The following is a 72,089-nucleotide window of genomic DNA, read 5'->3' as shown; positions in this document are numbered from 1 at the left end:
CACCCTTCTCCACCGATGATATTCGAACCGTCCCTTTCAACAGCGGAAGAATACATTTCCCGACAATAACTACAATAATCTAAAATAGTTTCAGAAGATGTGTTTTTCGGACTTTCCCCACTGTCTTCCTCAGGAATTGTGGTCTCTGGTGGCGGACCCAGAAAATCCATTTAGTGGAGGCGGAATGCCAATGGAATTTTGGAGGGGATTGTTAAAAATGAAAATTAATATATAATAAAATTATAACTCTAGCAAATTTAGGGGGCCCCCCTAGATCCGCCTCTGGTCTTATTCTGCGCTTCTTCCATGGAAAATTGTTTTGCAAAACAGTACAATATTCATAAACTACGTCTTATAGAAAGATTTGACGCTTCGAACTATGTTCCCTTTCTAAATTGCACTTGATTTTTTCCCTTGTTTTTACAAATTGTTTTATTGCACTGGAAACGAAAAGTACGATAATTATGAGTTTTTCTCTTAAAGGGACATTCCTGAGTTTGCTGCAATTTTTAAGACGTTATCGACTAACAGAGACTTTTTAACGATTGGAATTACATATCAAATATATATGTCTGCATAAAATATTAGTGGCTGTATATTATACGTGTTTCTGATCGTTGTAATATTTGTACTAGGTTAAATTTCATTTTATTTCCTAAAATATACTTTTTTCGTACGTACGAAATTATTTGAAGACAAAATCCAGTTTGGGCTTCTTACAAATATTAAAACGACCAGAAACACACTGAATATACAGACATTGATATTCTAAGCAAGAAAATATATATAAATACACAAGTTTAATCGTAGAAATAGTTTTTAGTCTGAAACATCTTACAATGCAGAAAACTCGGGAATGTCCCTTTAATACTTAGCAGTTTAGAAGTTTCATTCTTGCCATTAGGACAGTTTACTTTTGATGGTAATAGTTTTTATTTCTGACAAAATTCGATAGTCTGTAATTCTGGTTGGATTCTTAAAGAAAGTGTATAAAAGTTTTAAAACAAATCAACAGATTCCTTCCTCTGCAGTTATTTCACTAGGTCCGGCAGTTGGTTCGATCTCCGTTTGACTTTCACTTTCAGCGTTTTAGGTGTCTTTTCGGAACACAGTTTTCATGTTGTAAAGGTTTATGTCCACCTGCTGAAGTCAATGTGTTCGATCCTCGCTGATACCAAGGTTAAGTAAATGTTATAATAATTGATATTTATGTATGTGATGAATGTAATGGATGTCATATATGTGATAAGATGTTGAAATCGTAGGTATGACACAACTTGAATGTAGGAAGTGCATATGTAGAATAGTCTTCTCTTTTTTTTAAATATATATTTTTTAAATTTAATTTTTTTTTAAATAATTTCTTTCTTTATATAACCAAAAAAAGAAACCATGCCCCTATTTTTTTTATAAGCCCCATCAACAAATCCCACTTTAGATCGATGAGGGGGGGGGGGGGGTGTGACCGGGCGGATATTTTTCCCAACATTGTTTCCCTTTTCTGTGGAATGATCCTTTAAAAAAATATCACACTATTCCCACGAGCCTGCTTAGTTCTGATCCTTGAAATAAATTAAAGAAAAAATAGAGATTCGAATGGGTATTTGGCAAAATAGTGGTTGATTCCATGAATCTTTTATCTAGTGTTTCGTCTATATGAGTACAGCCACTCACGAGGAGATGATTTACTGGATATTCCATCAATTTTGCACCGCCACAAAGAGGACTGCCACTGCTAACTAGCATATTAAATCAAAACTAGCACCGGACAGAGATCATTAGAATAATTACAGCTGTGATGAAATGCACTCATGAATCCCTGACAGGTGTTGGCGAAAGCTGAGTATATCCTGCCTCACTGGTGGCACCTATCATGAGTACGGCCACCACCGCTCTCTCGCTCTCTCTCTCTCTCTCTCTGCATTCGGTATTTCGACCCATTGCACCCTAGAACTATCACTTACAACCATTACTGAAAACACACCCATTAATAAGAAACAAAGACAATAGCAATGGAAAAGTAGTTTAACTCAAATAACACTCTTGGTATTTACTTATATTTGAGTTACACAAACGGATACTAAGATGTCTTCCAGTTGTTTACAAAACTGTAAACTAGTATACAATCGTTGTTATATAGACCAATTATTTCCACTTTTCGTAAGAGAATAATATTTATTTTGCATCACAATAAGAATCGAAACATATGCTGTCGATTTACTTTTACTAATTTGTCAGGGCTGTACCTAGCTGGAAGCAAGAGGGAAGGTAATAGCACCCCCTGAAAATACTAAAAAGTGTATTTTTTAATTTAAAAGTATTTTTTTTTATAACTGCACAATATCCAATATCACTGTGCCCCGTTCTTATTTACTGTCCCCACCATTGGTTATATGTGCCCTCCCCTACATTATAGTTTTTGGTCCCCTCTTCCACACACTTCGTATATCGTTCCTTCCGGCCTGTTTCTAAAAGATATAATAAAGGTAACTCTAAACTATGTAGACACATGTATATAACCTAAGGAACGACCAAACGTTTTGTTATCTGTTCAGATGTGCAGCTCTCGAACTATTGAGTAAACTTCGCCATGCGAAGTACAGAATATGTCGCCAATAATATTGGGATTTCAGGTTTTAAGTATGTCTTGGGACCGGAAGTTTCCATAATTCGGAGGTAAGTCTCGGAGTAAACTATTATGTTTTATATCTGTTAGAGGAGCGGTAGTACACCAAAATGTTCATTGTACTAGTCTTGTATTTAATATCACAAATGATAGTAAACATTCATTGCACTAGTCCTGCATTTAAAGGGACATTCCAGACTTTGCTGCAGTTTTTAAGATGTTATCGACTAACAGAGACTTTTTAAGGATTGTAATTAAATATCAAATATATTTTTCTGCATAAAATATTAGTGGCTGTATATTAAACATGTTTCTGGTCGTTCTAATATTTGTACTGGGTTAAATTTCATTTTATTTCCTAAAATATATTTTTTCGTACGTACGAAATTATTTGAACATGAAATCCAATTTGGGCTTCTTACAAATATTAAGACGACCAGAAACACATTGAATATACAGACACTGATATTCTAAACAAGAAAATATATTTAATATGTAAGTTTAATCGTACAAATATTTTATTAGTCAGAAACATCTTACAATGCAACAAACTCAGGAATGTCCCTTTAATATCACAAAGGATAGTAAATATTCATTACACTCCTGTATTTAATATCACAAAGGATAGTAAATATTCATTGTACTAGTCTTGTATTTAATGTCACAAAGGATAGTAAATGTTCATTACACTCCTGTATTTAATATCACAAAGGATAGTAAATGTTCATTGCACAATAGTCTTGTATTTAATACCATAAAGGATAGTAAATGTCCATTGCACAATAGTCTTGTATTTAATATCACAAAGATTAGTAAATGTTCATTTCACTAGTCTTGTATTTAATATCACAAAGGATAGTAAATGTTCACTGTAGTAGCCTTATATCTAATATCAGATAGGATAGTAAATGTTCATTGCACAATAGTCTTGTATTTAATATCACAAATGATAGTAAATGTTCATTGCACTAGTCTTGTATTTATCCTGTAACCTCACCGTGAGAATGGCTAATACAGTTCAACTCCCCTTTTGGGGCACCTTGTTTGCCTTGAGGTGCAACCCGTGTAAATGGATGATGGGATCTTGGTGATTGAGTTGGGGCATACCTGCGGGTATGACTTCTGTCATTACATCACTTTGGCCTGAAGTTCAAATAGGAGTCCCGACCTAATCAATCGGCTGGTCACGCCAAGCTCAAGAGCAAACAATTTTTCTTTTGTTATATTTGCCAAGAACAAACATTGTTTCGAATGACCATGTGTACTTGTTGCTCTTGGGGCGGTGGCTAGGGTCAGTCAGGTGATTCATTTATTTTTATTTTATTGTCCAAGTATATCAACCATGTATCCCTGGTATGAGTGTCTGCAGGTTATCCGCAGCATCATATCCCTTTGTTGGACTCCGTGGTGGGTGGACAATGCTTACATGATACTGACTTTAGAGTCTGATATTTGTATTTTTTGCACAGTTCTTTACACTGTGTTTTTATTTGACTCTTGACTTTTTATATTGATGTTGATCATCACCTTATTTGTTTGCATTACCATAGTTTGACACCTAATAGCCGATGTATTTTTCGTGCTGGGGTGTCGTTAAACATTCATTCATTCATTCATTCACTTACTGTTTGCATTTACCATAATTTTACACCTAATAGCCGATGTAATTATCGTGCTGGGGTGTCGTTAAACATTCATTCATTCCGTGGAGGGTGGGGACATGGTTGATGAATCATATAAATTTAAATTATGGATTTACTAAAAACTAACAACATTGATGGGGGACCCCTCAAAGGGTCCATACCGAGGTTTCGGACTCGTCGACGTCCACGACTTTCATCAATAAAAAGAAATCTAAAACGATTTCTTCGCAAACGTGGCCAAGGTTTCTCGTTGTCGGGTCATCCGATGATGGGGCCTTGCGCAAGCTGTCTCCGTTTGCAATTCAGAAAGGGCTTGAAGGCTTGGCCGGAGAGCCAAAGAGTGTCAAGAAAATGCGCAATGGATCTCTGTTGATATGATGTGCCACCGCGAGCTATTCCAGAAACCTCCTTCGATCTAAACTTCTTTACACTGCCATTAATGTCACACCACATTCCTCCCTTAAAGGGACATTCCTGAGTTTGCTGCAATTTTTAAAGGGATATTCTTGAGTTTGCTGCAATGTTTAAGATGTTATCCACTAACAGAGACTTTTTAACGATTGTAATTAAATATTAAATATATTTTTCTGCATAAAATATTTATGGCTGTGTATTAAACATGTTTCTGATCGTTCTAATATCTGTACTGGGTTAAATTTCGTTGATTTCCGAAAATATATTTTTTTCGTACGTACGAAATTATTTGAAGACGAAATCCAGTTTGGGCTTCTTACAAATATTAAGACGACCAGAAACACATTAAATATACAGACACTGATATTCTAAACAAGAAAATATATTTAATATGTAAGTTTAATCTTAGAAATATTTATTAGTCGGAAACATCTTACAATGCAGCAAACTCGGGAATGTCCCTTTAAGATGTTATCGACTAACAGAGACTGTAATTATATATCAAATATATTTTTCTGTATAAACTATTAGTGATTATATATAAAACATGTTTCTGATCGTTCTAATATTTGTACTTGGTTACATTTCATTTTATTTCCTAAAAACTATTTTTTCGTACGTACGAAATTATTTGAAGACAAAATCCAGTTTGGGCTTCTTACTAATATTAAGACGATCAGAAACACATTGAATATACAGCCACTGATATTCAAAACAAGAAAATATATTTAATATGCAAGTTTAATCGTAGAAATATTTTATTTGTCGGAAACATCTTACAATGCAGCAAACTCAGGAATGTCCCTTTAAAGTATTCAACCGATCAGTCGGAGCTAACGTTAGCAATGTTTTCTTACCTCAGTAATGATTTTATCTTTCTTTGTTGAATCACATTTATTTAAAAAAAAAATTGTAATAGTCAAAAACATCCTACAATGCATCTTCATAAATCAAGGCTAATATTCGTTCCTCGTATTCAGCCTTGATACATGTCGTCAAGAAATTGTGCCACAAAATGCTTAAATTTCATTGGATGCGATGAGATCTGATTGCAACGAATCGCAACGCTCCTTATAGATTCCCTTGTTGTTGTAAACAAAGATGGCAGCGTCCGTGGAAACGTGTCGTGTTTGTCACGATATGTTAAAAAAAAGGTTTCGGCGGTTGATTTTTGATATTGCTTTCAAGATTGTCACATGTTACCGATGCTGTAATTGGTTAGCTATGTCATCGTGTAAGGGACATAATCGGTGTTACACATTTTCTTCCAATAGAGGGCGCTAGTAGTGGATATCAGTAATCTTGACTACATGTATCAAGGCTGAAAACGAGGAACGAATATTAGCCTTGATTTACGAAGATGCCTACAATGCAGCAAACTCAGGATAGTCGTTTTAGATACAATTTCTTGTTTAGAATATCAGTGATTGTTTACTAAATGTGTTGCTGGCCTGGAAATTTGTCTGCGCAAGTAGTCTGCTGTTTGACTGTGATTATTTCATGGCAGACAGCTATGAAGTGGCAACTATTTAACTGAAGTTAACAGGGGAGGGCATATAGTCTGTAAACATGTGTAACTTGTTGACATTGAAGACTTCTTTCTGGTAATTCCGGCCCATGCAAAAATAATGCTTTTTGTGTAAAATGGGTGTTCTCCGGCCAGGTTTAGAGGGCGTGTTTGTTTAAACCAATATCCTGGGAGAAAGAGGTTGTCCTTTTCAGGGTATGTGTCCCCCAGGCAGGCAAAGGTACATACAAAAATCCATGGGCCTGCTGATAATAAAGAAAGAAAGAAATGTTTTATTTAACGACGCACTCAACACATTTTATTTACGGTTATATAGCGTCAGACATATGGTTAAGGACCACACAGATTTTGAGAGGAAACCCGCTGTCGCCACTACATGGGCTACTCTTCCGATTAGCAGCAAGGGATCTTTTATTTGCGCTTCCCACAGGCAGGATAGCACAAGCCATGGCCTTTGTTGAACCAGTTATGGATCACTGGTCGGTGCAAGTGGTTTACACCTACCCATTGAGCCTTGCGGAGCACTCACTCAGGGTTTGGAGTCGGTATCTGGATTAAAAATCCGATGCCTCGACTGGGATCCGAACCCAGTACCTACCAGCCTGTTGACCGATGGCCTAACCACGACGCCACCGAGGCCGGTTGCTGATAATAATAAAAATGTTATAGCCACTACGGCTATACAAAAACATACAGCGTAAATTAATTGTGGTATGTGGCCGTCTAGTGCTTCTACGTCTGAACGAAAAAGCCTCAGTCCATTATCAAAATCGTATATCTCCTGGTCGTTTTTAACTTTTGTAATTAGTCATGCCACGTTTTGATGGTTGGGTTGTTTGCGGAATTTCGTTTTTTTTCTCTATCATGATATTTTCATTTCTACCAGACTCACTTGGCTTCTTTTGATTCTCCTGTCGTCTGCGTGGATGATATGGAACATCCAGGGCCGTGTCATCTACTTCCTGTCTCGACCTTCCGCCATTACAACCGATATGAAGTTCAAGGACGAACTGATTTTTCCGAAAGTCACGATATGTAATCAGAACACGTTTAGGTAAAGTGTCTGTTTTTTCCCCACTAGTCAGATAAACAGACATGTTAAGCTTATTTGTTATTTAACGTGTGTATGTGTGTGTGTGTGTGTGTGTGTGTGTGTGTGTGTGGAGAGACAGAAAGGAGTGGGGTTTTTTTAAAATATAGAAACTATCAACCGAGTTTACGTTAATCAGTATTTGACCCATTGACAGCAAACTGTATTACCCAGAGACCTTGAAAATTTCCATACTATCATTAACAGGGTTACTACACTAAATTATATGTCACATGGGTTTATGTCATGGATATAATTTTTAAGTTATATATATATGTGTGTATGTGTGTGTGTGTGTGTGTGTGTGTGTGTGTGTGTGTGTGTTATAGTTACATCATCCTTTTCCCGAGAGATTTGTCTAGTTGGACCACGGTGTTTTGCGGCCGTTGAGTGACGGGTGTAATGATCGAGGGCGTAGCAATAACCGTGGTCTAACTAGACAAATCTCTCGGGGGGAAAACGATGATGTAACTAGCTTGTACCATGCCCCCATTACAGATTTATATTATAGCTTTATTAGTAATGTTAGTGAAAGTGTTACTTTTTAAAACAATGTTCTAATTTACTTCCTGCTGAACTATATGTGACCTGTAGGCGTAACTGTCTTCAGCCATTCAGCAATCGCTACAATTTAGGTCAGACACGCCCGTGGTCTAACTATGGAATACACCACGGGTAAAATTAAAGCGTGGTACAAATATATATATATATATATAGATCTAGCAAACTGTTTGGTGAGACCAATGCACCACGGACATCTGCTAGTCTGTACGAAGCGGTAGACCGGTATCAGCAGGTGCTAGGAGACGACACCGGGAACCACTCTACCAGACGAGAAGTCATCGAGAAGTATGGAGAACTTCTTTCAGGCGGAAACATCAAGGAGTTCTACAGAAGAATGTCCCATCAGAAAACAACACTTATTAACAGGTGTGTGTGTGTGTGTGTGTGTGTGTGTGTGTGTGTGTTTGTATGTGTGTGTTGTGTTTGTGTGTTGTGTTTGTGCTTGTTTGTGTATGTGTAACTAAACAATGAGTTCTAGAGAAGTGTGATGTGGGTTGTGCTTGTCTGTCTGCTTGTATTATATGTGTGTATGCATCTTTCTTTCTGTCAGTTTTTGTCAAATATTTTGTTTAGATGCATCTGGAAGGGCCAGCACTGCGGTCCAGAAAACTTTACCGAGGTCTTCACAAACATGGGAGTTTGCTACCAATTTAACCCGAACCCAGACGATGTGGCTGTAGACAAAGCAAGTAAGATTAATTTTCAATACTCAGTGAAAATTAGACTAAAACACCATAGATACGTCTTGGTCAGACTAGTATTAATAGTCTGTCTCTCTGTCTCTCTCTCTCTCTCTCTCTCTCTCTCTCTCTCTGTGTCTCTCTGTGTCTCTCTCTGTGTGTGTCTCTCTCTCTCTCTCTCTCTCTCTCTCTCTCTCTGTCTCTCTCTATCTCTCTCTCTCTCTCTCTCTCTCTCTCTCTCTCTCTCTCTCTCTCTCTCTCTCTCTCTCTCTCTCTCTCTCTCTCTCTCTCTCTCTCTCTCTGTTTTCATATATCTCTGTTTCCTTTCCTTTTTCTGTTGTCACATCCTCGAATAGAAATAACGAAGCTGGGCTCAACAACTCAAAATATTCTTTCTTTTGTTTCCACTTTGTTGCAGACAAAGATGGCGGCCTGGACCTGATGCTGTTTGTCGAGCAGTATGACTATATGCGGGGTCCACAGACCTCAGTCGGGGTACTGGTCGTTATCACTGACCACAACGAAACCCAGGCTATCGCAAAGGAACAGGGCATTGGACTGACCGTTGGCCAGTCTGTCTCTGTTGGACTTCAGAAGAGTGATGTAAGTAAATGATAACTTGTCTTCTCCACGGAAGTCTGGTGAGGGTCAGGGGGTAGAACGCTCACCCTGGGGTGTGATGGGCCTCCATTGACTCGAGTGGCTTCTCGCCACAATCTGTGGTCCGTCGACTGGCATACCAAAATATCCCTTGTGGCGGTAGCCATTCCCTTCCTCTAGCTGTGTGCAGGAGCAACTTAGCTTCCGGGCTACTTTTTGTTTCCTGTTGACAGATACATTGTTGACCACTTTTCTAAAATGCATTAATTGTGTTAATAGTGTGCTTTTATTTTTGTAGACAGTCAAAATTTGTAACTAAATTTTATTTAAACACCTAACTCGTGTACTTAATTTTATCACAAGACTAAACGTTTCTGCCAATCGAGATTTCCTTTCTCCAATTTCTGACTTTAATCAGAGGTTGTGCCTACAGTAAGCGTGTTTCATATAAGAACTTTAATACCTTCTGGGAGATTTGGCATCGACGCCCCCACACACACACCCAATCCTCTCTCCTATAAAATGTCCTTTTTAATGTATTTTTCCGGGAAATAATCACCCGACCGCCATATAAACTTCGTTCGCCATATTCTAGACCGCTCGATGCGTAAATTTCTGCACACGCGCCTGAAAATAGACCGACAGACATATATACATTCAGGTTATATTCACCGGTTTTACAGATTGATTATTGTCTTGGGTTGTCAAATGCCATCGGAATTGCTGCAGTAGGTTCTAATCCCGCCAGATGACACTACGTTTGTTTTTATTACTGTTGCTATATTTGCTGTCAAAGAGCAAGACGTAGCCCAGTGGTAAAGTTCTGGCTTGATGCGCGGTCGGTATGGGATCAATTCCCGTCGGTGGGCCCATTGGGCTGTTTCTCGTTCTAGCCAGTGCACCACGACTGGTATATCAAAGTCCGTGGTATGTGATATCATGTCTGTGGGATGGTGCATATAAAAGATCTCTTGCTACTAATGGAAAAATGTACAGGGTTTCCTTTCAAAGACATGTCAAAATTACCAAATGTGCTCTAGTGCTATGGTTAAACAATTTATTTTTTTTTTTTTTTTGACATGGCTTGTCAATGCCATCGAAATTGCTTTAGTAGGTTCGAATCCCGTTAGTTAACACTATGTGTGTTTTTATTACTGTTGCTATGTGTATACTTTGTTGTCAATTTGTATGTGTGTGTTTTAGGTTATTGACCTCCCTCCCCCGCATGGTGAATGTGGAACAGCTACGCTGGATAATTACCCGCCAGATGTCACTTACACCTATCAGAGGTGTCACCTGAACTGTCTGACGTCATTTATCAAGAGAAAATGTGGCTGCGTCACCATCTATATGCCTGGTAATATGTTTGTGTTTGAATTTCACTACCCGTACTGCGAACAGTAAACTTGTAAAGTTTGTTTTGTTTAACGACACAATTGATTAATTAATCGTCGGCTATTGGGTGTCAAACATTTGGTACTTCTAACACGTAGTCATCAGAGGAAACCCGCTACATTTTTACTAATACAGCAAGGGGTCTGTTATATGCACTTTCCCCACAGACAGAAAAGCACATAACACGGCCTTTGTCCCGTTTTGGTGCACTGATTGGAACGAGACTAACCCAATCAGTTGAATGGATCCACCGAGGTGGTTCGATCCTCCGACACAAGCACCTCAGGCGAGCACTCAATCGATCGACCTAAATCCCATCCTCTCCCGCGAACAGATTAAGCTGGTTCTTAAAATATATATATATATATATATATAGAGAGAGAGAGAGAGAGAGAGAGAGAGAGAGAGAGAGAGAGAGAGAGAGAGAGGGGAGAGAGAGAGAGAGAGAGAGGGAGAGGGAGGAGGGGGACGGACGGGACGGCACGGCACAGGCACCGGCACACACACACACACACACACACACACATACATATGGATGTCAGGATAGCTCTGAACGCATCTTGGTTTGTCTGCGATTTGCGGGTGATTCGGTGTCACAGGTTCGGGTCCCAGGAACGGCATGGAACAATTTGTGAGGCCAGAAAGTATTTAATTATGTATGTCGAGGATGACTGTTACATACATAGATATTGGCGCAAGGGATAATTAAATACAACATGTATATGTATGTGTATATATATATATATATATATATATATATATATATATATATATATATATATATATATTCTCCTATCATATAATACCTTGCGTTTTCAGTGCATTCAAAGTATGTGATATTTTGCAGATCACATACTTTGAAACTTTGTAAATTAGATGTACATTAATCGAGGTCACGGCACTAGGTTTATCGACATTTAAACAAACGTACTAGGGTGACACTCCATAATTGACGTATGCGTTCACAGTCATCAAATAAAATTCAATAGCAATTGTACACTGAAAGGTGTCCAGCGTTCAGAAAAGAAAAAAAAAAAACGTTATGCACTAGTTTATTTTGATGTAAGGACATCCAAAATGACGTCATTCGTTTTTGACGTCATTTCCATTTTAAAAAAACCCACCGCACAACATATTCTTACGTCATTTGAATATCTAGTAATGGCGGACTGGAATTAAAGTTGTGTGTAGAGTTAACAAAAACACTTTGCATTAAGCTTGAGATTATAATTATGATAAACGAGATTATTACCATCGTATGTTTCGGTATAGTCAGTATTATATATTAGGAATAAAAATAATGTATTATGCTCGCCAGAGGCTCGCATAATACAATTTTTATTCCTAATATAAATACCGAAAAATGTATATGTATATGTATATGTATGTATCTATGTATGTATCTATGTATGTATATATATATATATATATATATATATATATATATATATATATATATATATATATATATATATATATATATATATATATATAATATGTCAGCTGCTGTGTCTTTTATAAGTACAGCCTCCAGGCTTCCGAAAACAAAGTAATATCATAATGCATACATATAATAATGTTTGAAGTAAGCATATATATGGATCCAGCATTTGGTGTATTTTTCGTGTGTAAAACTGCAGCGATTGGCAGACGGGATGCTATCAATGTAGTATTAAGCTAAATAACTTCCAGCTGGGTCAAAGTTCATATATATATATATATATATATATATACACACACACACACACACACCAGGTCAGGTCAGGTCAGGTCAGGTCAGGTCATAGGTAAACATCGAGAACAAGCTGTTGTAGAAAACGTCTGTCATGGCTACTTCGTCCAGGGCCCATTCCACGAAGCGATCTTGGCTCTAAGATTACTTTAGGCGCATAACTACCCTATGCACTTAAGTTGATCTTAGGAATAAGATCGCTTCGTGGAACGGGGCCCTGGACAGGAAAAGGTTTGGAATGGGAAAAGGAGTCGCCCGCGCTGTCATGTGCAAGGGATCACAAGCAGACCGACCAGGGTCGGTAACGGGCGAGGGTTGGTTGTGGTGCTATTGAATTTACAAATGTCTGGTATGATTAAAGCCAGTAGAAAATGTTGCGTAATGTCTTGAAGGTAATGTTAACACATAATTTTTAATGCGTCATAAAAATCGAAATGGAGCTAATGGGTTGGTTTGACGTAGTTTTTGGACCCTTTTGGGTTTGGGTAGAATGAGCCGGTATTCTTTTATTCGACTCCCTCTGGGTGTGAGTGCAAGTGTATATTAGCTAGACAGTTTTCTTTTGCCTGGCTCCCCATGGAACGACACCCAAGGACAAAAAGTTTTATTTTGTCTGGCTCCCCATGGAACGACACGCAAGGACAAATGTATGTATATATATATAGTGAGTGTCAAACAAAGGGGATGTTGATTAAAATGAGAATAATCTTGGGAAATAGTCGCATAACGACCATTGGGTATCAGCAATACATCATCAAATACATCATTAAATAGAAATGAAAAAAGTCATATTTAGCACGCAGTTTCAAATGCGGATTTGTAATATGTTATACTATATAGTTCGTCCCATCCTCCTGCAAAACTGGGAGTTCTTTCTAAATAATTAGTTTTGTTTTACGTAAGAAGAAAGTAAAAGTGTTTTGGAAATAACAAGGAAACTACAATTTGTGTGTCCAATTTAGAAAACAATCTGCTGAGAAATAAATAACGTAGTAAATTCCATAGTATGAAAAAAGGCGTTCCCTATGGAACGGACATAAATGAATGCAAAAGACAAACATACATATACGAATGCATATATAAATACATATATGAAATACATATATGAAAAATACTTATATAAATACATATATAAAAAATACTTATGTAAATGAATGCAAAAGACAAAAATTTATTTTTGTTCTAATTTATTTAGGATTTACGTAATTTTTGGGGTTAAATTGACTGGATTGGTATCAGGACACCGCCACACCAATTCCGATATAGGTTCATGTTGACCTTCTATGGCAAAAGGACTCAAGGTTCTCCTGATATTGTTGGTGTTTCTCCTGTTGCGTTTGCTGCTGTTGGCGTAGTTGCAGTGGTTGTTGGAGTGGTTGTTGTCGGAGTGGCTGTTGTCGATGGTGGAATGGTTGTTGGTGTAGTTGTTGTGGTCGTTGCCGCTATTGGCGGTGGTGGAGTGGCTGTTGTCGATGGTGGAATGGTTGTTGGTGTAGTTGTTGTGGTCGTTGCCGCTACTGGCGTAGTTGGAGTGGCTGTTGCCGATGGTGGAATGGTTGTTGGTGTAGTTGTTGTGGTCGTTGTCGCTATTGGTGGTGGTGGAGTGGCTGTTGTCGGTGGTGGAATGGTTGTTGGTGTAGTTGTTGTGGTCGTTGCCGCTACTGGCGTAGTTGGAGTGGCTGTTGTCGATGGTGGAATGGTTGTTGGTGTAGTTGTTGTGGTCGTTGCCGCTACTGGCGTAGTTGGAGTGGCTGTTGTCGATGGTGGAATGGTTGTTGGTGTAGTTGTTGTGGCCGTTGTCACTATTGGTGGTGGTGGAGTGGCTGTTGTCGATGGTGGAATGGCTGTTGTCTCCGTTGTAGTGTTTGTTGCTGCTGAAAGAGACACATATTCTAAGAACGTGTATTTATTATTAATCTTAAATATAAACTGTCGGGGCGGGACGTAGTCCAGTGATAACGCTTTCGCTTGATGCGCGGTTGGTTTGGGATCGATCACCGCTGGTGGGCCCAAAGGTACATTGATTTATTAGTCATCGGCTATTGGATGTCAAACATTTGGTAATTTTGGCACATAGTCTTAGAGAGGAAACCCGCTACAATATTCCATTAGTAGTAAGGGATCTTTTAAATGTACCATCCCACGACCGTGGATATACCAGTCGTAGTGAACTGGCTGGAACGAGAAATGGTAAAATGCACCCCCCCCCCCCCCCCCCCCCCCCCCCCATGGGGGTCGATCCGAGACCGACAGTGTATCAAGAGAGCGCTTTACCACAGGGTTACGTCGCGCCCTCTGAATCTACTGACAAGGTGAAAAAGAAAGGAAAAAAATGTTTTATTTAATGACGCAGTCACAACATTTTCTCTACGGCTATATGGTGCCGGACATATGGTTAAGGACCACATAGATATTGAGGGAGGAAACCCGCTATCGCCACTTCGTGGGCTACTCTTTTCGATTAGCAGCAAGGGATCTTTTACATGCACCATCCCATACATAGGATATCACATACCACGGTCTTTGGTGTACCTTTCGTGGTGCACTTGTTGGAGCGAGAAATGACAAGGTGACAAGACAGGTTTGTATTTATTAAGAGCTGAATGAGGGGCATCGCATGTGAAGTCATATCTAAGCAGAAATATATCTAAAGGTTATCTGAGAGGTGTTTTAAACAACTGCTTATAGTAGCGTATAAATTGTTTAACATTTTTACCCCTTATTAAATTTACAAGAAACAAACGTGAAGGTAAAGAAATATACAACAGTTTCATAATTTATGAAGCCCCCACACCCACCCACCAAAGAAGAATTCATTATTATTAGTTTATGAAAACTACTTCCAGATCATTGATAAACTTCCACATGAATTATGCCAATCATCAACTATTTCCCGATAAATATCTCAAAATACATGCATAATTATGACACACTCCGTCTTGGTATCATATTTCTTTGTAAACATGTGTCACCAAGTCTGTATATTATTATTAGATGCCAGATCTGATAACATTGTCAAAATACATATATATATATATATATATATATATAAATATTTATGTATTTCATTAAAAAAAATTCCATATATGATAACATTATGAAAATATATGTATGTATATATATATATGTATATGTATATATATGTGTATGTATATATATATGTATATATATATATATATATGTATATGTATATGTATATATATATATATATATATATATATATATATATATATATGTATACATGTACATATACATATATATATATATATATATATATATATATATATATATATATAATTATTTTATGTATTTCATTAAAAAAAATCAGTGAAATATGGACGTAAAAGTTATAATAAACTTGTAGGCCTACCCCCTCAACGTGTTTTTTGTCCAAAATTAATCCTGGCGAATTCCTCGAAATAATTCAATATGAGGTTTGTTTAGTTTCTGTGTGTTTGTGTATTTGGTTATTTTTTAAAATTATTTTGTTTGTTTGTTTACTTGCATATTTGATTTTGTTTGCTTATTTATTTGTTTGGTTATGTATTTTTTTTTTTTTTTTTAAATTCATTTCAAGTTATTTTCGTGCTTATATCCAATTAAGGTTCAAGCAGGCCTCTCTGGACACACACCTAAGCTATGTGGGCTGTCTGTCCAGGACAGTGGGTTAGTTGTTAATTATTGGTAGTTAGTGAGAGTGGTAGTTAGTGAGAGAAGTGACCTGTCACGGGGATCCTAAAATACCCGTAACTGAATGAAACACGATTATCCAAATATCTCTCCTAACTGTATATCTATTAGATCTCTCTGTAACGGGCAGTTATAACCGCGTGGCTCGTCTAGGTATGATCAGAGATAAGATCTTATATAGAGTATATATTATTATAGCATGTTTAGTTCACTAGAAAACACAACAAAAACACAATACACTTTGGAATCTGTATTAACCTACGCTGACAAATGTACTGCCGCAGTAGTTAATTAACAACAACAATAATAACAACCCGAACTGATCACTTAATTAGTTAATCTCTAGGTGTCTAGTTTACACAATATGCTAATCACTACACCGTGACACAACACCCACACGTGTGATAATTGAGAAACGCTTCCAGGGGAACTTAATTAATAAAGGAATTACAGCTCTATTCCTAACTGGTTAATTTTTAATTAACCCTAACTACTCATTCAGTAACCTTGTAACACAGAATTAATACTGGTACCTATCACAATAAAGACAATAACCTACAGTTTACCTAGGTACTCTAGGATGACTGGTTAAGCTTTTTATAATTATTTAGGACAGTGAGCCTACAGATTACTGCGTCAGATGACCGGCAGCACCGTCTAAATAATATTAGTATAAAACAGTATTAAAATATTTAAAGTCACATCAATCACATCAAGGTTATACACAGAGCAGAAATATATATTTACCAAAGTCCCATCTGAACTAATATAGATCGTTTAATGGAGACGACCGTTCCCCTTGATACTTCAAAATGTTTCTCCTCGATATATCTAAAATCCTAGCTATTTATTCAAAACTCTCAGAGACAGCGAATATTGCCTGGGGGTACAAGGCGGTACCTCACGTATCATGTGGATTTTCCACAGCCACCATGCCGGCATATTTTTCTCTGATCGTCAGACTCAATGACGCCAAGTCGCCAAATCACGGTTGTAAAAACCGCACTCGCGGAGGTATTACGTAACTACTGGCCACATGGCTCCGCACCTGGGCTGGGTGTGTATTAGAAGTACAGCTCGATGACCGTCGCGCAAAGGTATCACGGAACAAGTTGCCCATCTGGGCTTAAGTGCAATTTGGAACTGCACACGGCCCTCTAAAACAATTAATATCGTCACAGGCGAAAACCAATTAAGAGCATGTACCGTCACATGACCATACCAGTGTTTTGCCAAAAAGAAATTTTTACGTATGGCCATATGGAATTGAATGCAAGCACACAGACAGAAAATGGGTTAAGTTTAGGTTGAAGTTTGAGAAAATCATACAGTAATGATAAAAGTAATTAATTTTGTCAAAAGGTTAACTTTTAAAAACAAAAAATCTGCAAACAGTTTGGGTATGGCGTCATACCCGTTTTACCCCTTGGTCAGAAACCCTGCTTACACCTACCCATTGAGTCATTAAAACTCAATCTATGTGGGAGCCGGTACCAGGCTGCGACCCCAGTACTTACCAGCCGATGGCTTAACCACGATACCATCCGAGGCCGGTATTTATTTATTAAAGTAAATCACATTAAATCGTGGTCAAGGGGCGGGATTTAGCTCAGTCGGCATGAGTGCTCGCTTGAGGTGTTTGCGTCGCAGGATCGAACCACCTCGGTGGATCCATTCAGCTGTTTGGGATTTGTATCGTTCCAACCAGTGCACCACAAGTTCACAACTGGTTAAAGGCCGTGGTATGTGTTTTCCTGTCTGTGGTAAAGTGCATATAAAAGATCCCGTGCTGCATTAGGGAAAATGTAGCGGCTTTCCTCTGATAACTATGAGACAGAATTACCAAATGTCTGACATCCAATAGCTGATGATTAATTAACCAGTGTGCTCTAGTGGTGTCGTTGAATAAACCACATTAAATCGTGGTCAAAGTACCTGCGAATGTTGGTTCTGTGATATCGACATCGACTCGGAAGAGGTACTTTCCTGGAATTCCAATATTCGACAAGAGCGTGACGTTGATTAACTCATTGGACCATGACCCGTCCAGGAGATGGAGCTCGTTGTTTACTCCGCTAATAAACCCAGCCTACAACAAATCAATTAATCAATCAGTTATTTCCATATATGAATAATACAGACATGCATTATGATGTACTAAGAAATCACCATATTTGTAAATTTATTTTAAAATCATTTATTGCAAACATTTGATAGATGTTATGAGATCAAAAACAATTTATGTATTATTCAATGTATGTATTTATCTTTATATTGTACAAAAAAAAAGAAATACTTAAATATTGAAATATATATAGTATACTGTGCAAATGTACACTACGCATATGTGCAAAGATGTATAACTGTTTCTAACTGTATAATGGGCCTATGGCCTTTATACTCAATACACCGGCCTCGGTGGCGTCGCGGTTAGGCCATCGGTCTACAGTTTGGTAGGTACTGGGTTCGGATCCCAGTCGGGGCATGGGATTTTGAATCCAGATACCGACTCCAAACCCTGAGTGAGTGTTCTGCAAGGCTTAATGGGTAGGTGTAAACCACTTGCACCGACCAGTGATCCATAACTGGTTCAACAAAGGCCATGGTTTGTGCTATCCTGCCTGTCGTAAAAGAGTAGCCTATGTGGCGACAGCGGGTTTCCTCTAAAAAAAACAGTGTCAGAATGACCATATGTTTGACGTCCAATAGCCGATGATAAGATAAAAAAAAATCAATGTGCTCTAGTGGCGTCGTTAAATAAAACAAACTTTACAGTTATACTGAATACATTGTCTTGTCTGTCTGTCTGTCTGTCTGTTATACAGACATGAACAATAATATCAACAGCAAGAAAAGAAAAACAAGACATGTTACAACGGTTACAATATCCTAGCACAATTATTATCAATAGTATTTTAGATACTAGTAACAATATTTAACAGGTGACAATGTCATTAGGTAGGAAGTCTAGCAAATGAAAGTAGAAGACGTTTTTGGTCAAACATTCCATAGCAATACTGCCCTATGATTGGGGCAATATGTGCTTGGCAGAGAAGTAGAAAGAATGTTTTTTTCAGTGCCTGTTAATTGAGTAAATGTTGGATTTAGTTGGTGTAGTTTTTGATATAGTATATTTCTGCGTTTTGTAAGGCCTTGATATTTTATTAAAAAGTGTAATTCATCTTCAAGACCAGAGTTGCAGATTTTGCCTATCCTTACAATAGACAATAACAACACTGATACGAAAACATCACTTGTCGCCAACATACAAGTTTGAAAGTAATCTTGAGAGTCAAAAATCAACAAAATAAAGATAAAAAATAAATTTAGTTTTGTTTAGCCGTTTATTATCAGTGAAATCATTATATTACTTATATTTTATTTTTTAGATTATTCATTTGCGTATATCCGAAGTGTTTCTGGTGATCCTGCTGTTGCTAACACCACAAAATAAAAATTTTTATAATATTTTTGAAAACGCACGTGCGTCTGAGAAGTAATGGTTATGGAATATGGAGTCTTATTTTTAAGGATGTTTCCATGTTTGAACGTCACAAACTCTTGTTTCACTCTGTTGTAACTTTATCCAAACGCGTTACAGGTTTGTAGATTAACTAAACTTAGTGTCCATTTTTATGGGTTGAAACTAGGATCTGCGCCTTTAACGGTAGAAAAGTCATACAGATTTAGCCGTCCCACCAAGAAAAAAATGTCAAAGGAGAGGAAGGAAAGGGGGCTGTGGGATACAAAAAAAACAACAACAAAACAAAACAAAACAATACTATTAAAGGGACATTCCTGAGTTTTCTGCATTGTAATATTTTAGGAAATAAAATTAAATTTAACCTAGTACAAATATTAGAACGATCAGGAACGCGTTTAATATACAGCCACTAATATTTTATGCAACGCGTTTAATATATCAGCCACTAATATTTTATGCACATACATATATTTTATATTTATTTACAATCGTTAAACAGGATCTGTTAGTCGATAACATCTTAAAAATTGCAGCAAACTCGGGAACGTCCCTTTAATAATAACGATTGATATTCTCACCAACGGCGTGTATGAAATCTTCAATAGATATGAATGAGTAAGAAACATACCTGAGTTCTTATTTGCGGTAAGGTAGCTGGGTCTGCCTCGGGGAATTGTGTTGCGTAGTCTATGGTGTCCCTGACCCACGTCATTTTGTCGTACAACAGCAACACCATCGACGACGTCTCGTTGTCAGTGGCTAGCACAGCCTGGAATGTGTTCCGCTGGTAACGAGAGAGAAAGAGAAAAAAAAATACCTGAGGTTTCCATTGTCATATAATCCAGGCGAATTCCTCGAAATAATTCAATATGAGGTTTGTTTCTTTGTTGGATGGTTTGTTTTTAATTAGGTTTTGTTTTTTTTTGTTAGTTTTTTTCTCAATTTGTTTTAGTACTCAAGCTTGACTGCGTATTGTTTTAACGACACCACATTCATTAATTAATCATCGGCTATTGGATGTCAAATATTTGGTATTTTTGACTCAGTCATCAGATGAAACCCGCTATATTTTTCCATTAGCAGAAAGGGACTCTTTTATGTGCACTTTCCCACAGACAGGAAAGTACATACCACAGCCTTTGATCAGTTGTTGTGCACTGGTTGGAACACGAAAAAAAAACAATTAGTTCAATGGATCCACCGAGGTGTTTCGATCCTGCGACGCAAGCACCTCAGGCGTGCACTCAGCCGATGAGTTAAATCTCGCCCTCCAGCAGAGGTAATCTAGACTTGCGTCTAGCTAAAGTTTGTTTTATTGTAGAGCAGACTGATTAAATAGCCATCGGTTATGAGGTGTCAGTATTTGATTATACTTACACATAAACTACAGGCAAAACTCGTTTAATATTTCCCATGACCAGCATGTGATATTTTTTTTATCATGCAACCATGCCAAGAAACATCTGTGACCTGATGACCCTTACACGATAATTCGAAGTGTTATTATGTGACTGTCTGACAACACCTCCGTTTGCTAGCATGATAACCATGTCACTAAGAAATGAGTTGTGCGCACGACGGATGTTTACTCCAATTTCAGGTAGGTCGTTTTCTCAGTTTATAAACATCCATTTACAGCAATAATTAATAAACTGCATAAATAAATGTAGTATTTACACATCCAGTAACATTGAATTGAAAATTTTTAAACAAAAAAGCAAGTAGTATCCTGCAAATAATGTCACGTGGGCACACACTTTGCTCTACGATACCGCAAGAATGTACAGCGCAGGTTCGTTTCGCATAGAGGCGTCTGGTTTCTTCGTGTAGTGTTGTTACTGGTTCAGTTTAATTCCACGACTGGACTCGAGAATAACCAAACTAAATAATGTGTCTTTTAGACACAGTAGCTGGCAACCAATTGGTCGTCGACGATTTCCGAAGTATTACAGCTCTAGCCCCCCCCCCCCCCCCCCCCCCCCCCCCCCCCATCAATAAGGGGAAGGCTAGAGGTCACTCGAGCTACTTGTTACCTTGTCTGGAGTCGCAAAGTAATCTGCGACGTCTTCCCACGTTACCACTAGAGCAGAAACCGGACTGTATCCTGGATCGAACATCCCGAACTGTTGCGCCGTCTCTGCTAGCTCGGCCATGAAGGCCGCATCGGTCGTCTGCCTGTACCAGACCGTGCCGCCGTTGTTGATGGAGATGTCGGCGCAGAAGGCACAAACGGCCGTCGTCGTGCCCGGGGCATACATCGTCGTGTCACTGAATTGTGCCGGTCCTTTGAAAGTTATCGACCCGTCATTGTTAACCTAAAGATAAAATAAAAAAATACATAAATAAATAAAACAGAGGAAGAAAGTTAAAGTGTGTTTTGCTTACGGACACCACTAGAGCATATTGATTTATTAACCATCTGCTATTGGATGTCAAACATTTGGTAATTTTGACATACAGTCTTAGAGAGGAAAACCGCTAAATTATTTCATTAGTAGCAACGGATTTTTTATATGCACCATCCCACAGACAAGATGATACATACCACGGCCTTTGATATACCAGTCGTGGTGCACTGGCTGGAACGAGAAATAGCCCAATGTGCCCACCGACGGGGATCGATCCCAGACCGACTGCGCATCAAGCGAGCGCATTACCACGTCCCGCTCTATCAATAAATAAATAAATAAATAAATAAAATATATAAAATAATTTAATAAATAAATAAATATTGTAAATCAAGAACATTTTGCGAACAACAAAGTATTGCGAAATTTGCGAATGAACGATGTTCACAATACTTTATTCACGCAATAATATGATGACATTGTTACAAGTAAAATAACATGTTATGCAGTAAACGGATACGAAGCAAAAATTAGAGTTCATCGTATGTTATCGCCTTGTGATAACTGGTCAACTATATGTTTGTTGGTAGGGATGGGACGGTTTGGGGTGTTCGGTTTTCGGTTTTCGGTTTTTGGTCCGCGGTTCGATTTATTCACGATACGTTTTACAAGTAGCACAAGTACGCCAATTATCATACATACATTTTTATAAATTATTTTAAGAGCAAGACATTTTATTTTTAATGGTCATTTATAAAATAATTCTAAATAATAAATTATATCTTGACTAGAAAACAAACAATTGCATTTTTACCATACCATGTTAGCGTGTTGGGTCTGGGATACTTGGGCAATGTGTCCCCCAGGATTAGAGTTGGCAAAATAATTTGGGGCGATACATGTTTTGTTTTGTTGGGGTTTTTTGGGGGTTTTTTAAATTATTTTATTGTGGGGTTTTTTGTTTGGTTTTTTGTTGGTTTTTTGTTGTTAAATCATGGATTACTCGATATAAGCACAAATACATAATATATAGCCCTAATGTTGATTATTTAACTCAACTCAAGTTACACTGATTAAAAATAATAATAATAACCAAGTACATGCACATAATATATAATCGTGAATTATTTAACTATGTTTTTTTTTTGTTTTTTTTTTTTTTTTTTTTTGGGGGGGGGGGGGGGGGTGGTTGTGTTTTTTGTGGGTGTTTTTGCTTGTACTGAAAGGAAAAAAGTGCAAGTAGTTTGCGTACATTTTAGTTGACGAACTGCGGACGATTTCGTCCCGATAAAAACTTACGGAAATTAGCGATGTTGAATCGTTTTAAATTAATATGACGGAAATTGGGCGCCATTTAATAATGCTTGAAGTTAACACGTGTTTATTTTTATTTTTTATTTTTTTTTTTTTTTTTCAATTTTGACAACTGGGACGAAACATACTTAAAATGTTTATTCTCACGGCGGATTAATCAGTGAGGTCAGACCCTATTTTGGGATGTTACAGTTTTTACGGTCCCGGCAAGAAATTCGCGGGTTCTGTGCAGGATCCGAACGGCACCTATCGCCCATGCAAACAAACATGTCCGGTTTAAGGGAATCGAATGCTGTGATTGGCCGGAATACTTTACGGGTCATCGGGATTTTCCAGCATTGTGCGGAAACGTTTATACATGTACCATTCGCAAAAAAAAAAAAACCGAAATGAACCGCGATTCGCAAATTGGGAACCGTAACATCGAATAATCGTCCCATCCCTAGTTGTTGGGTGTTAGGCTCAAATTCAGATGAGAGAAGGTAAAACCCACAAAAGCCAGCCTGGTCCATCCCAAAACCGCACTAAATATTGTTAGGGTCAAACTAAGTGGATTAGTGGTCATATAGGTATACTAATCAAAATATGATTTGGATAGATCTGAAATTCGACTTCAAATTCAGGATTGTCGCTACAATAAAAACAGCCGTTAACCTAGATATATTTGACTTGTATTTGCATTACAATGTAAACTTAGTGTTTAGTCATAGGTGGGTTTTTTGGTGTGTTTTTTGTGTGTTTTTTTTGTGTTTTTTTTTGGGGGGGGCGGTCAAGGTAGTCATTTATTAACATATTAATCTTATTAAAATATACTATATATTTTCATGCATACAATTTTTTGCTACATAATGGAATATATGGTGTAGTCAGTGTTATGAAATACTAATGCGAAAAAGGGCAAACCCCAATTGTCGGCAACTTTGATTAGAGTTTTTGTTCAGATAGTTTGGTAATCTGACAGTCGAATGTTGGATGAGCTGTGAAAGAAGGAAGGAAATGTTTAATTTAACGACGCACTCAACACATTTTATTTACGGTTATATGGCGTCAGACATATGGTTATAGATCAAACAGATATTGAGAGAGGAAACCCGCTGTCGCCACTTCATGGGCTACTCTTTTTGATTAGCAGCAAGGATCTTTGATATGCAGTATCCCACAGACAGGATAGTACATACCACGGTCTTTGTTACACCAGTTGTGGAGCACTGGCTGGAACGAGAAATAGCCCAGTGGGGTTTCATTTTGGCTTTTTGTTTTCCAATTTATTTTAGTAGGAACGTTTGACTGCGTGTTGTTGTTGTTGTTTGGGGGTTTTTTTTTTAACGACACCACTTGAGCACATTGACTAATTAATTGGATGTCAAACGTTTGATAATTTTGACACGTAGTCATCAGAGGAAACCTGCTACATGTTTCCTAATGCAGAAAGGGATCTATTGCATGCACTTTCTGGACAAACATGAAAGAATATACCACGACCTTCGTCCAGTTGTGGGGACGGGACGTAGCACAGTGGTAAAGCGATAGCTTGATGCGCGGTCGGTTTGGGATCGATCCCGTCGGTGGGCCCATTAGGCTATTTCTCGTTCCAGCCAGTGCACCACGACTGGTATATCAAAGGCCGTGGGGTGTGCTATCCTGTATGTGGGATTGTGCGTATAAAAGATCCCTTGCTACTAATGGAAACATTGTAGCGGGTTTCCTCTCTATGACGGTGTCATAATGACCATATGTTAGACATCCAATAGCTGATGATTAATAGATCAATGTGCTCTAGTGGTGTCGTTAAACAAAAACAAACAAACTTTAACTTTTTCCAGTTGTGGTGCACTGGTTTGAACGAGAGCGTATTTTAGTTAGTCAAAACTCAAGATTTTACTTACGTAGAAAGTATTGTAAACAGTCCCGTAGTATTTGAATCCAGTTATCGCCGTCAAAGCGGGACTGGATCCATCGTCAGTTTTGGGCGTCATGCTGTCCTGGACGGATGATCCATAGGGGTACAACTCGACAGCGCCGTTAATCTGTGTTTGCCGCTACAACAACCACAGCGGCACACACCCCACATCCTATACTTTTTCTATTGGTTGAGAGAGAGAGAGAGAGAGAGAGAGAGAGAGAGAGAGAGAGAGAGAGAGAGAGAGAGAGAGAGAGAGAGAGAGAGAGAGAGAGCGAGCGAGAGAGAGTATTTTTAACATGTCCATATACCACTAAAGTTCCAGGCATGTCCGTCGCGGGCCAAGTCTCTGAATAGCTAGCGGACAGACTATTGGTTGAAAAAGGGTTTATGTGACACCATATCTTTTTCTATTGGTTGAAATTCGACCCAAACATTTATGGTGAGGTGTCCCAATGGGAGACTCGGGCCTGTCATTCAAAAGCCGGGTGTTGTTTTTGTTAGTTTTGTTATTTTAAAAGGTTTTTTAATGTGTTTCTTTCTTGTATATTTATTGTCACAGTATTATAGCAGGTCGATAATCAGATAGAAAATGGCCCAAACTTGCTGTCTCAAAAACATGTTGAGAACTGTCATCAGATATGGCATCTAATAATAGTATACAGACTTGGTAAAACATGTTCACAAAGAAACAGGATACCTAGACTGATTGTGTTAAACTTATGCATGCATTTTGGAACTATTATCGGGAAATAGTTGATGATTGACATAATTTATGTGTACGTTTATCAATGATCTAGTAGTTGTTTCATAAATTAAAATAATGAATTTTTTTTTGTAGTGTGGGTTTGGGTTTTTTCTTCTGGTTTAGTTTTTTTCTTCTTTTTTTTCTTTTTTTCTTTGTGTGTTTGTGTTTGTTTGTTTGTTTGTTTGGGTTGTTGGGTTTTGTTACAAACGGTATTGTCTTGTAGCACGTTGAGAATATACGCTACTACAACAATTAAAGCACCCCTAAGATCTTCTTCAGATAAATTTCTGTTTCTATAAGACTTCTAATGTGATGCCCCTCATTCAGCTTCTAATGAATACAATCCTGTTTTACCTCCTTGACAGCAGACTCGGATAGTTCTAACAATATGGAAAGTAAAAATGTTTCTCCACAAATTGCTTCATAAAAACAACTAGGAACATGCATCTAATACACTTGATAATGTAGTAAACAATCAAGCATTAAAATCAACACCCTGTAGGAATAGCCACGTCAATGCACGCATCACTGAAATATGGATCTCTTCCATACGGTCCACTTGAAACGTACGGGAATTGCAGAAGGATTCCTTGAAACATTTTACCACTTCCTATTATGGTGTTTTGGTTTTAACTGCCAATATATTCAAATATTCAAAAGCTCTGACTCCCTGCTGTTTATTAGTAATTCTTGAATGAAACATTCCAATGGCTCTCTGAGTGGTGATACACATGTATTAAAATATCAAATGGATCAGGTCATCTAAATACCCATCAATTGATTGTGTCTGTGCTAGTGAATGAGGGAGGTACATAAATAATTATTTGGCTGCACTCAATAACATATATGCACAAAAGCAACGAGTTACAAGAATATTGAATCTGGTGTAAAGCGAACGCAGAAAGATGCGAATCACGAAGAATATCATTTCTGAGACTCAACAACCATCTTTAACTACTTCAGAAAAATAAACAAATACAGTGATCGCGTTAAAATATAACAAACCACATTTAACAAATGGACAGAAAAGAAAAAACAAGACAAAGGGATAATTGTTTGCTACAATTCTTACTGATTTTGATGAGAATGCAACACACTGGACGTGCACTATATAATATGGAATGGCTGATCAGAAGCAAACGACAGGCTGTTTGTTACGAGCGAGGTCTCAAGTGGACACCGCCAAAGTTCTTGTAAAGAAACAATATCCATCTTCTCTCCCTGCGACCACCAACATCGGTTCCATCCAGTATTCTAGATGCTATGCGAGTAGTATGCATAATTCTTATCCATTATCTTGCCCTTCCCACTTTCAAATCCTGGGCAGACAGGATCGTGGACTACCTTAATTTACTGTCAGGTACTAGTCCTCTTGATTGCGTTTAATGGATATATTGTTCAGACAGGATCGTGGACTACCTTAATTCACTGTCAGGTACTAGTTCTCTTGATCGCGTTTAATGGATATATTGTTCAGACAGGATCGTGGACTACCTTAATTCACTGTCAGGTACTAGTTCTCTTGATCGCGTTTAATGGATATATTGTTCAGACAGGATCGTGGACTACCTTAATTCACTGTCAGGTACTAGTTCTCTTGATCGCGTTTAATGGATATATTGTTCAGACAGGATCGTGGACTACCTTAATTCACTGTCAGGTACTAGTTCTCTTGATCGCGTTTAATGGATATATTGTTCAGACGGGAGACGGACATACTTGTCCAAGGAATGATAAAGGTAGGGACCAGAGAGGCTCTGATCTCGGACAAATCTTACTAAATCGGTGAAAATAGAATAACTTCCTTACAAATGATGCCAACTACTTGTCTGGTCTTTTACATATCGATAGGGTATCTATATATCACAAAGGATACCCAGTATGTTTTGATAGTTGTCGTTTAGAAAGGAGACTCAACAACCATCTGTAACTACTTCAGAAACAAACAAAAACAGTGAAGTTTCTAAATGTTAGATACATAGATAGATATATATAGGTAGCATTATGACAGTTCGGTTGTACCGGCCTCGGTTATGTCGTGGTTAAACCATCGGATATAAGGCTGGTAGGTACTGGATGCGCACCCCGGTACTGGCTCCCACCGAGAGCGAGTTTTAACGAATCGTTGGGTAGGTGTAAGACCACTACACCCTCTCCCCTCTCACTAACCCCTAACAACTAACCCACTGTCCTTGAGAGACGGCCTAGATAGCTGAGGTGTGTGTCCAGGACAGCGTGCGTGAACCTTAATTGGATAAAAGACCGAAACTAAATTCAAATGAAATGAAAGTTCGGTGGTGTGACTCGGGTAAAGCGATCGCCTGATGCGTGGTCGGTCCAGGATCGAGCCCTGTCGGTGGGTCTATTGGGCTATTTATTGTTCCAGCCACTGCACCACGATGACTATATGGAAGGCCGTGGTATGTGCTATCCTGTCTGTGATGGTGCATATAAAAGATCCATTGCTACTAATGGAAAACCATGTACCGGGTTTTCTCTCTAAGATGTTGAGTGTGTCGTTAAATAAAACATTTCCTTCCTTCTCTCTAAGAATATGACAAAATCGCCACATGTTTGACACCCAATAGCCGATGATTAATAAAAGTATGAGCTCTAGTGGTGTCTTTAAATAAAACAAATACGTAACCAGGATTTTTTTTATACCTACGAATGGTGGTGGGGGTGTCTATTTTGCTCCAGAAAATAATACAACCGTTAAGTGCCGAAATTTTAAGTGCAGCGGGCAACTCGTTCGATAATTCGATATGCGGCATATCTACATCTACGACTCTGATACTCGTTTTCAAAATAATGAAAACACAATCAGACAACACTCACAACGTTTCGTCAGTTGAAATGCGTTTAGATTTACTGATCTAACTCAAAACAAAAATGTAACCTTTCAGATAATACATTTTCTGTTAACTTATATCGTATACCTGTGTATTATGTATAGGGGAATGTCCGAGTAACTCTCTATTCTTGAAACATAATGGAGACGAGGCCCGCAAGAGGCGAGAAAAATAATGGAACGTTGAGACACAGTAAAGTACACTTACAACGAACATGCTTAGAACGAACTATTGCATAGAACGAACTGGTCGTAAAGTCACGTTGTATCTCCCTATACATTAATGACTAATGTATGCAAATGTGTACAACAAACTACTGATAAAACGAACTAATTATCATGGTCCCTTCCGGTTCGTTATAAGAGTACTTTATTGTACTTAATTATCTGTGGTTTACATATTATTGCTACAGGAGCATATGCATTCACAAATAAGTAGCTTTTTTGTTTTATCAACACTCTAATTAGAAACAGCATTTTCATTTATTCTCTATCGACTTGATATGTGCACGCAGTTGCCCCTCCATCCCCACCCCATCCACACACCACCCATCCTATGTTTACAAGACAATATCTCATAATTAGATGCAAATTAAAGCAATATGGCCTATAGTAAACACGTCAGCTGGGAACCGTGGTGTAATCTAAAGTATCTTGTTACTGTCAGACAGACATGGCAGCTGCTTGCAGGTTATGGAAAAACTTAGTAATATTTGATCTGCAACTGAATATCGGCAAGCCTTTATACTTTTTTTACGTGCATTTTAATTAATTAATTAATTTATAATACAGATGAACCATATATATATATATATATATATATATATATATATATATACACACACACACACACACACACACAGTCAAACCTGTCCTAGCGGTCACCTGTACTCCGCGGTCACCTGCCTTAAGCGGCCCTTTTTTCCTCCCAAACGATTTATAATGTAAATGCACCTGTAATAAGCGGTCACCTGTCTAACGCGGCCAGGGCCACCTAAATCGGATCCCAAATCGCTAAAATACCTGTATTAAGCGGCCACAGTAAAGTTTTACTATTATATAAAAGGGATATTTTAACAACAGCGATAAGGTGCAGCAAATAGCCGATCTTCACACCTTCAGGAATACTATTACTAGTACCCATTCAGTCCCGACATCTCTACTGTATATCAATTAAGAAAGTATGCCTCTGCAATGCATCTAATTGCCTCTGAGCAGGCTACGCTTGACATTTGTAGATTCACTTACTATGACAATACACCGCATGAAGCAGAAATTAAATAATTAAATGGAAAAAGAAAACAAACTTGTTGAGAACGGTTAATTTAATACATTCCATTTGCATTATTTCTGAAGTAGACGACATGTCAAATGTTGATTTATAGTCAACTTTGAAGCACACATCCGTTGATTAGCAGTATAGACGATAAAACAAGAAACAACAAATGTTTTAAAGTCTATATATGTGGCAACCTGTCTTAAGCGGCCACCTGTCTTAAGCGGCCACTTTTATGTACTCCCTTGCGTGACCGCTTAAGACAGGTTTGACAGAGAGAGAGAGAGAGAGAGAGAGAGAGAGAGAGACACACACACACACACACACAGACACAGTCAGACCTCGTTACAACGACCATGTTCAACCCTGGGTCACTTTGTCGTCATAGCAAAATTGCCGTTAGAGCGAATTAATTTATCTCTTTTGCTAAAATGACGTAAGAAACAATATTGATTAATAGTAACTAATGACTGAATAGCAATTAAATAATTAATGCATTGCAAAAACAACAAATACACGTACATATAAAAATGTTTTTTTTGTAATTAAATATATTATATGTATTTGCTGGTAGTCTAATCATTCCTTGGTTAAAGGTCAAACTCTGACTGCCATTTTCATAGAGTAGAGGCTTCAAAAAAACTTTCTACGGCTTCCAGAAACAAAGAGATTTTTTTTTTAATTTTTTTTTTTTTTTAACGACACCACTAGAACACATTGATTTATTAATCATCGGCTATTGGATGTCAAACATTTGGTAATTTCGACATATATTCCTAGAGAGGAAACCTACATTTTTCCATTAGCAACAAGGGATCTTTTATATGCACCATCCCACAGACGGGATAGCATATACCACGGTCTTTGATATACCAGTCGTGGTGCACTGGCTGGAGGGATAATTGGCCCAATGGGTCCACCGACGGGAATCGATTCCAAACCGACCGCGCATCAAGCGAGCGCCTTACCACTGGGCTACGTCCTTCCCCAAAGGAACATCTTGATGTGTACATATACTAATATTTAATTTAAGCATCTGTAAGTTGTTTACAGAAATACTGCTCAAATTATGTTCAAGGTAATTTACATTTAATCATTTGCTTTTTTCAGGAAATGACGTGTCATACTGCACCTTGCTTCAAAATCTCAATTGTGTGAATCCAAATGAAGGTAAACATATCCTGTATCAGGAAAGTTGTTTTTTTGAGTATTTATGTTTATGGTCAATAATTCCAGTTGGGCTGGACGTAAAAAGAAAAAGAAATAGAGAGAATAATACATGAGTTTCCGTTTGATACCATTTATCTTACAACGAGCTGTTTAAAAACGTATTCAACGAGCTAAAGCGAGTTGTAACATAAATGGTACCAAACGGACACGAATGTAGTATTCTATTTCTTACATACCTCGAAACAATGAAAATGTAAACAATATAATGAATTAAATTATGTTTTTTCAGAACGTAGTCTAACTGGGTCATGGATACTTATGGATACTTGACTTTAAGCATACATACCACGTTATAACCAAATTACTACTGTACTAACAGACCCGTTTTGCTTTTTAAAATAGAGCACTCCAAAACATTTGCCAACCACTCGGAAAATGAAATTGATCAAAAGCGAGCATTTTAATGTGGCGAAGCATTGTAATAATGCAGCTAATTTTGAATTTGAATGACGTCAGTATTCCAATGACGTCACTTTATATCGCTTTACAATAACACTAAGCTGGGTCATGATCTCTCTGAAACGATCTCCAACATACGTTGTATACGATTTTGATACGCAACGGTGATCTCCTACACGGGTGTGTAAGAAACTAAAATCTCTTTTGAAAATAATAAACGTGTACTATCTTTATGGGTAAATTGTCAAAACATTCAGTTGGTCAAGATATAAATAAAATAGTAATATTTACCTGTGTTGAAGAATGTCTCGTTTAATATATTTGTTTTAACCCTACAAAGATACAAAACGGACAGACAGATAGATAGACAGACATATAATTATTGTTTATTAAAGTCTCACCTCAGTTAAAACATAAAACATCACTAAACACCATAAAATCTAAAATAACACTGAGCCACTCCACATGGAGTTTGAAGAGACTATCAAATATTAATAATCGACACATAAAATATACAAATATTACATAAAGACACATAAAAGATATATCTAACTAAATCCCCAAAATGCAGTTAATAACAGTATCATACACTTAACTTATATAAAAATAAAATTCAGTTAACGTATTAAACACCATGACGCTTTGCTAAAATTAATGTGCAGGTCATGGCACTTAATCTGTACAAAGTATGACTGGATAAGATATATGACATTTTTTTCTGGATCTGTAGCAGTTATAAAACTATCCCATAATTCTATACATTTAATAAATAAAATGTCGAGAGATGCATGGATGGATAGATGGATGGAGGGATTGATGGACGGATAGATGGGGAGAGAGATGAATGGATGGATGGAAGGAGGGAGGGAATGATGGATGGATGCATGGATGGATGGGTGGATGAATATTTTGATTGCTGGACGGATGGATGGACATGGTGGATGGACAGGCATACATACAGAGAAGCAGATAGCTTTAATGTTAATTTGATTATTCGATAAAAATTGTGTGTGGGTTTTTTTTTTTTCAGAATTGTTCTACAAAGGTAATGAACTGAAGATGTGCGACTGTCCCAGCCCGTGTCGCTCCACCACCTACACAACCTCCCTCTCCTTCGTCGAGTTCTCCAGACCCTTCAAACAGAGTCTGGCCTTGTCGAGGAGCCTGGTCCCCGACATCACGGTCCACTCCGCTAGGAAGGTCCAAGCCTGGGTTCTCCTGAACATAATCAACCCCACCATCACAGAGATGTTGGCAGATCTCGGCCTTCTGCTTCTGCGAGACTACGCCACGCGGTGGAGAAGACTGGCTTCCACCACTCACCATTTCCTTAACGAAATCCAGATCTTGGCGGACTTTGTTTCTCAACACGATTTGAAGACAATCGTGATGGCGGAATTGAAACCAGAAGACGAAATCGTCCAGACTTGGCAATTTCTTCTTCACGCTGTGTCCAGAATCAACAGGTCAGTGACATACAACACCAATACATGGTTTTTTCTCGTAGATGACCTAGTCTTTGAAAACCTGGATTCTGACATGGCTGTGACAAGTCTGAATAAAACCATAAAGAATGACAACGGGTGGGTGGATGCTTTCATCAGCGGCACTGATGATACCGTTGAAACATTTAACAGATACAATGATATCATATTCAGCTTCATCTCGGCTGCTACCGCCGTATTACAGAATTATACTTACGGTGCAAATGATTCGACTATATCCGGAATTAGTTCGGCAGTTTCCGTGAACGGCTCGACAGAGTTACGCTACTTGTTTGCCGACATGAACGTATTTAATATCATTGTTAAAGAAAAGTCGTCTACCATATTGGACCAGTACAAAGCTGACATGACAAAAGCAAGGAAGATGTGGCAAGGAACAAAATACGAGGATGATCCTGATTTCTACAGGTAAGTTTTCTATCTATGGGTAACTCGAATACGAATACGAATATGTTTATTAGTTTCTTTTTTTTTCCCGTCAAATCTCCGATTCATTATAATGATTGACATAAGGTTTTATAAATTTTAATTTTCTGAATAAAATGTGGATAAAAAGTTATAAAATGTAAAATAACTGAACATCAACTGATAACGTAAACAGGTTTTTTTCTAAAATATCAAACGATAATAAATTAAGAATATTAAATGATCTATATACCTACATGGACGATTTGTTGTAAGGCGGTTAGAGTATGAATTTTAAAGTAGTTAACATAAGGGAGAGCGTGAAAATATTCAGAAGATTTATCAATTTCTATATTAAAATTGCAGTTGTCAAAAGTTGAATTAGTGAAAGGTGAATGTGAAGACTGACTTGAAGGGATAAAGTGGTTTCAGTGTTACTGTGTGTGTGGATTTCAGAGGAAGTTTGTGATTGTGTGATATTATTCTCGGAAAGGACAGGTCTCGTAATTATGCACGAAGGCGTATGTGTTTTCGCGCGCGCGTGATAAAAAGTAGTTCCGGCAATAATATTCTGTTTTTATTTGTTTATTGAAAAAGTGCAGTTTTCACGTTCGTGGAAGAATGAACGTTGTTTCTTTAGATCACGCGATATCATTTTAACCAATCCAGACGCCTATGACAAAACAGTAATTATGTAAGGAAATTATATATATATATATATATATATATATATACATACATACATACATACATACATACATACATACATACATACATACATACATACATACATATATATATATATATATATATACACACATACACACATATATATATATATATATATATATATATATATATATATATATATATATACATATATATATATACATATACATACATATATACATATATATATATATATATATATATATATATATATATATATATATATATAATGTGTGTATGTATGTATGTATGTATGTATATGTATACTATTTTGACTCACTATTTATATTTATATCATTGATTATCTACTTACTTTAGTACAATCGTGTATATTTGAGGGGTTTTGAATTAATAAACGTAATTTAAGTTCATCATGGATGGCAATTAATTATTAAGATTTCTTAATTTTTACTCATTAATAAATAGGGCATTTGTGTCTCAATCATGTTTGGACCAAAGGGGCAAAACCTGCTCATAACAATACCCCCCTTTTTAACAAGGGACTGAATATAATTCAGTCGGTAGGGCAATGTCTTTAAGTGCGATGGGTTGCAGAATCGACCGTCCTCTGTTGACTCTCGACCTAAAAACAGGTACATCAAAATCCTACGAATGTACTGTGCATCGCTTGCTGCTTTATCATGGCAGCGGATCCCCCTCCCTCTCCTCCCCAACTCTCTCCTCCCTCCCCCCCCCTCTCTCTCTCTCTCTCTCTCTCTCTCTCTCTCTCTCTCTCTCCCTCTCTCCCTCCCTCTCTCTCTCTCTCTCTCTCTCTCTCTCTCTCTCTCTCTCTCTCGGTCTAAATAGCCATAGCCGAAGTTTAAAACTTATTGTGTTTTAAACAGTCAGTCGCTAGAGCAATGACATCAGGTGCGATGGGTCCATGAGTAACCTCCCTCTGTGGACACCCATCCCAACGACTGGTAAAACAAATCGAGGAAACATAATTTAGAAATCTGTGACAACATGCTTCTCTGTAGATTAGTATTGTTTTATTTACACCTTAACCAATATTTAACTACATATTACACATACATATACAACCGTTTTATTATTTCCGAAACAGGTTTTCTTTTCTTTATACTAGGTATGTACTGCTCTGTCTGTGGGAAAGTGCATATAAAAGATGCCTTGCTGCTTTGTTATTAGGATTAACCTATGTATTGGTAACTGGTACCCCTCATTTCTCCCCCCCCCCCCCCTCTCTCTCTCTCTCTCTCTCTCTCTCTCTCTCTCTCTCTCTCTCTCTCTCTCTCTCTCTCTCTCTCTCTCTCTCTCTCTCTCTCTCTGTCTAAATAGCCATAGCCGAAGTTTAAAACTTATTGTGTTTTAAACATACATTCCATTCTTTTTCTAAGTACGAATGCGTTAATTTTAGTGACAATCTGGTGACTGTACAGATCTACTTTAAAGATCTTGGAGTACAGGAGTCAAAGAAGTCACCGGCCTATTCAACTGAAGGACTGTTGTGTGAGTAGAATCAGTTGTTTCCATTTAAGCAAGGGCGGATCTAGGATTTCCACAGGGGGATTTAGAAACGGAACTTCTTGAACCTCTGGGTTCCGCCTTATAATGGAAGGCTGTTTCCAATGTAAAATGTAAAGCACCCGTGGATTTAAGCCAGATAGGGTAACTAGGAAACGAGGATGCTTTGTTGTGTGCGTAGAGTGAAATGTTCCATTTAAGCAAAGGCGGACAGAGGATTTCCTTGAGGGGTGTGTGTAAAACAGAACTTCGCAAATGTCTGGCATCCACCCAGTCATGGAAGTCTATTTCTTCGAAATGATCTAAAACATCCCAGGATTTTCGATGGAAGGAAGGAAGGAAATGTTTTATTTAACGACGCACTCAGCACGTTTTATTTACGATTATATGGCGTCATACATATGGTTAAGGACCACACAGATATTGAGAGAGGAAACCCGCTGTCGCCATTTCATGGGCTACTCTTTTCCATTAGCAGCAAGGGATCTTTTATATACACCATCCCACAGACAGGGTACTACATACCACGGCCTTTGATATGCCAGTCGTGGTTCACAGGCTGGAACGAGAAACGAGGTTCGATCCCAGACCAACCGCGCATCGAGCGAGCGCTTTACCACTGGGTTACGTCCCGCCTCTAAATTTGCGAGGGAGACTACAACTCTAGGAATAGAGGATGCATCGTCCTGGGAGTGGCAGTCTTCCTGTACAAAAAAACACATGATAGCAGTCAAGACCTGTCAGTGCGCCCTCTCTACTCCGCCTTGTACTGAAATACTATTTTCGATTGCGGATAATTCTTTGGTCCTTCAGATTTAAAAGCTAAGTTGAAATATCAGTGTGGGTGAAAACTAACTGTGGGAAAAAAATCTTTTCAGGTCGGTAGTGTCGGGTTGCCCTTATATCCGTCTGTGTTACAAAGTTATACATTAAAGATATATAAAGAAGAAGTTATTCCCGGTGGAAAATATCTACAGTTATTTTGTATGGGAAAGTGTCAAAAACGTTATGTAAATTCTCCAAAACCCAAAGCCAATTTTAGTTTAGCATAACAAAAAAGGGGAACATATTTTGAAAATAACAAAAATGCTCTAGTTGTATTGTCAGTTTGCAGACACTTTGGTCAAGATAAATAAAACAGCACTATTTATCCACAGTGCAGGAAATGAAATGAAATGGTTTATTTAACGACGCATTCAACACATTTTATTCACCGTTATATGGCGTCGGACATACAGTAAAGGACCACGCATATATTGAGGGAGGAAACCCGCTGTCGCCACTTGATCGGCTACTCTTTTCGATTAGCAGCAAGGGATCTTTTATATGCATCATCCCATAGACAGGATAGCACATACCACGGCATTTGGTGTACCAGTCGTGGTGCACTGGCTGGAGCGAGAAATAGCTCAACGGGCCCACTGACGGGGATCGACCCTAAAGCGACCGCGCATCGAGCGAGCGCTTTACAACTGGGCTACGTCCCGACCCCCAACAGTGAAGGATATCGTCTGCTCATGGAGTCACAAATTATCTCAGTTTAGCTTCACGTAAAAAGATATAAACAAAACAGCATTGCTCACCCATAATGAAAAATGCCATTAGCCAATGTTGTTTGGAATCGCGGACTTAGGCCAGAGATTATGCCCAGGACAGACATGCTTGAAACCTTCGTGGTATATGAGCATGTAAATAAATATTGGAATGGAATGGAATCGCGGGTGTTTCACCTGTTACTAATCCATGAAGGAAAAACGACAAATTCATCCTTGGTATCAATTTGGGTTTCATCTCGCCATGTCAGTCTACCCAGATATGAACATTTCACGCTATAGTATTGTCTAACAAGCCCTTGTGATTTTGCATCAATTCCTATTAAACCATACCAAGAACGGTCTTCATTATTTAATGTTATACCGGCCTCGGTGGCGTCGTGGCAGGCCATCGGTCTACAGGCTGGTAGGTACTGGGTTCGGATCCCAGTCGAGGCATGGGATTTTTAATCCAGATACCGACTCCAAATCCTGAGTGAGTACTCCGCAAGGCTCAATGGGTAGGTGTAAACCACTTGCACCGACCAGTGATCCATAACTGGTTCAACAAAGGCCATGGTTTGTGATATCCTGCCTGTGGGAAGCGCAAATAAAAGATCCCTTGCTGCCTGTCGAAAAAAGAGTAGCCTATGTGGCGACAGCGGGTTTCCTCTTCAAAACAGTGTCAAAATTACCATATGTTTGACGTCCAATAGCCGATGATAAGATAAAAAATCAATGTGCTCTAGTGGCGTCGTTAAATAAAACAAACTTTTTTATTTAATGTTACATTTGAATATCTCCGAGTTATTTTAAAAGGACATTCCTGAGTTTTCTGCATTGTAAGATGTTTCCGACTACTAAAGGTTTCTACGATTACATATTAAATATATTTTCTTGTTTAGAATATCAGTGTATGTATATTCAATGTATTTCTGATCGTCTTAATATTTGTAAGAAGACCAAAGTGGATTTTGTCAAATAATTTCGTACGTACGATAAAAACAATATTTTAGGAAATAAAATTAAATTTAACCTAGTACAAATATTAAAACGATCAGGAAAGCGTTTAATATACAGCCACTAATATTTTATGCACATACATATATTTTATATTTAATTACAATCGTTAAACAGTCTCTGTTAGTCGATAACATCTTTAAAATTGCAGCAAACACAGGAATGTCCCTTTAAATAGTATGTTTTCTTGATTCTTTTATTCTGCTAAACTCTAAACCGGTATTTGGTTAATCTATTGTTAATCTGTCTCTGCTGACTGTTGATCGATTTTGTATGCAAGCAGGATACAACATAAGTTGATAAAATATGGAATTCCGTCAACAGACAACATGCTTCACTTAATATAATTAAGTACTGCTGTTTTATTCACATGTGTAATTACATATTGCACATAGATATAGAACGGTTTTGTTATTTCCGAAACAGTATTTCGTTTCTTGTTAAGTCTTTTTAGTAATTAATGGTTTTTAATTTATTTATCAGGTGATACAGGCGGCAGTATCGGGTTCTGTCTTGAAGGTAGTGTTCTAACTCTGGTTCTCACTTATGATTTGTTGTATAGTGAATGTTTTTCTCTATTTATCAGGTGATATTGGCAGCAGTATTGGGGTGTGTCTTGGTGGCAGCAGTGAAACGTTGTTTGATTCTATACCATTTGTATAATAATAGTGATATTGGAGGCAGTATCGGGCTGTCTTGGAGGCAGTATCTTGACGCTGTTTCATTATATAACATCATCTGTTGTATAGTGAGACCGGCCTCGGTGGCATGGTGGTTAGGCCATCGGTCTACAGGCTGGTAGGTACTGGGTTCGATCCCAGTCGAGGCATGGGATTTTTAATCCAGATACCGACTCCAAACCCTGAGTGAGTGCTCCGCAAGGCTCAATGGGTAGGTGTAAACCACTTGCACCGACCAGTGATCCATAACTGGTTCAACAAAGGCCATGGTTTGTGCTATCCTGTCTGTGGGAAGCGCAAATAAAAGATCCCTTGCTGCTAATCGGAAGAGTAGCCCATGTAGTGGCGACAGCGGGTTTCCTCTGAAAATCTGTGTGGTCCTTAACCATATGTCTGACGCCATATAACCGTAAATAAAATGTGTTGAGAGGCGTCGTCAAATAAAACATTTCTTTCTTTCTTTCTGTTGTATAGTGAATGGTTTTCTCTATTTATCAGGTGATATTGGCGGCAGTATTGGGTTGTGTCTTGGAGGAAGTGTTCTGACTCTGTTTGAAGTGTTTGACATTTTAGCCATTCTCTTTGGAAGCAGGAGAAAGCCAATGACAGGTGCGTTACAGATAACCAAATTTATTATCCACATAGTTCAAGATATTCAGGGAAATATAACCAGTATGACCCACGTGTGTCATAATGATTTCACGTGAACAGCGAATGACGTAATAATTTTGTGATGCGACGTCATAACAATGCGGCTTATCCAGTGTCAACATTTCGAAAAATGACGTCGTTTTGTGGTCTCTTTTTAGTTACGTTTGAAACGTTTTGACATGGTCCTAACTTGTTATTCATGAAAATAATATTTGGAATCATGTGGATAATAAAGAAATTATTACACTCGTGTAATACAATAATCCTGACACTCGTTTCGTAAAAACCAGTACGACACACAAGCTTGTATAATCTCTATATCACAGACTTGGCGTAGTGGTATTTTTATACTTTAAAGGCATACTGTCACAGATTTTAGGACCTTATTTCTAAAAGTATTGGATAATAAATAAAAATTACATTAATGGGCTGTATATTAAACGTGTTTCTGATCGTGGTAATATTTGTACTAGGTTAAATTTCACTTTATTTCCTAATATATATGTTTCGTACGTACGAAATTATTTGAAGACAAAATCCAGTTTGGGCTTCTTGCACATATTAAGTCGACCAGAAACACATTGAATATACAGACACTGATATTCTAAACAAGAAAATATATTTAATATGTAAGTTTAATCGTAGGAATATTTTATTAGTCGAAAACATCTTACAATGCAGCAAACTCAGGAATGTCCCTTTAATTGTTGGAAAGCAAATATAGCTATCGCATCACCTTAACTGAACCATGATGGAGTGAAATCCATGTTAACCCTCTTGGCAATATTAGTTTTTGAATTATGGACCATTGCCATAATTCAATTATTTTTACAAAATATCAATAATAAATGGATTATGGTGGTTATGAAGATGGTTGAATAAAGGATATTTAGGGACCAATCAAATAAATTTTGTCAGGTAATACTTTGTTAGACTTTTAAATAGGTCAGTGGTCTGTGACAATATGCCTTTAAAAACGTTACACTACAAGTCTAAGTTTGAGACTATTTTTCAGAACTGCTTCTTACTTTCTAGCATTTGCTTTCAGTTTATAACTAAGTAAAGATTGCATGCTGCTGCACAAAATAAAGTTCGAGTCTTGCTTCATAAAGTCAGTTTTTGCGAACAGCTGATATTGTCACTGTTTTGAAAGTGGTTCGTTAGTTCATGGCATCACAACTGTCAAAATACAGGGACCATTTTGTTTCAGAATTGTGGAGCGATATCTGAAACTTGCATAGATAGTAAATTGTGACGCAATCATGAAAAACAATGTTACCTGAAATATCCGTTGACATTGGTCTTGTGTAGGTTTGTCAAACCAGACTTTGGAAGGGCAGTCCTACTGACAAAAGTACCGTATCAGCCGAATGGCAGTCTTCCTATAAATAAACCTCCTGGTTTATATCACTGTGGACTAGTTACAGATCCATCCTGCAAATGTGGGTATCATTATGAGAGCAGCTTCCATTACTTCTTTCAGTGTAAACGTTATACCCAGCAAAGACAACATCTATTAGACTCTTTAAGTACATTTATACCAATAAATCTTCAGTTAGTACTAAATGGTAGAACCACATTACGTGACGATACAAACAAGCAAATATTTCATTATTTTCAAAAATACATTAAACAAACAGAAAGATTCAATAAATAAAATATGGTTTAATAAATGATTAGATAAATAAATTATGGCTCGATAAAAGTATATCAAAATGTGCGGAACTTATCAACTATCATACCGCGCCTTCTGATTAGAAAGATAAACTACTTTAGTTTCGCCATTTTTCTTTTCTTTAGCACTTTATTCACACTACAAATCTATTTTGCTTGATATTCTATGTATTAACTTTGTTCTGAATATTTATTGTAGTCTTTCTTCCGGTTTCACTTTATCTGCACGGTTAATTTATCTTGCTTGATGTTTTATGTATTTACTTTGTTTCAAATATTTGTAGTAATTGTAGTCGCCTATAATGATATAATATTTGTAATTAGTTGGATAACTTGTGCCCAATTCTTTTGTATATTATATGCAATAAAATATGTTTCAAACCTCCTGACAGTGATTCGTAGCTGGCATTGAATCTGAGGATCTTTAAGATTCCTCCATACTCGAAAAACAAAATGATGTAATCTATATATTTTGGAATTTCATCTTGCCCGACTCATCCTGGGGTGTTATTAAACATTCATTCATTCTCACCTGACCCAAGATCTGGGATTCAAGGAATTACGACATCCCACTAAATTCGCAGCTTGAGTAGGATCAATCATGACCATTACTAAAACATCCGTTAGACTCTTCCTTGTGCAGAGATGCAAATTTAACTACATGTATTAACATATATGTTTACATCTTACAGATTCGGAATTGCCAGAAAACAGAGATGGAAGTTAGAGCATCACCCATGTCTTGAGATGTTATTTGATAGCGTCACCAAGTTCACCACCCTTTATCGGAATGCTGTCGTGGTTGTCTTATCAGTCTCTTGTTTGTACTGTGCATTGACACTTTGACAATTATCTCAGACTCTCATGATAATAAAACAATATTGTCAAATTCGTTGTTCACGAGTTTATATGCATATTCAGGTTTAATGCCCAGGACCCTGTTTTACGAAGAAACCTTAGCGCTAAGATCACCTTAAGCGCATAACTACCGTAAATAGCTTTGTGAAACAGGGACCTGAACACTATCAAGGCCGGTAACAATTCATAAATTATTAAGTGCTCTTATTTTACATATTATTTGCTCATTTGGTAAAGTGCTGGACTCTCGTACTGACTTTAAGTTAAATTTTGTTTTGTTTAACGACACTGATTTACTATCATCGGCTAGTGAATGTCACACGTTTGGTAATTCGATATATAGCCTTAGAGAGGAAACCCCCTACAGTCTTCCGTTAGTAGCAAGGGAACTTTTATATGCACCATCCCACAGACAGGATAGCACATAGCACGACATGTAGATGGAACGTGAAATAGCCCAATGGGCCAATCGATGGGAATCGATCCTTGACCGACAGCGTATCAAGCGAGCGTTTACCACTGAGTTACGTCCCGCCCTCGGGTACTGATAGTCCATAGTTCTAATCCCCTCAGTGGAGATTTATTTGAATAGCATGTGTGGCCAACGTAGCGACTGGGTGTACTCTTAATACAGGAATCAAATTATAACCCAGTCAGGACCTATGGCCAACAGCTCCGGGACGTAGCTTCACTTGAATGGGGGGAGAGAGTATGTAGTGGTTCTGCTTATTAGACTTCATCATACACAGTTATCTGGGATAGACAATTTCGGTCTGAGATGAGGCTAGCCGAGTACCATAGTCGACATTTCCACCACCAAGGAGTGAGCATTATTAGAGAGCTCATAGTGGTACTGAAGCAAGTCTGAATCTAACGACCCAGGCGTGTGCTACAACAGCTTGTATTGAATGTGCACGTAAAACCCTATGACATGACATAACGATTCACAGACTATTTATCACATGGAGTCGATATTCCAGAGGTTTGGAGTGGACCGTACTGTTTCATACTAATGAGATCTGCGTTCGTTGTAAATTATCACAGAGATAATTAACGGAAAATTTAGTTATCTGAGTCTTCTCAAACATGGATATGTAAAAGAGAGGCGTGTTCTGATGATTCATTCATCACCGGAACAGTTTAGAGCGTTAAAGGGACATTCGTGAGTTTGCTGCATTGAAAGATGTTTCCGACTAATAAAATATTTCTACGATTAAACTTGCATATTAAATGTATTTTCTTGTTTAGAATATCAGTGGCTGTATATTCAATGTGTTTCTGGTCGTCTTAATATTTGTAAGAAGCCCAAAGTGGATTTTGTCTTCGAATAATTTCGTACGAATGAAAAAATCTGTTTTAGGAAATAAAATGAAATTTAACCTAGTACAAATATTAGAACTATCAGAAACACGTTTAATGTACAGCCACTAATAGTTTATACAGAAAAATATATTTGATATGTAATTACAGTCGTCAAACAGTCTCTGTTAGTCGATAATATCTTAAAAATTGCAGCAAATTCAGGAATCTCCCTTTAACACGAACAAATTATTGTTTAAACGCATGGTTCGAGCAGTTTTCTTTAGGATGAAGACTCTGGTTTGGTGCTTACAAAATGATTGGAGTCTGGACTCGAGACTCTAACAGAGTCTTAGACACTAATGTCATGACAACGTCATACAAATTGGTATACGTGCGACGTCATTAGAGATTGAGTCTGGATGTACGAAATTATTTGAAGACAGAATCCAGTTTGCGATTCTTACAAACATTAAGACGACCAGAAACACATTGAATATACAGATACTGATATTCTAAACAAGAAAATATATTTAATATGTAAGTTTAACCGTAGAAATATTTTATTAGTCTGAAACATCTTACAATGCAGCAAACTCAGGAATGTCCCTTTAAAGAGACATTCCTGAGTTTGCTGCAATTTTTAAGATATTTAACATATTAGTGGCTGTTTATTAAACGTGTTTCTGATCGTTCTAATATTTGTACTAGCGTAAATTTAATTTTATTTCCTAAAATACTGTTTTTTCGTACGTACGAAATTATTTGAAGACAAAATCCATTTTGGGCTTCTTACAAACATTAAGACAAGAAAACATTGAATATACAGACACTGATATCTTACACAAGAAAATATATTTAATATGTAAGTTTAATAGTAGAAGTATTTTATTAGTTGGAAACATTTTACAATGCAGCAAACTCAGGAATGTCCCTTTAATATACAGCTACTAATATTTTATATAGAACAAAATATATTTGATATGTAATTAAAGTCGTTAAAAAGTATCTGTTAGTCGATAATATCTTAAACATTGCAAAAAACTCAGGAATGTCCCTTTAAATGAATGAATGAATGAATGTTTAACGACACCCCAGCACGAAAAATACATCGGCTATTGGGTGTCAAACTATGGTAATGCAAATAAATAAAGTGATGATCAACATCAATATAAAAATTCAAGACTTAAACAAAAACAGTGTAAAGAACTGTGCAAAAACACAAATATCACAGAATTTTACGGATACTGAATTCTACTCAAAACTTAAATTTTGTGCTGTATTGGCCATTCTCAAAGAGAATGTTACACCCCTGCACCACGGTGAGGTTACAGCACACGCAGGGGTCCCTTTAAATGTCCCATCGTATTACCATTCCGTGATCAAAATCGTATTTCTGCACAAGGCAGTCGAAAGGATGTTTTAGGTACAATCGTGATTGATTCCATGATCCAGTGTCAGGTGCTTGTCCTTAGAACTGCCAATCTCCTGGGACATCCTTAACAGGATGTTTCATCTTTCCTGTACCGTCAGTAGGAGGACTACCACTTCCAAGTTTAGCTTAGAAAACCCAATTTTGCACAAGATAGATGGAATATGGAATATATACTGCTTTGATGGCATCTATTCGTGAATCACTGTAAAACCAGTCATGATATCAGGTGTACGTGAAAGATGAGTATATCCTGCTCCATTGGTGAGCAAAACCTACAGCCAACATGTTCGTAGTTTAAATGTACAGGACTTTCACCAAACAGATGAAAAGGCAGGTATACGGCCAAAATAGGGTATACATCACACTTAAGTTCAAAATAGAGTATACTTTATACTTAAGGTCAAAATAGGGTATACATCATACGTAAGGTCAAAATAGGGTATACATCATACTTAAGGTCAAAATAGGGTATACATTATACTTAACCTACTTCGTGATAGAATGGTCAAAGTCATTCAGTATATTGGTGCTTCACTACATTGGTAACTTTGAATGAATAAATGAATGAATGTTTAACGACACTCCAGCACGAAAATGCATTGGCTATTGGGTGTCAAACTATGGTAAATGCAAAATATTAAACGATGAACCACATCAGTATAAAAGTTCAATAGTCAAATAAAAACACAGTATAAAGAACCGTGCAAAAATACAAATATCACAGATCGATAATATTAAAATTTAGAATAAACGTCACTATCACGTTGAACCTGTAAGATAAGTTCGGGATGGAATCGAGAGGATTCCATCACATTTCGTTGTCCAAAGGTATCTTTTCGAGTTTCGTTGAGATGCATACACTCCACCAAAATGTGGCGCACCGTCAGAAGACACTGAAAGTGCTCCAAGATTCAGGTCGGCCGACCTTAAAGGCCAATCCATGACACTGATGCCCACGTTCCTCAGGTAATCCCGTGTCAAGATGGCCGTGTGGGGTCTGACGATGTCATGCTGAAAGATCAGGCCTGGACCATGATCTGCCATGAAGGGCACAAGTTCCTGGACCAGCACCTGGTCGCCGTATGCAGCAGGTTGACAAGAAGTCGAGAACGGCTACTTGCACAGAAAGCAACCTAAACTATTACACTTTTGTCAACTTCACTGACACAACACTGAGGCAAATCGCAGTGCCAATCTTGATCCATCGCTAAACACGACTCTATTCCACTCCCTGTGAGTCCATTGCAAGTAGCGGTGTCTCCACAGTTACCGTTGACGTCGATGAAATTGGGTCAATATGGATCCAACATATGGGCGCCGTGCGTGAAGTTGAGTGGTTCGCAACCGATTTCGGATCGTTGCCGCGGACATCTGACATCTAAAACGTTCATTACTGGTTGCTGTAACTGTCATGAAACGGTTGCGGAGGTGACGTAACACAATATGACGGTCATCTGCCTGTGACGTCACACGTAGTCTACCCGGTCGGGGGAGATTAGCTGTGATGCCCGTTTCTTGTACTCTGTAAAGAGGTTTATTTCTTTAGCTGTTTTGCTTTTTCTTTCAAACGTTTGCAGTTTTCAAAAAGTGTAGGAAAAGAGGAAAAGTGTAGGTGTATCGGTGCATATATATACATATAGATAGATAGATAGATAGATAGATAGATAGATAGAGAGATAGATGATCCTTTAAAATAATATCACACTACTATCACGGGCCTGCTCAGTTCTGATCCTTGAAATAAATTAAAGAAAAAAATAGAGGGATATATTTCTAGTTTTGAATGCATCTGTGACTATTCTAGTTCTACACACAATCTGACTGACGAAATCGTAATACAGGGTCTGCACAATATAGAGTCGAATGGGCATCTGGCAAAACAGTGGTTGCTTCCACGAATCTATCTAGTGCCTTGTCTATAGGAGGACAGCTAGTCATGAGGACATCCTTTACTTGAGATGCCATCCCTCTTGCGTTGCCAAAAGAGGACTGCCAGTTCCAGACTGGTTTACTGAATCAAATCTAGCACCGGGCAGAGCTCATTAGAATACGTACAGCTGTGATGACATGTACTCATGACTCACTGTCATAAACCCACATACAGTTGTTCAATATTTATAATTTATTTATGAAGTGAGAATTTTTTTTGCTAATACAAAATAATATAACCGAACAGGAGGTTAACACTGCTATACGATTAGTACAGTTGTGAAGTCTGTCACATATTATGTGCGATGGCTTGGACAAAAGGAGAGGAAGATGCTATTCCCACTGTCTATTTTCCTCTTCTCCTCTCTCTCTCTCTCTCTCTCTCTCTCTCTCTCTCTCTCTCGCTCCTCTCTGCATTCCATATTTCGACCCAAAGCACCTCAGAACTATCAGTTACTACCATTTCTGAAAACACATCCAGTAATAAGAAACAAAATAAATAGCAAAAGGAAAATAGTTTAACTCAAATAACACTTTTGGTATTTAGTTACATTTGAGATAAACAAATGGCCACTCAAATGTCTTCCAGTTGTTTGCAAAACTGAAGTAGTATACGATCGTTGTTTTATAGACCAATTATTTCTACTTTTCGTAACTGAATAATATTTATTTTGCACCAACATCAAAATCAAAATATATGCTTGCCGATTTACCTGTATTGGCTTGTGCAGGGTAATACCTAGCTGGAAGCAAGAGGGGGCATAATTGCACACCCTGGAAATTCTAAACAGGCCTTTTCAATTAAAAAGCCCATTCTGGTATAGCTGCAGAAGATCCAATATTACTGTGTCCCATTCTTACTTACTACCACCCCCATTATTGGTTTTTTTTTTGTGTTTTTGTTTGCCCCGGCTCGGTCATTTTGTGTTGTAATTTATAGGTCCATGGAAACAGGGGAACTGGGTGCCTGTGCCCTGCACTTAAAGGGACATTCCTGAGTTTGCTGCATTGTAAGATGTTTCCGACTAATAAAATATGTCTATGACTAAACTTACATATTATATATATATTTTCTTGTTTAGAATATCAGTGTCTTAATATTTGTAAGAAGCCCAAACTGGATTTTGTCTTCAAATAATTTAGTACGTACGAAAAAACATATTTTAGGAAATAAAATGAAATTTAACCTAGTACAAATATTAGAACGATCAGAAACACGTTTAATATACAGCCACTAATATTTTATGCAGAACATTATATGTGATATGTAATTACAATCGTTAAAAAGTCTCTGTTAGTAGATAACATCTTACAAATAGCAGCTAACTCAGGAATGTCCCTTTAAGGTCCATAATATTGATTGGGGTTTTTTTTTTATCTTACTATGATATGAACCAGTTAAAAGGTACGATTCCTCCCCTACACTATAGTGTGTGCTCCTCCCCACACACTACATGTATCGTCCCTACGGGCCTTGTTTAACAAAGGTATATAATAATGGTAATGCTAAACTATGTATACACATGTATATAACCTAAGGAACGACCAAACGTTTTATTATCTGTTCAAATGTGCAGAACTCGAACTATTGAGTAAACTTCGCAATGAAAGGTACAGAATATGTCGCTAATAATATTGGGATTTCAGGTTTTAAGTATGTCTTGGGACCGGAAGTTTCCATATTTCGGAGGTAAGTCCCGGGGTAATCCCTATGCATTTATATTGTATTTTATATCTATCGTTTGATTGAATTTGAGATATAAAATAGTTTAGCTTTTGACGCCATTCAATGTAGCAGTACAGCGGGTTAGGGTTCGATGTGCACTCAACTTTTCATTCCACAGTTAATGCTACCAGGCTTGCCATTCGTGATGGATGACAGCGTTTGCTGTCATAAGATGTTGTAACTTCGGGTCAGTATATTCCGGAAATGTAATTTGAACTAGCGTTAAAGGCACATTCCTGAGTTTGATCCAGTAGTAGCAGCGATGGTTTATATATATTTATATATGCGTGTGTGCTGTCCCCACTCCACTTTTTGGCACCTTTCTACGCCACTGCTTATTATTGGATAGTCGTTGGGGGTACATTTACAAAAATATCCAACCATTATATTTCGGCCGAAGCGTTCAATATTATCGTCCAAATCGTCTAAACGTTTCGACCTGATGCAAAAATAACAACAATAAAACAAAAAAAATAAAAAAATAAACCCAAAACAACATAAACAAAAAAAGAAGAAAAAAAACAACAACAACATTGGCTTACTTCTCCTGCTGAGAAACATTGCAAAACCAGACCGCCTCATCTCTCGTTTGCATCGGAACCGATCTGGCTGCAGTGCTCATTTTGGGAGGGTTTTAGGGTTCGAAATCCCTCCCTGCTCAAGCAAATTTTCTTTTTTCTAAACATATTTTCCGAGGAAGCATGACTCGACCCCGTCATAAAGGTCGGTCGCCAGTCTAGACATAACCCCCCCCCCCCCCCCCCCCTCCGTTTTAAACTTCCTGCACTCGCGCCTGCTTACGATAAACTAATACAGTATTATTGTTTTAAAGGACATTCCTGAGTTTGCTGCAATTTTTAAGATGTTACCGACTAACAGACTTTTTGACGACTGTAATTACATATCAAATATATTTTTCTGAATAAACTATTAGTGGCTGTATAACAAACGTGTTTCTGATAGTTCTAATATTTGTACTAGGTTCAATTTCATTTTATTTCCTAAAACAGATTTTTTCATACGTACGAAATTATTTGAAGACAAAATCCACTTTGGGCTTCTTACAAATATTAAGACGACTAGAAATGCATTGAATTTGCAGCCACTGATATTCTAAACAAGAAAATATATCTAATATGCAAGTTTAATCGTAGAAATAGTTTATTAGTCGGAAACATCTTACAATGCAGCAAAGTCGGGACTGTCCCTTTAATGTGCCAGCTATCATACTGCTTGAAACATACAGGGTCGTAGTAAATAGGATGAACTAGGGTAGTCATAGACGTTTTCCATTATGTTTGAACGAGCATAGGCCTCTGGGTTCCCATTTTTGTATGGGGATATATATATATATATATATATAAATATATATATTAGCATTACTGTCAAACAATCCTTTACCATAGTTTGACACCCTAATAGCTGACGTGTTTTTCGTGCTGGGGTGTCGTTAAAGGGACATTCCTGAGTTTTCTGCAATTAATGATGTTATCGACCAACAGAGACTTTTTTAACGATTCTAATTACATATCAAATATATTTTTCTGCATAAACATTAGTGGCTGTATATTAAACGTGTTTCTGATCGTTCTAAAATTTATACTAGGTTAAATTTAATTTTATTTCCTAAAATAATTTTTTTTCGTACGTACAAAATTATTTGAAGACAAAATCCAGTTTGGGCTTCTTACAAATATTAAGACGACCAGAAACACATTGAATATACAGACACTGATATTCTAAACAAGAAAATATATTTAATATGTAAGTAATCGTAGAACTATTTTATTAGTCGGAAACATCTTACAATGCAGCAAACTCAGGAATGTCCCTTTAAACATTCTTGCATTCATTCTTTTACTTTCAAACAGCTATATGGGACTGCTAACGAATCACTACACAATTAGACATGTGTTACAACTAATATTGTGGGTAGAATGATGGAAAAACATGGTGGCAAGGTTTCAGACGAGCTCATTTTGACAGAATATCTCTATCGTTTTTGTTTTGCCCAGATTTGAGGATTTGCTTCAGCACTGGTTGTGTGTTATCCCTCCGGGCGGGACGTAGCTCAGTGGTAAAGCGCTCGCTTGATGTGCGGTCAGTTTGGGATCGATCCCCGTCGGTGGGCCCATTGGGCTATTTCTCGTTCCAGCCAGTACACCATGACTGGTACATCAAAGGTCGTGGTATGTGCTATCCTGTCTGTGGGATGGTGCATATAAAAGATCCCTTGCTAGTAATGGAAAAATGTAGCAGGTTTCCTCTCTAAGAGTATTTGTCAAAATTACTAATTATTTGACATCGAATAGCCGATAATTAACAAATCATTGTGCTCTAGTGGCGTCGTTAAACAAAATTCTTCTGTTGCCCCCTCCAACCGCCGCCTGTCTTGTACGCGTATGTGAACGATCAGCTTAACCCCTGTATCCTTTGTTTGTTTTTATTTTATTTTAATTTATTGTTAAGACATTTGTTGTGTTAGAAAATGATATTTTCATTTCTAACAGAGTCGTCTGGCTTCTTGTGATTCTCCTGTCGTCTGCGTGGATGATGTGGAACATCCAGGGCCGTGTCATCTACTTCCTGTCTCGACCTTCCGCCATTACAACCAATATTAAGTTCAAGGACGAACTGATATTTCCAAAAGTCACGATATGTAATCAGAACACGTTTAGGTAAAGTGTCTGTTTATTGGACTAGTGGAAAGAAAAAAAACAGTAGTTGTGGCAGTCCTCTTCTGGCGGTGCAAGAGAGATGGATGAATGGGTTTACTTATTATTGAGAAGTATCTAGGTTTTTTATGTTTGATTTTACTGATTTTACATAAAAATATTTGTTACATGATATATGTTTTTTTTTTATTTCTCATAAAATAAAAGATCACATTGTTCTTTGAATAGGTAACTTATGAAAATAATACAGGCCTCGGTGGTGTCGTGCTTCAGCCATCGTATATAAGGCTGGTAGGTACAGGGTTCGCAGCTCGGTACCGGCTCCCACCCATAGCGAGTTTTAACGATTCGATGGGTAGGTGTAAGACCACTACACCATCTTCTCTCTCACTAACCACTAACAACTAACTCACTGTCCCGGACAGACAGCCCACATAGCTGAGGTGTGTGCCCAGGACAGCGTGCTTGAACCTTCATTGGAAATAAGCACGAAAATAAGTTGAAATGAAAACAAAAATGAAAATAAAACCTTTGCTGGCATAATGTTTTAAATATGAATGGTTTTCGATGTAGACGTATTTCACTATTATGCCAAATGTTAGTACATAAAGTATCACTTACTCTTTTTAGGATCATGTTTATTTTCTGTCTTTACAGAACAAAGTAATGTATCTCTCTAAAATGTATTTGAACTTTGGTTGGCTTTTCCCATTACGAAATAATATCATCTACAATTATATGATTAGCTCATTTGTTCATATATGTTTCTAATAGACTTAAAATGATTAACACACTTTGAATTATTCACAAACATTAAATTTTAAACTGTTTGAGATCCGTTAGTTAATCAAAGTGTCAACAGACAATTTATTACACCTTAAAGGGACATTCCTGAGTTTGCTGTAATTTTTAAGATGTTATCGACTAACAGAGACTTTTTAACGATTGTAATTACATATCAAATATATATTTCTGCATAAAATTTTAATGGCTACATATTAAACGTGTTTCTGGTCGTTCTAATATTTGTACTAGGTTAAATTTCATTTGTTTTTTCGTATATACGAAAGTATTTGTAGACAAAATCCAGTTTGGGCTTCTTACAAATATTAAGACGACCAGAAACACATTGAATATACAGACACTGATATTCTAAACCAGAAAATATATTTAAAGGGACATTCCTGAGTTTGCTGCAATGTTTTAAGATATTATCGACTAATAAAATATTTCTACGATTAAACTTACATATTAAATATATTTTCTTGTTTAGAATATTAGTGGCTGTATATTAAACGTGTTTCTGATCGTTCTAATATTTGTACTAGGTTAATTTTCATTTTATTTCCTAAAATAAAAAAATATCGTACGTACGAAATTATTTGAAGACAAAATCCAATTGGGGCTTCTTCCAAATATTAAGACGACCAGAAACACATTGAATATACAGACACTGATATTCTAAACAAGAAAATATATTTAATATTTTATTAGTTGGAAACATCTTACAATGCAGCAAACTCAGGAATGTCCCTTTAATATGTAAGTTTAATCGTAGAAATATTTTATATTAGTCGGAAACATCTTACAATACAGCAAACTCAGGAATGTCCCTTTAACAATATTCCGTGTGATTCCTTACAGCATTTTCAATTACTGTTACGTTTGAAACACATAAAACGATGCTAATAATAAAGAAATAAAGAAAAAAGTAAGTGCGATAACGAGTTTGACTGCAAGTGAAATACTTGTGTAATCTCTTGCATCACTATTATCACTATTTCTCTTCTTCTTCTTTCTTTCTTTCTTTCTTTCTTTCATATTCTTTTATATATAATATATTTCCTTCCACTGGTTATCCTTGACTGTTTAAATGTAGTTTAAACATACAGCTATGTAATATAGGCCGCCATGAGCTCTATTCTTTTCTTCTTTGTTTTCAATCAAAACACAGGCCATGAGTCAGGATTATCAAATCATTGACGTCCAATAGTACTTGTGTAATTTCTTGCATCACTATTTGTTTTCTTCTTCTTCTTCTTCTTCATCTTCTTCTTTCACATTTTTTGTATATAATATGTTTCCTTCCACTGGTTATCCTTGACTTTTTAAATGTAGTTTAAACATACAGCTATGTAATATAAGCCGCCATGCATATTGCATGTATATAGAACAGGGCCTCGTACGTTTGTCAGGCTTGTCCACGATTCTTTTGTTCTTTGTACAATAAAATATGTTTTCAATCAAAACACAGGCCATGAGTCAGGATTATCAAATCATTGACGTCCAATAGTACTTGTGTAATCTCTTGCATCACTATTTGTTTTCTTCTTCTTCTTCTTCTTCATCTTCTTCTTTCACATTTTTTGTATATAATATGTTTCCTTCCACTGGTTATCCTTGACTTTTTAAATGTAGTTTAAACATACAGCTATGTAATATAGGCCGCCATGCATATTGCATGTATATAGAACAGGGCCTCGTACGTTTGTCAGGCTTGTCCACGATTCTTTTGTTCTTTGTACAATAAAATATGTTTTCAATCAAAACACAGGCCATGAGTCAGTATTATCAAATCATTGACGTCCAACAGTCTATGATTAATTAAGAGATGTGGTATCGGGAAACAAATTAATCTTTCCAACAGATCTAGCAAAGTGTTTGGTGAGACCTATGTACCACGGACGTCTGCTAATCTGTACGAAGCGGTAGACCGGTATCAGCAGGTGCTACGACACGACACCGGGAACCACTCTACGAGGAAAGATGTCATCGAGAAGTATGGAGAACTTCTGTCAGACGGGAACATCAAACAGTTCTACAGAAGAATGGCCCACCAGAAAACAACGCTTATTAACAGGTGTCTGTGTTTCTGTCCCTCTTTGCGTCTGTCAGAGCTTTCTCAGATAAAATGAATCAGTTCAATAGACGTGTGCCATATGTTTGGTGTCTGTCTCTGTGTGTCTGTTAGAGTTGTTATAATATGTTTAGCAATTGTGTGTGTGCGTGCATTTGCGTGTGCGCGTATGTGTTTCTGTCAGTTTGTGAGTCTGTGAAACCGTTGGTATTTATGATTACTAAATGTTTCTTTTTTCCATACATATGTACAAGTGAAAGAAAGAAAGAAATGTTTTATTTAACGACGCACTCAACACATTTTATTTACGGTTATATGGCGTCAGACATGGTTAAGGACCACACAGATTTTGAGAAGAAACCCGCTGTCGCCACTACATGGGCTACTCTTCCGATTAGCAGCAAGGGATCTTTTATTTGCGCTTCCCACAGGCAGGATAGCACAAACCATGGCCTTTGTTGAACCAGTTATGGATCACTGGTCGGTGCAAGTGGTTTACACCTACCCATTAAGCCTTGCGGAGCACTCAATCAGGGTTTGGAGTCGGTATCTGGATTAAAAACTTCATGCCTCGACTGGGATCCGAACCCAGTACCTACCAGCCTGTAGACCGATGGTCTGCCACGACGCCACCGAGGCCGGTATGTACAAGTGATAAGGATGGATTCATGTTTGTGGGCATTGGATAGGAAAGGCGAATTTAGAGCAAACTTTCAATGACCAAATACCACTATGTTCAGTTCTACTAATCTGTCATACTCTGCCTGTCTGGTTGGCGGTCAGTCTAGGGTCGATCCCCGTCGGTGGACATACTGGGCTATTTCTCGTTCCAGCCAGTGCACCACGACTGGTATATCAAAGGCCATGGTATGTGCTGTCATATCTGTAAGATGGTGCATAAAAAAAATCCCTTGCTACTAATGGAAAAATTTAGCGGATTTCTTCTTTATGACTATGTGTAACAAAACAAACTTTAACTTTTTAAAACTGTTTGCCCGATATTTTGTATAGATGCATCTGGAAGGTCCAGCACTGCGGTCCAGAAAACATTACCGAGGTTTTCACAACCATGGGAGTTTGCTACCATTTTAACCCGAGCCCAGACGATGTGGCTGTAGACAAAGCAGGCAAGATTAATTTTTTGACATTTTATGACACTAAGTCTAAGTCTATTGGTTTCGTTCATACAATATTAGTACTTTCTCTAACGTAGGCAATATAATATTTTAACTCAAACAAATACTGAAAATATGTTACAGTTAGAGCACTGTCTCCAGCTCTCCCTTTACCTTATTCCTCTCTGTCTCTTCCATTCTCTCCTTACCGCTCTATCGCTCCTTCCCTCTAACCCCCCCCCCCCTCTCTCTCTCTCTCTCTCTCTCTCTCTCTCTCTCTCTCTCTCTCTCTCTCTCTCTCTCTCTCTCTCTCTCTCTCTCTTCAAAACTACACAAAATACCAATCTACCTAATGTTTTTCACATGTTCCCGACTAATACCCAATAAATTCATCCTCCTCTACGTACACTCTGGATTTTTTCGAGGTAATTCTAATTTTGGGTGTGCGAACGTACCACCCCGACCCAATACTACCGCCTCTACCGCACCTTCCCCACGTGTCAAAGTCACCATATTGAGTTAAACAAAACAAATAATTTATTTTCGTTCTGTTTTTGTTACAGACAAAGATGGCGGGCTGGACCTGATGTTACTTGTCGAGCAGTATGACTATATGCGGGGTCCCCAGACCTCAGTCGGGGTACTGGTCGTTATCACTGACCACAACGAAACCCAGGCTATCGCAAAGGAACAGGGCATTGGACTGACCGTTGGCCAGTCCGTGTCTGTTGGACTTCAGAAGAGTGATATAAGTAAATGATAACTTGTCGTCTGCACGAATGTCTGGTGAGAGTCAGGGTGTAGCTCAAGACTCGGGTTCCTTGCCATTCCAAGATCATTTTCATTTTCATTTCAACTTATTTTCGTGCTTATATCCAATTAAGGTTCAAGCACGCTGTCCTGGGCACACACCTCAGCTATCTGGTCTGTCCGTCCATGGCAGTGAGTTAGTTGCTATTAGTTGTTAGCGAGAGAGAAGAGGTGTAGTGGTCTTACACCTATCCACTGAGTCGCTAAAACTCGCTCTGGGTGGGCGCTGGCACCGGGCTGCGAACCTTGTACCTACCAGTCTAAATGTCCGATGGCTTAGCAACGACACCACCGAGGCCGGCTCCTAGATCATTACTCAGGAGCAGCCAGTTGTATGTCTTTAGATTGTTATTACATATATACAGTGGAACCCAATAAATCCGGACTCAGTACGTGTTGACCTGTATACCAAACGAACCCTTGCTGCTCTTTCTGTAGGTGTAGTCTATGTGACGATATTGGTTTCCTTCTTCCCTCCCTGCCTCCCCTCCCCGTATTTTTATTAATGTTGCTATGTGTCTACTTTGTTGTCAGTTTGTGTGTGTGTTTTTTAGGTTATTGACCTCCCACCCCCATATGGTGAATGTGGTACAGCTACGCTGGAAAACAAAACGCCAGATGTCGCCTACACCTATCAGGGGTGCCACCTCAACTGTCTGACGTCATTCATCAAGAGAAAATGTGGATGCGTCAGCGTCTATATGCCTGGTAGAATAGTTTCTGGTCTTTTTTTTGTTTTTTTGTTTTTTTCTGACATGAAATCAATCATTGAAGCGAGCTGGGACTTACTCAGCTAGGGAAGAAGGTCGTAGCCCAGAGGTCAAGCACTCGTCTGATGAGCGGTCGGTCGAGGGTCGATGTCTGTTGGTGAGCTCACTGGGCTGTTTCTTGTACCGGCCAGTGCTTCACAACTGGTGTAACAGAGGTGGAAAATATGTCGTCTGCAAAACGATCACTTGTTTGCCGATGACAAACCCAGTCAGACACAAGAGCATGCCATACTGTCGGTTTTAACAGTGTCCTGTGACAATTAGTTTCTAACTCGGTGGGTGGGGATTGTTGTTGTTTTTGTTGGGGTTTTGGGGTTGTGTTTTGTTAAGATGTCTCTCATTTTTACATCTATTATAGCTTAACTTTTTATCATGACATAAAATACACTAAATATTTTCTACGTTTCCCGCGTTTTCTTTTTCCGTAACGGATTGATCGAGGTTTCTTTGAGGGGCCTAGCTTTGTATTTTCAGGTGGTTACGCAGGGAGGTACGCAGACTTGTTCGGTGATGGAATAAAACGCTTTATACACGCATTTACATCATATATTTTAATAAAAAGAAATATATTTGTAATCTCAGGTGGTTCGCAGCTGCATACCTGCGTATATGGAAGCTAGGCCCCTGTCTTTGTGAACAAAAAAATAACGTAATCAAGGATTGTGCTTAGTAGTTTTTCTCACATAACGCGGAAATAAAATGGGACGATTTTCTATAATTTAATATATATATATTTGAGATGTATTCGCAGTATTTTAAATAGGCTACAAAGTTTGTTATCTAAGCAAAAAGGAATGTGAAATTTGAGAACCGTTCCATGTAATCCGAACAGCAAAACCGTTATCCATAAACAAAACCCCATCTCTGCACAATGCACAATCGAATGGGAATTTAGCAAATTAGTGTTTGATTCCATGAATCTTTATTTGGTGTCTCGTGTATAGGAGGAGTGCCACTCAAGAGGAGATCCTTTACTGAAAAGTATTTCCGCCATGCACCTCTCAAAGAGGACTGCCACTCTTGGCTTTTATTAAGTTAGAACTAGCAAAGGACAGTACTATCCACATAGCTGTATCATGTGCAGCCTGAGATTTGTCATACCAGTCGTGAGTTAAAAGTTAGTTTGTTTTGTTTAACGACAACACTAGAGTACGTTGATTTATTTATCGTCTAATGGCTGTCAACATTTGGTAAATTTGACATACAGTCTTAGTTAGGAAACCCGCTACATTTCCCCATTAAGAAGCAAGGGATATTTTTTATTAACCATCCCACAGACACGATAGCACATACCATTCACCGACGGGGATCGATCATAGATCAACAGCGAACCTGGCGAACGCCTTACTCCTGGGCTATGTCTCCCCCCCCCCCCACCCCCCACCTCACCCCCCACCCCATCAGTCGCCAGTGGCATTCATCTCTGGGACGAAGCAAAAGGGATGTATTGTCCGGCAGTGGAAGTCCTCCTATAGGCGAATCTTATGCAAATGATTCACGGGAGTAATTTGTGACGACCCCATCATAACGTCCACATGTATCCTTGAGTATCCCGTCGGGATGTAGTCAAGTGGTAAAGCGTTCGCCTGATGCGCTGTTGGTGTAGTAGGATCGATCCCCGTAGGTGGCCCATTAGGCTATTTCTCGTGCCAGCCAGTTCAATACGACTGGTATATCAAAAACCGTGTGTGTGTGGGGGGGGGGGGTCCTGTCTTTGTGATGGTGCATATAAAATAAATTACCAAATACTAGACATCATTTGGCCGGCATCCAATAGCCAATGATTAATAAATCAATGCTCTAGTGGTGTTGTTAAACAAAATTGTCGGCAGAAAACCACATACAAAAGATCACTGGCTGCTAAAGAAATGTAGCTGGTTTCTTCTCCAATCTGATTGAAACGAGCTCCACTGATAGACCAGTTATAGACCAGTGGAGCGGATTTCAATTAGGCTAGTTTATTCTGGACGTAGGGCTGTAGCTAGCAGAGGGCAAGATGTGGTGGTTATTCATATTGATCTTTTAAGTATGTAACCTCCCTAAAATGGCTGCAAAATGGTATTTCATAGTTTCCTGGGGAAGGGCGTGTCCCCGGACCCCCTAGTGTCTTAAGCCTTCCAGTCTCGTTCGTTCCGACAATTCATTTACCCCTCAAACACACACAAAAAAACAAATACCAAATAATCAATTAATCAATGTGTGCTAGTGCAGTGGCGGATCCAGAAAATCCATTGGGGGTGACAATGACATGAGGTGGAATGCCAAGGGCATTTGGGGGAGGTTTGGAGGGGGGTGAAAATTAATATATATAATAAAATTATAACTGTCGCAAAATTTAGGGGGTGGCCGGGCCCCTGCCCCCCCCCCCCCCCCCCCCCCCCTATTAGATTCGACTCTGTAGTGGTTATGTTAACAAACGTTGAATTAATCACTTGGTGTTTTACAGGAAAGAACCTGCCATACTGCACCTTGCTTGAAAACCTCCAGTGTGTGAGACCAAACGAAGGTAACTCGAGTTGTCTCAAGGTGTTTTGGTAAACCACGTTATCTATTCCTAAATATAGAAAACTATCAATCTGAACGACAAACCAGTAATACATGATCTGGGACTCGTTTCACGAAGAGATCTTAGCACTACGATCATCGTAAATACCTACGATCGCGACCGTAACTTTTTTCAACAATCGCCAGCCCGTTTTTTAAAGGAATGCTCAAGCAAGGTTTTTGGACTGGTATGCATATTTAACGATATGTAATGCATATTATTGCTTAATATCAAGTATATTGTAGTGGTCCACGGCAGGTTTCTTCTCTATCTGTGTTGACCCAATAGTTGCTTGTACTTATAAAAAGTGCACTAGTATAGGCAACTCAACAAATAAAAAGATAGTCTTGTTGAAATTAAAAAAACAATAATGTATTAATATAAGGTCTTGGTAGTCAATCTCGTGTACAGGACGTTGTGTGTTCCAACTCGAATAAAATTAAAGTTACATTCTCTGGTTACCATATTATAACATCATGTACAAATATGAAATGCAAGCACAAATGTACTTTCTAAAAACTCGTGTGTGTTCGCTATGAACGGAGATCGTCAAAAGTATACGCTCGATTCGTCGCCTGTACCGCCATTGCTCGGCAAAGCACAAACAACAGCCTGTTGTCAGTTTCATTTAACACGTGCATTTGCCGATTTCAAATTGTAGGGTTCGTCTCAAAAAATTAAAAGAGAAATATTGCGCTGTACGAAGAATGTTCGGTTGAGGATACAGTACTAGTCTTTCGTTAAAACCGGTTTGATCTTGACAACGTATTATCGACAATCGTACCTTCCTATTTCAGAATTAATATTTTATAAAGTGTTAGTAGAACTTTCAAAGTTTAGTTTGTATACTAGTAACACATTAATCATGTATATATTTTTAAAATAAAATATACTAAAGTAGACATTGAACGTTTTCACTTCTTAATTTTACGTGTTAAAATCGACAAATTCAAATAAATATTCTTTCGCTTGGAAAGGGTAAAGTATGGGGGGGGGGGGTTAACGACATCAAAGTTAGAGCATATTGATTTAATAATCATCCGACGCCATACAACCGTAAATAAAATGTGTTGAGTGCGTCGTTAAATAAAACATATCCTATCCTTCCTTCCATCTGCTGTTGGATGTCTAACATTTGGTAATTTTGACATATAATCTTAGAGAGGAATCGGGTGCATGTGCAGGGGGAAGGTATTGAAGGTCGAAACCTTTACTTGCCCAAGCTTAAAAAAAATTGAAATGTATTTTCTGGGGGAGCATGGCCCCATATAAACTTCGCTCAACACAGTCTATAACCCCAACCCCGCTGAAATCCCTGCACACGCGCCTTGGAAACCGACTAAATTTTTTTTTAGCAAGGGATCGTTTATATGTACCATCTCACAGACAGGATATCATATACCATGGTCTTTTATATAACCGCCGATGGGGATCGATCCTAGACTGACCGCGCATTTCCAAAAAACACTTTTTTAGGTCTAAGTAATGAATAAAAATAACATATAGTCTTGAAAATTTTTACGTAATTCGAACACAGTACCCCCTTCCTCTACCCCTAGAGCGTTACGTAATTAGTAGCACCCCCTTACATGTAACGCGTATGCCAACAGCTGGCCACTGTCAAACTTTCAAGGCAAATGCCCCACCCACCGACTCCTGGAAAGGCGTTGTACCATACCTCTATGGATATAAATATGTTTTGGAGATATGAAACGACCCCTCAATCAAGACAGTTAAGTTTGTTCAAAAATTGCGAAATCTCACGTGATTTCTTGTTGGGGAATTCCACACTTGTGATAAGCCAATGAAAACCGAGATCGGTAGGAACCCGTCAAAAGTGTCCCACTTTCGAAATACTGGCTTTGTTTTTGACCTGGATAAGCCAACGTAGTGAAACCAATGCGGAATGCGGCGTCATTATATGCACCAAACTGTTTAGTTACGGTCTGGCAACTGACTCCGTCCCGGCCCTGCGGCAGAGTGACGCCATTAATGACGTCGCTTGCTTTTATATGTTTTCAGACGTACCACGTGATGTCATTTGACTAATCAGAATACAGGATTTGCCAACGCGGTGCGAACCGTTTCACATTATATTTACTACCTTGGCTTATTAAAATGCTATATTCGCAGTTAATTCATCATTATATATCGGGTTGCCCATTACAACATGTTATTCCATAATGCTGTTGTACAGTTTGGTACCTTCAGTTTATCTAATAAGTGTGTAGCTGATCTAGAATTATCAAATGCAACCCGCCAACCCGAAATGCGACGTGCCTGCAACCTGACGTCTTGAAAGGTAAGTACCAACCTGATCTAACAAAACGGTGGAAACCGATAATGTTTACTGGTTCAATTGTGTTGTAACTGCATTAACACTCGCACAATAAAGTATTTGGCTCCCTAAATTACGTAATAATCTGCACCAGTAAGTCAACGTGAAAGATTAAGGAATAGTCTGACGTAACGATGCAACTGTAAGCAGAAATCTACAGCTGGCGACAATAGGCCTACAGTCTAACGATTATAACAAGTTTGATAAATTCTAACACATGTAACCAATATTAAATCTAAACATTAAATTATGTCATTCGGTTATATCCCCGCTGATGTACAAAGTTCGTAAATTATATCTATAACCATTCCATGTAACGTAGCCTTGACCTGTCCTAAGACATCTTCAAGTAAACATGGCGGCGTCCTAAAAAAACCCAGAAGTAAATACAAATAAACCATGGCGATCCCATTGAAATAATAAGCTATTGTGTTCTAGAAACTTAGCGAAATCAATCTGTAGGTACGACTAAAGATCACTATATAGCTATTTTATTAAATAGTAAAACGTTTGTCATAGTCACAATGAATATCCACGAGTAATGTCCGTATGACAATGTTCCGTTGCACTTTGGAACCTGAGCTACCTGTCTCGTGCTTGCACTAGAATAGAATTGTCAGGTATGGCCATTACAATATTATTATATTTAATTAATAAAACGGTTAAATGTGACGGCTATTATATATATATATATATATATATATATATATATATATATATATATATATATATATATATATATATATATAAAACGAGCGTTTTTTTTCATTTCTTAAAGTGTCAGTATGTGTATTTGAGTTTACTCTCCCTTTAACGCGGCGTAGTTTACCGTTGTAAATTACGCTGAAAATGTACGATTGGTACGAGGCAGTTGCAAGCCATGGGCGTAGGCTGTGTGTGTGTGTGTGGGGGGGGGGGGGGGGGTTCGGACGAACACACACACACACACACACACACACACACACACACACACACACCCGCTGAGGCAAATGGTCCACTTTCGGAACTAAAACATACAGGTATATAATATGGAGTTTCTGGTGGTGCAAAAAAAAACACAGAAAAAGGGTCCACATGGTTCATATTCGACATTCTGAGCCATACGACCGTGACGCGAAAATATGGGAGATAACTCTTATGTCTTATGCATTCGGCAAAAAGATGAAACTTAAGCCAATCCTCCACGTCATTTCTCCGGCTGACTATGTCGACTTGTTTGTTCGTGACTCGTATGACGGCCATTCTGCAGAACGCCACGGTTGTTCGCGTTTAGTCTCTACATGTCCGAGCCTGTCCTAGCAGCACTGGAAGATTGACCTCCCCACTAAGAAGAAATAGGAAGCGGGGTCGGCCCCTACTACTCTTTTCTATACTTTACTTTGTTTTATAACGATACCATCTCGTATCCTCCGGAGTCGGGCCCGTCCGCACCACAATACCAACCCATGACGACTGGACTATACCCTAGTCTGATTCTCTGTCTCTCGTTCAGACGGATCCGGCTTCTCAAGATCTGTATTTCAGCACAGCACTACACCTTCAACGTCTATTGACTGTCAATCTATGGTTTTTCTTGACGGGATGCAACCCATCTCTTCCCTACAAGCTGTGCACCCTAACGGTCTTAAAGGTAGGGTAAACTCAAATAAGAGCCTTATGTGTTGGAAAGATGCATACCCGGACCACCAACACATACTGACACTTTAACCAATGAAAAACGCGTAATTTTAGAATTAATAAAAAAAAACATGATTATTCCTGCTAACTGGGGGCAGCCATTTTGTTTCGTTTTTGTGACGTCCGGTGGTATAGCTTGGGGCGAAGTGACGTCAGCTCCGTCGCATTCCTCTTAAGCACAGTGTAAACAAACCTGACTTGTAAAACAACATAAATGATTTGATAGTATAATAAACTATTTAACTAAATATATTTCAATTTGCATCAATAGAACGAAATGGAGTTGTAGTATTTTTTCTCTTTAAAAAAAATCCAAAGAAAAAATGCTTATTATTAGGCCTATGCAATTAAATATCATGATCTATTCTGTAGCACGAATATTACTTTATTAAATAAAACTTGTACATTTTTAGATAACATTATGAGAACATTTATGCCCCCACGTTAATCTTGTATTATTATATTATATATGTAAAACCGTTGTATTATTATATTGCACATACTGTAACTATGTGCTCATGTATCACTTGTTATGTGATCTGAGTGTAAATAAAGATGTGTTCTGTTCTGGTAGGGTACGTTCGAGCAAAAACGACCACTCACGATACCCAAGTGATAATTTTCTTTTCTTTGGGACTACGTAATTGGTCAGTTTTGTGATTTTAGATGGGAAAGTCTGCTTAATCAAGGGTTTTACAGAATTACTTACAGTACTAAAGTGATAATGGCGTCCGCGCGGCTATCAGACAATACCTTGTGATCTTAATAAAAGAGGCACGTCTTTTTAGTGTGTCTAGACACAGTGTCTGGGGACCGTCTAAATATACACCTGCCAATCAAGAACCACAGGTACAGGCCACGGAAAGAAAAGACCAATTAACCAAGAACACACTCCGATTATTATTTCAGTACGTGGGTTAATTTATGTACAAAACATAATAGTTATTTCAACACTTTGACAATGGTGGCTTATTTTGTATTGAAAAATAATATATGTACTTGTTGCCGGCTTACTGGGATGGATATTATTACAGAACATTGCGATGCATCCGCAAAAATCAGGTATGTTTTGTTTCTTCAGTTCGAAGACTAATTCCTGACGTGACACGTTAGGTATTACGTAACCACCAGCTCGCCAGAGAGCGTATTCACTGGGATGGTACAAAATGGCTGCGCTCGTTATATATAATAGCCGTCACATTTAAGCGTTTTATTAATTAACTATACGATTATACTTGTTGATATTAAGCAATAATGTGTCTTATAGATCGTTGAATATGCATAGCAGGCCAAATGCCTTAATTGTCCCCTCCTTTAAGGACCACACAGATATTGCGGGAGGAAACCCGCTGTCACCACTTCATGGGCTACTCTTTTTAATTAGCAGCAAGGGATCTTTTATATGCACCATCCCATAGACAGGATAGCACATACCATGGCCTTTGATGTTGAATATGCATATCAGGCCAAATGCCTTAACTGTCCCTTCCTTTAACGAGGCCACTCACGTGGACATATAGATCGGACTTTAAACTTTTAGACCTTCGTTCAAAGGTTTATGTCGAAATTACTTTCTTTTTTTTTAAATATTATTAAATAGTCCGATCCTCTCTTCTTTCTCTTGTTTATTTCTGGACTGTCCTTCTAAAATGCTCCAAATTATATAAATATTCGACCGAGCAGTCAATTCTTCTTTTTTTCGCTACCCCTCCCCCCCCCCCTCCCCCCCCCATCCCGAGTCAGGCCACCGACCTTATCTAATTTCTTTTTGACCGCCCGATCTAATCTAGCGACCAAATTTAATGACTAGAATTTTCTTTATTAATTATATTAATTAGAGATGCGCATCAAAATTTTAAAGGCCCACTATTTAATTTTTTAATGTAAATTTCAAAATTGTCCCCTTAATTTTTTTTTCTGTCCCGGGACAAGCCTCTGGCTATCCAGAGACGGGCCCCGGGACGGACATGCTTGAAACTCTAGTGGTATATGAGCATGTAAACATTATTCGCACTCGCACTTAAGCCAATTAAAAAGTTATCTTTTCTACTTCCTGAAATGATTTAACCAAATAGTCTTCATATATGTAAAAGCTAATTTGTGAAGGTCCCCGTTCGTTTCCAGAGAGGGGTGAGGTTGTATAAAGAAATGCATTTACACGTGGGGGGTTTTGGGTTTTTTATCGGCTTTTTCTCCAAAACCACTTAACCAAATCCAACCAAGGTTGTTGGAAAGCTTCCTTGGCACATGGAGAAAACAAATTAGGTAATTTAGTCATTCTGACCACCAAAAGACAATGGATGGGTCCAAAAAGAGGGAATTATAGTCCCGGGTGGACGTGTCTCAGGCAATACTGGATCTGAACACATAAATACTATTTGGACTTGGACAATGTTTGTTATATCGTTTGCTTGTTTTGTTTATTTCTGGCTTTAAGCCAATGCACCACGACTGGTATATCAAGGCCGTCGTTTTGTGTTATCCTGTCTGTGGTGCATATGAAAGATCCTATGCTACTAATGTAGCGGGTTTCTCCGCTAAGACTATATATCAATATGGCCAAATGTTTGACATCCAATAGCCAATGATGAATAAAATCAATGTCCTCTAGTGGTGTTGTTTAAAAAATCTTTTAACGGTTATTTTGTCGACTTTTTCTCCAAAACCACTTAACCAAATCCAACCAAATTTGCTGGAAAGCTTCCTTGGCACGTGGAGGAACAAATTAGATCATTTAGTCATTCTGAGCACCTAGAAACACAAGGGGAGAGGTCCAAAAGAGGAAACTGAAGCAATACTGGATATGGACACGTAAATACTGTTTGGACTCGGACACTGTTTGTTCTATCATTTGCTTGTGTTTTATGTCTTGTCAGAATGGTTCTACAGACGCAACGCAGTCCAGACGTGTCACTGCCTCAGCCCGTGTCGCCACGTCATCTACACAACCTCTCTCTCCACTGTCCAGTTCTCTGCTGCCTTCAAACAGAGTCTGGCCTTGTTGAAAAGCCCGATTCCCCGCGCCACCATCATCTCCGCTTGGGAGGTGAAAGCCTGGGTTCTCCTGAACATAATCAACCCCACCATCACAGAGAGTCTGGCACACATTGGGCTCATGATGCTGGAGTATGGGTCACGGTGGAGGAGGCTGGCGTCCCTCACTGAACACCATTTAAAAGAAGCCCGGATCCTAATGGACCGTCTGTCACAACACGACTTGAAGACCCTTGTGATGGCGGAATTAAAACCGGAACAGGATACCGGCCGGGTTTGGGGTCATCTTGACGTCAGTATAATCAAACTTAATAAGGCATTGGCAGGCATGTATAAGTGGTTTGATTCAGTAAATAGACTAGAGTTTAATAACTTGGATTCTGTCATTGCTGTGTCATATCTAAACAGTATGCCTACGTCTTCGGGTAGCACTGGGCCGATATCGAATGTCTGCGATTATGCTGGAAAATTCTTCAAAGTGTTTAACGACCATGGTCGTATCATCATCAACTTTACCTCGGTTGCTACCGCTGTGTTACAAAAGCATCATACTTATGGAGCAAATGATTCGCTGATATCCGGAACACGTTCGGCTGTTTCCGTGCACGATTGGAAAGGATTAAATGATTCAGCGATATCCGGAATCAATTCGGCAGTTTCCGTAAACGACTCGGCAGCGTCCCTCGATTTGAGCTACCTATTTGCCGACATGGAGGTGTTTAATATGATTGTTGAAAAAAGGTCGTCTGCCATAGCGAAACAGTACAAAGCAGACATGAACAAAATATTCAAGATATGGAAACTAGCAGAAATCAGGGATGAACCTGGTTTTTACAAGTAAGTTTTACATCTATATGTAACACGTCAAAACCTTTCTCCTAACATTAGGCCCAAAACACTCCGGGTCTGGGTTACGGATGGGACGATTATTCGATGTTACCGAAAACTGTTGTTTTAGGCCCAAGGTTCGGTGCACAGTTTCCCAATTTGCGATTTTTGTTTTGATTTTTTTTTTTTTTTTTTTTTTTTTTTTTTGGTTAATGGTACACTTAAAAACGTTTCCGCACCTTGCTGGTAATCCGAATGACCCGTAAAGTTATTCGGCCAATCACTGGCTATCCAGAGACAGGCCCCGGGAGAGAAATGCTCGAAACTCAGATAGTGGTACATGAGCATGTCAAAATTAGCCGTTCGGATCCTGCACAGAACACGCGAATTTTCTGCTGGGACCGTAAAAATTGTAATCTCTACAAAGAGGGACTGAGCTCAGTGATTAATCCGCCGAGAGAATAAACATTTTGAGTATGATTCATCCCAGTCATCAAAATTGAAATTTTGTTTTATAAAATGGCGCCCAATTTCCGTCATATTAAAACGATCAACATTGCTAATTTCCGTCAGAACTCCCTTTTGACATCGTCTTGTGAAAAGTATCGTGAATAAATCGAACTGTGGACCAAGTACCGAAAATCGAACCGAAAATTAAAAAAAAATAACCGTTCCATCCCTAGCCCTAGAGTATGGCAAAGATGTATTTTGACGTCTGTGTTTGTAACTGTTACGTGTTTTGAATATATATTAATACGTTCATATCTTTAGATAAATTTACTTCTATAAACATCAACAATGAGTATATGAAATTCACAGTGATTAATATATATCTTTCCTGTTGGTTATTAAGAAACACGAATGATAAAGGTTCGAACATTGTGCAGCTGCCAGTCTGGCAGTGTGAAAATATAGCGCTTGTTCTATGACATCTGTTGCCAGATCTGTAGTTCACGCCATAGCAGACGCGGTGTGTTTTGTTACATTCGATTTAATGCGTTTCATTTTGAACTGGCACCATACTCGCCAGACCCAGACGCAGACCCGGTGTGTTTTTTGGGGGCCTTACTCTTTTTAACAAGGGCCGGATTACGTAGGTCAGTCGTCCGTGAGTAACCTCCCTCTGTGGACACCCATCCCAACGACTGGTAAAACAAAATCGAGGAAACATAATTTTGAAATCTGTGACAACATGCTTCTCTGTTGATTAGTAATGTTTTATTTACACCGTAACCAATATTTAATTACATATTACACATAAATATACAACCGTTTTATTATTTCCGAAACAGGTTTTCTTTTCTTTATACTAGGTATGTACTGCTCTGTCTGTGGGAAAGTGCATATAAAAGATGCCTTGCTGCTTTGTTATTAGGATTAACCTATGTATTGGTAACTGGTACCCCTCATTTCTTCCCCCCCCCCCCCGCCCTCTCTCTCTCTCTCTCTCTCTCTCTCTCTCTCTCTCTCTCTCTCTCTCTCTCTCTCTCTCTCTCTCTCTCTCTCTCTCTCTCTCTCTCTCTCTCTCTCTCTCTCTCTTCAGTGTCTAAAGAGCCATAGCTGTAGTTTAAAACTTATTGTATTTTTAAACATACAATCCTTTCTCTTTTTTTCTAATTACGAATGTGTTAATTTTAGTGACAATCTGGTTACTGTGCAGATCTACTTCAAAGATCTCGGAGTACAGGAGACGAAGAAATCGCCGGCCTATTCAGCTGAAGGACTGTTGTGTGAGTAGAATCATAACTTGTGTGAGAAGAATCAGAACTTGTGTGAATACAATCAGTCGTGTGAGTGGAATCAGAACTTGTGTGAGTAGAATCAGAACTCGTGTGAGTAGAATCAGTCGTGTGAGTAGAATCAGAACGTGTGTGAGTAGAATAAGAACGTGTGTGAGTAGAATCAGAACGTGTGCGAGTAGAATCACTTGTGGATAGAATCAGAACTTGTGTGAGTAGAATCAGAACTTGTGTGAGTAGAATAATGTTCTATTTAAGCAAGGCGGATCTAGGATTTCTGCAGAAAAAGTAAAAAATGTTATAATTTTTTTGTTTAACGACACCACTAGAGCACATTGATTTATTAAACATAATTTTTATATAATATAGTCTTAGGAAACCCGCCACATTTTTTTTCTTCAATTAATTACAAGGGATCTTTTATATGTATCATCCCACAGATAGGATAACACATACCACGGCCTTTGATATACCAGTCGTGGTGCACCAGCTATCACGAGAAATAGCCCAATGGGTCCAATGACCGGGATTGAGAAAGAGAAGAGAGTGTATAGTGGTCTTACATCTACCCACTGAGTCGTTAAAACTCGCTCTAGGTGGGAGCCAGTACTGGGCTGCGAACCATGTACCTACCAATCTTAAGTCCGATGGCTTAACTACGACACCATCGAGGCCGGTAAAAACAAAAAATAATAATAATAATAATAAAATAATAAAATACAAAATAAAGGGAAAAAATGCTATTTCATCGTAATAATAAAAATCATTCCTGGATTTACGCCAGATAGGGTAATTCTAGGAATAAAGGATTATTTGCTCTTGTGAATGGCAGTCCATCTGTACACAACGCACATGGCCGTACCTCATGATAGCAGACCTTAAAGGGACATTCCTGAGTTTGCTGCACTTTTTAAGATGTTATCGACTAACAGAGACTTTTTAACGACTGTAATTACATATCAAATATATTTTTCTGCATAAAATATTAGTGGCTGTATATTAAACGTATTTCTGGTCGTTCTACTTGTTCTATTTGTACTAGGTTAAATTTCATTTTATTTCATAAAATATATTTTTTGTCGTACCTACGAAATTATTTGAAGACAAGTTTGGGCATCTTACAAATATTAAGACGACCAGAAACACATTGAATATACAGACACTGATATTCTAAACAAAAAAATATATTTAATATGTAAGTTTAATCGTAGAAATATTTTATTAGTCGGAAACATCTTACAGTGCAACAAACTCAGGAATGTCCGTTTATCATGATCTGTTGTATAGTGAATGTTTTTCTCTATTTATCAGGTGATATTGACATTTTAGCTATTCTCTTTGGAAGCAAATATCACAGACTTTCGGACAGAACATTTCTATACTTTATCGCATACAAAATTGGCGGCAGTATTGGGTTGTATGTTGCGGAGTGTCTTGGCGCTCATTCTCATTAATCATTTGTTGTATAGTGAATGTTTTTCTCTGTTTAACAGGTGATATTGGCGGCAGTATCGGGCTGTGTCTTGGAGGCAGTGTCTTGACGCTGTTTGATTCTATAACATTATTTGTTGTATAGTGAATGTTTTTCTCTATTTATCAGGTGATATTGGCAGCGGTATTGGGTTGTATATTTCAGAGAGTGTCTTGACGCTCATTCTCACTCATGATCAGTTGTATAGTGAATGTTTTTCTCTATTTATCACAGGTGATATTGGCGGCAGTATCGGGTTGTGTCTTGGAGGCAGTGTCTTGACGCTGTTTGATTCTATAACATTATTTGTTGTATAGTGAATGTTTTTCTCTATTTATCAGGTGATATTGGCGGCAGTATTGGGCTGTATATTGCATACAGTGTCTTGACGCTCATTCTCACTCATGATCTGTTGTATAGTGAATGTTTTTCTCTATTTGTCAGGTGATATTGGCGGCAGTATCGGGCTGTGTCTTGGAGGCAGTGTTCTGACTCTGTTTGAAGTGTTTGACATTTTAGTTATTCTCTTTGGAAGCCGGAGGAAGCCAAGGACAGGTGCGTTACAGATAATCAAATAGAGCGCACCCGTTGTAATCGGGAATTGGGGAAATTACAACGCAACCGTCGAGTTGGCCAACTTTCTGCTGATAGTTGACAGTCTGAGCCTAGCATTATTCAGCACCATCGCAATGGCCACCCGAGGTGCACCTTCCTTGAATGTTGTCGTGCTATCTTGTCACAGTCTCGTGTTTGTACTGTGCGTTGATACCGGTCCTTTTCTCAGCCTCGCATAATAAAGATAGTACAGCAACCCTGTCAAAGTCATTGTTCACTGGCGTGTAGACTTAAGACGACGTCGCATGATACTGCATAACCAACGGAACAAATTGTAAAGTTTGACTTGTAAGTCGGCTATTCTCGTACGAGGCAGTCGTATCATATCTCTCTCTCTCTCTCTCTCTCTCTCTCTCTCTCTCTCTCTCTCTCTCTCTCTCTCTCTCTCTCTCTCTCTCTCTCTCTCTCTCTCTCGTGTTTATTACAATTCAAGTACGCTGTCCAGGACATACAATTCAGTTGTCTGCGCGGCCTCCTCTTGTTAGCTGTTAGTGATTAATGAGAGAGAAATCGATGCAGTGAACTTACATCTTCACACTGAAGTTACATCTCCACATTGAACTTACATCTCTAAATTAAATTTAATCTCACATTGAACTTACATTTCCACACTGAACTTACATCTCCACATTGAACTTGCATATTACATTGAACAAACATCCCTACATTGAACTTACATCCCTACATTGAACTTACATCCCTACAATGAACTTACATCTCCACGTTGAACTTACATCTACACGTTGAACTTACATCCCTACATTGAACTTACATCTCCACATTGAACTTACATCTCACATTGAACTTACATCCCTACATTGAACTTACATCTCACAATGAACTTACATCCCTACATTGAACTTACATCTCCACATTGAACTTACATCTGACATTGAACTTACATGTCCACATTGAACTTGCATCTCACATTGAACTTACATCTCACATTGAACTTACTTCCCTACATTGAACTTACATGTCACATTGAACTTACATATCACATTGAACTTACATCTCACATTGAACTTACTTCCCTACATTGAACTTACATCTCACATTGAACTTACATATCACATTGAACTTACTTCCCTACATTGAACTTACATTGAATTTGCATCTCCACATTGAACTTACATCGCTACGTTGAACTTACATCCATACTTTGAACTTACATCCTTACATTGAACTTGCATCTCATTACTTACCAGCCTTAAG

The 72,089-nt window shown here is 38.1% G+C and overlaps 4 protein-coding genes across 6 annotated transcripts; 3 read left to right on the top strand and 1 right to left on the bottom strand.

Moving 5' to 3' along the window:
* The first annotated feature begins 8,460 nt into the window (after nt 1-8,460).
* Nucleotides 8,461-10,549, top strand: LOC121385526 (acid-sensing ion channel 3-like). The gene is made up of 3 exons (XM_041516233.1): nt 8,461-8,554; nt 8,964-9,148; nt 10,349-10,549. Exons 1-3 carry the CDS (start codon nt 8,497-8,499, stop codon nt 10,547-10,549), a joined length of 444 nt encoding a protein of 147 aa, XP_041372167.1. The 5' UTR covers nt 8,461-8,496.
* Nucleotides 10,550-13,445: 2,896 nt separating this feature from the next.
* Nucleotides 13,446-25,157, bottom strand: LOC121385687 (mucin-7-like). Of its 2 annotated transcripts, none has more exons than XM_041516455.1 (5): nt 24,995-25,157; nt 21,480-21,761; nt 20,075-20,230; nt 17,898-18,051; nt 13,446-14,146 (listed from the first exon to the last, which is right to left on the bottom strand). In XM_041516455.1, exons 1-5 carry the CDS (start codon nt 25,082-25,084, stop codon nt 13,569-13,571), a joined length of 1,260 nt encoding a protein of 419 aa, XP_041372389.1. In that variant the 5' UTR covers nt 25,085-25,157; the 3' UTR covers nt 13,446-13,568. The 2 variants fall into 2 exon arrangements, with proteins under 2 accessions (XP_041372389.1, XP_041372391.1); XM_041516457.1 differs by having other exon boundaries at nt 13,446-14,143.
* Nucleotides 25,158-28,748: 3,591 nt separating this feature from the next.
* Nucleotides 28,749-42,076, top strand: LOC121385525. Its single transcript, XM_041516232.1, has 6 exons — nt 28,749-28,800; nt 30,994-31,053; nt 32,543-33,425; nt 35,530-35,621; nt 39,367-39,477; nt 41,886-42,076. The coding sequence occupies exons 1-6, from the start codon at nt 28,749-28,751 to the stop codon at nt 41,918-41,920; spliced, it is 1,233 nt and encodes a 410-aa protein (XP_041372166.1). The 3' UTR covers nt 41,921-42,076.
* A 4,184-nt stretch (nt 42,077-46,260) lies between these two features.
* Nucleotides 46,261-51,204, top strand: LOC121385214 (acid-sensing ion channel 5-like). Of its 2 annotated transcripts, none has more exons than XR_005959510.1 (2): nt 46,261-46,393; nt 50,951-51,204. XR_005959510.1 is itself a non-coding variant. In XM_041515788.1 (2 exons), exons 1-2 carry the CDS (start codon nt 48,319-48,321, stop codon nt 51,120-51,122), a joined length of 258 nt encoding a protein of 85 aa, XP_041371722.1. In that variant the 5' UTR covers nt 48,289-48,318; the 3' UTR covers nt 51,123-51,204. The 2 variants fall into 2 exon arrangements, 1 of the variants encoding a protein (XP_041371722.1); XM_041515788.1 differs by lacking the exon at nt 46,261-46,393 and adding an exon at nt 48,289-48,404.
* Nucleotides 51,205-72,089: the final 20,885 nt, after the last annotated feature.

Source organism: Gigantopelta aegis, chromosome 11 (genome assembly GCF_016097555.1).
Source record: "Gigantopelta aegis isolate Gae_Host chromosome 11, Gae_host_genome, whole genome shotgun sequence".
NCBI classification, from domain to species: domain Eukaryota; kingdom Metazoa; phylum Mollusca; class Gastropoda; order Neomphalida; family Peltospiridae; genus Gigantopelta; species Gigantopelta aegis.
This window is presented reverse-complemented; position numbering and strand designations above follow the sequence as displayed.

Coding starts and splice junctions, on each gene's coding strand:
- LOC121385526 (XM_041516233.1), top strand. CDS start 8,497: ATGGGAGTTTGCTACCAATTTAACCCGAACCCAGACGATGTGGCTGTA. Junction 8,555..8,963: donor TGTGGCTGTAGACAAAGCAA/GTAAGATTAATT, acceptor ACTTTGTTGCAG/ACAAAGATGGCGGCCTGGAC. Junction 9,149..10,348: donor TTGGACTTCAGAAGAGTGAT/GTAAGTAAATGA, acceptor TGTGTGTTTTAG/GTTATTGACCTCCCTCCCCC.
- LOC121385687 (XM_041516455.1), bottom strand. CDS start 25,084: ATGACGCCCAAAACTGACGATGGATCCAGTCCCGCTTTGACGGCGATA. Junction 21,762..24,994: donor CTGTTTACAATACTTTCTAC/GTAAGTAAAATC, acceptor TTTTATCTTTAG/GTTAACAATGACGGGTCGAT. Junction 18,052..20,074: donor TACCGCAAATAAGAACTCAG/GTATGTTTCTTA, acceptor GATTTGTTGTAG/GCTGGGTTTATTAGCGGAGT.
- LOC121385525 (XM_041516232.1), top strand. CDS start 28,749: ATGGAGACGAGGCCCGCAAGAGGCGAGAAAAATAATGGAACGTTGAGA. Junction 31,054..32,542: donor TTGTGTGAATCCAAATGAAG/GTAAACATATCC, acceptor TTTTTTTTTCAG/AATTGTTCTACAAAGGTAAT. Junction 35,622..39,366: donor TTCAACTGAAGGACTGTTGT/GTGAGTAGAATC, acceptor TCTATTTATCAG/GTGATATTGGCGGCAGTATT.
- LOC121385214 (XM_041515788.1), top strand. CDS start 48,319: ATGAAAGGTACAGAATATGTCGCTAATAATATTGGGATTTCAGGTTTT. Junction 48,405..50,950: donor GAAGTTTCCATATTTCGGAG/GTAAGTCCCGGG, acceptor CATTTCTAACAG/AGTCGTCTGGCTTCTTGTGA.